Source organism: Haliotis rubra, unplaced genomic scaffold (genome assembly GCF_003918875.1).
Source record: "Haliotis rubra isolate DU_JTF1 unplaced genomic scaffold, ASM391887v1 Scf2244, whole genome shotgun sequence".
NCBI classification, from domain to species: Eukaryota; Metazoa; Mollusca; class Gastropoda; order Lepetellida; family Haliotidae; genus Haliotis; species Haliotis rubra.
This window is the reverse complement of record NW_025766275.1, coordinates 1-51,834: the sequence shown is the minus strand read 5'-3', so window position 1 is coordinate 51,834 and position 51,834 is coordinate 1. Positions and strand designations below refer to the sequence as shown.

At 39.0% G+C, this 51,834-nt stretch overlaps 2 protein-coding genes and 1 long non-coding RNA gene across 7 annotated transcripts; 1 reads left to right on the top strand and 2 right to left on the bottom strand.

Moving 5' to 3' along the window:
• The first annotated feature begins 604 nt into the window (after positions 1 to 604).
• LOC124277617 (proteoglycan 4-like) lies at positions 605 to 8,653 on the top strand. Of its 4 annotated transcripts, XM_046713339.1 has the most exons (13): positions 605 to 749; positions 1,238 to 1,263; positions 1,611 to 1,662; positions 2,146 to 2,171; positions 2,508 to 2,559; positions 3,046 to 3,071; positions 4,313 to 4,364; positions 4,855 to 4,880; positions 5,226 to 5,277; positions 6,660 to 6,685; positions 7,031 to 7,082; positions 7,565 to 7,590; positions 7,927 to 8,201. In XM_046713339.1, exons 1-13 carry the CDS (start codon positions 686 to 688, stop codon positions 8,059 to 8,061), a joined length of 615 nt encoding a protein of 204 aa, XP_046569295.1. In that variant the 5' UTR covers positions 605 to 685; the 3' UTR covers positions 8,062 to 8,201. The 4 variants fall into 4 exon arrangements, with proteins under 4 accessions (XP_046569295.1, XP_046569296.1, XP_046569297.1 ...); XM_046713340.1 differs by lacking the exons at positions 7,565 to 7,590; positions 7,927 to 8,201 and adding an exon at positions 8,541 to 8,653; XM_046713341.1 differs by lacking the exons at positions 1,611 to 1,662; positions 2,146 to 2,171.
• A 24,506-nt stretch (positions 8,654 to 33,159) lies between these two features.
• On the bottom strand, positions 33,160 to 44,098 carry LOC124277619 (scavenger receptor class F member 2-like). Of its 2 annotated transcripts, XM_046713343.1 has the most exons (7): positions 43,791 to 44,098; positions 43,479 to 43,541; positions 42,298 to 42,400; positions 41,784 to 41,815; positions 39,938 to 39,985; positions 39,494 to 39,573; positions 33,160 to 33,573 (listed from the first exon to the last, which is right to left on the bottom strand). In XM_046713343.1, the coding sequence occupies exons 1-7, from the start codon at positions 44,065 to 44,067 to the stop codon at positions 33,565 to 33,567; spliced, it is 612 nt and encodes a 203-aa protein (XP_046569299.1). In that variant the 5' UTR covers positions 44,068 to 44,098; the 3' UTR covers positions 33,160 to 33,564. The 2 variants fall into 2 exon arrangements, with proteins under 2 accessions (XP_046569299.1, XP_046569300.1); XM_046713344.1 differs by lacking the exon at positions 43,479 to 43,541.
• A 4,833-nt stretch (positions 44,099 to 48,931) lies between these two features.
• On the bottom strand, positions 48,932 to 51,246 carry LOC124277616. Its single transcript, XR_006898873.1, has 4 exons — positions 51,102 to 51,246; positions 50,318 to 50,429; positions 49,439 to 49,548; positions 48,932 to 49,040 (listed from the first exon to the last, which is right to left on the bottom strand). It is a non-coding gene; the product is annotated as an uncharacterized LOC124277616 (long non-coding RNA).
• Positions 51,247 to 51,834: the final 588 nt, after the last annotated feature.

The window sequence follows — 51,834 nt, the reverse complement described above, 5'->3', positions numbered from 1 at the left end:
CATATGAGACATGAAGTGTTTATCATGTTTGATATTTAGTGCATCTGATATCATTCCAAAGGGTGTACATCAAATATTATCCTTATGATATAAAGAACGAAAACAGATTCAGTTACTACAACTAATTACTGAGTTCAGGTAATATGCTATGATTCATCATTGTATGACTTCAGTCTTCTGTAAACTTTCATTGATGAATGAGTGAATATTTTTTCTTATATTGTCACACTGTTGTTTAGACTTTCTTTTCATTCGACAACAATGTGATTATTAAAAGTGTTAAAGTTATGATATTTCATGTTTCCTTACCACATTATGTGTCTTCCTTTCAGCAGAGGGTCCTTCTACAGACAATAGTCCTGTAAGTATGTTTGAAACTTCATACCTGAAATACTTCATCGTCAAGTATGTTATGATATGTAGAGCTTGTAACGTCCATTGTTAACTACGCTGTATTAGCTTCCGATGACCCTTTTAAATGGCTGAGGTTATATAATAAAAGGGACAAGGTACATGCCAAACATAAGTCTTCATTCAGAGTTTCTTTGGTTCAAATCTCGTTTCCAAAATACTTGTTTCATGACTACTGCCTATAACACGAGAAATCACTTTTATACACTTTGGAGGAAACACCTTGCAATGTGTCAAAGATTTTAGAAATTGATAAACAGTTTAATCCCTTTTTATGTCTTTTCAGAGCACAGGTACTGTCAGTGAACCTACACCATCCCAACGACGTTCAATACAAGGTACTGAGTGTCCCTCTGATTCCAAATAAAGTGGCCACTGCTTTGGTTACTGCTGGCTTACATGTACAGCCATTGTTTGAATGGCAGTTGCCAGAGCAGTGAATTCTTACATGATAGTTCCACGATGAAATATGCTGTCACGATTATCAGACATATGAGATATGAAGTGTTTATCATGTTTGATATGTAGTGCATTCGATATCATTCCAAAGGGGTGTACATCAAATATTATCCTTATGATATAAAGAACGAAAACAGAATCAGTGAATACAACTAATTACTGAGTTCAGGTAATATGCTATGACCCATCATTGTATGACTTCAGTCTTCTGTAAATTTTCATTGATGAATGAGTGAATACTTTATTCTTATATTGTCACACTGTTGTTTAGACTTTCTTTTCATTCGACAACAATGTGATTATTAAAAGTGTTAAAGTTATGATATTTCATGTTTCCTTACCACATTATGTGTCTTGCTTTTTGCAGCGGTTCCTTCTACAGACAATGATGCTGTAAAGTGTGTTTGAAACTACATACCTGGCACATTTCATCGTCAATGTTCACTCTTGTGTTATGATATGTAGAGCTTGTAACGTCCATTGTTAACAACGCTGTATTCGCTTCCGATGCCCTTGTAAATGGCTGAGGTTATATCATAAAAAGAGAGAAGGTACATGCCAAATATAAAGACTTCATTCAGAGTTTCCTTGGTTCAAATCTCCTTTCCAAAATACCTGTTTCATGATTACTGCCTAAAACACGAGAAATCACTTTTATACACTTTGGAGGAAACACCTTGTGATGTGTCAAAGATTTTAGAAATTGATAAACAGTTTAATTCCTTTTTATGTCTTTCAAGGGCACAAGTACTGTCAGTGAACCTACACCATCCCAACCACCTCCAATACAAGGTACTGAGTCTCCCTCTGATTCCAAATGAAGTGTCCCTACTTTGGTTACTGCTGGCTTACATGTACAGCCATTGTTTGAATGGCAGTTGCCAGAGCAGTGAATTCTTACATAGTTCCACGATGAAATATGCTGTCGTGATTATGAGATATATGAGACATGAAGTGTTTATCATGTTTGATATTTAGTGCATTCGATATCATTCCAAAGGGGTGTACATCAAATATTATCCTTATGATATAAAGAACGAAAACAGATTCAGTTACTACAACTAATTACTGAGTTCAGGTAATATGCTATGATTCATCATTGTATGACTTCAGTCTTCTGTAAACTTTCATTGATGAATGAGTGAATATTTTTTCTTATATTGTCACACTGTTGTTTAGACTTTCTTTTCATTCGACAACAATGTGATTATTAAAAGTGTTAAAGTTATGATATGTCATGTTTCCTTACCACATTATGTGACTTCCTTTCAGCAGAGGGTCCTTCTACAGACAATAGTCCTGTAAGTATGTTTGAAACTTCATACCTAAAATACTTCATCGTCAAGTATGTTATGATATGTAGAGCTTGTAACGTCCATTGTAAACTACGCTGTATTAGCTTCCGATGACCCTTTTAAATGGCTGAGGTTATATAATAAAAGAGACAAGGTACATGCCAAACATAAGTCTTCATTCAGAGTTTCCTTGGTTCAAATCTCGTTTCCAAAATACTTGTTTCATGACTACTGCCTATAACACGAGAAATCACTTTTATACACTTTGGAGGAAACACCTTGCGATGTGTCAAAGATTTTAGAAATTGATAAACAGTTAAATCCCTTTTTATGTCTTTCAAGGGCACAGGTACTGTCAGTGAACCTACACCATCCCAACGACGTTCAATACAAGGTACTGAGTGTCCCTCTGATTCCAAATAAAGTGTCCCTGCTTTGGTTACTGCTGGCTTACATGTACAGCCATTGTTTGAATGGCAGTTGCCAGAGCAGTGAATTCTTACATGTAGTTCCACGATGAAATATGCTGTCACGATTATCAGACATATGAGATATGAAGTGTTTATCATGTTTGATATGTAGTGCATTCGATATCATTCCAAAGGGGTGTACATCAAATATTATCCTTATGATATAAAGAACGAAAACAGAATCAGTGAATACAACTAATTACTGAGTTCAGGTAATATGCTATGACCCATCATTGTATGACTTCAGTCTTCTGTAAATTTTCATTGATGAATGAGTGAATACTTTATTCTTATATTGTCACACTGTTGTTTAGACTTTCTTTTCATTTGACAACAATGTGATTATTAAAAGTGTTAAAGTTATGATATTTCATGTTTCCTTACCACATTATGTGTCTTGCTTTTTGCAGCGGTTCCTTCTACAGACAATGATGCTGTAAGTGTGTTTGAAACTACATACCTGGCACATTTCATCGTCAATGTTCACTCTTGTGTTATGATATGTAGAGCTTGTAACGTCCATTGTTAACAACGCTGTATTCGCTTCCGATGCCCCTTGTAAATGGCTGAGGTTATATCATAAAGAGAAGGTACATGCCAAATATAAGACTTCATTCAGAGTTTCCTTGGTTCAAATCTCCTTTCCAAAATACCTGTTTCATGATTACTGCCTAAAACACGAGAAATCACTTTTATACACTTTGGAGGAAACACCTTGTGATGTGTCAAAGATTTTAGAAATTGATAAACAGTTTAATTCCTTTTTATGTCTTTCAAGGGCACAAAGTACTGTCAGTGAACCTACACCATCCCAACCACCTCAATACAAGGTACTGAGTCTCCCTCTGATTCCAAATGAAGTGTCCCTGCTTTGGTTGCTGCTGGCTTACATGTACAGCCATTGTTTGAATGGCAGTTGCCAGAGCAGTGAATTCTTACATAGTTTCCACGATGAAATATGCTGTTGTGATTATCAGATATATGAGACATGAAGTGTTTATCATGTTTGATATTTAGTGCATTCGATATCATTCCAAAGGGGTGTACATCAAATATTATCAATATGATATAAAGAACGAAAACAGATTCAGTTACTACAACTAATTACTGAGTTCAGGTAATATGCTATGATTCATCATTGTATGACTTCAGTCTTCTGTAAACTTTCATTGATGAATGAGTGAATATTTTTTCTTATATTGTCACACTGTTGTTTAGACTTTCTTTTCATTCGACAACAATGTGATTATTAAAAGTGTTAAAGTTATGATATGTCATGTTTCCTTACCACATTATGTGACTTCCTTTTCAGCAGAGGGTCCTTCTACAGACAATAGTCCTGTAAGTATGTTTGAAACTTCATACCTAAAATACTTCATCGTCAAGTATGTTATGATATGTAGAGCTTGTAACGTCCATTGTTAACTACGCTGTATTAGCTTCCGATGACCCTTTTAAATGGCTGAGGTTATATAATAAAAGAGAGAAGGTACATGCCAAACATAAGTCTTCATTCAGAGTTTCCTTGGTTCAAATCTCGTTTCCAAAATACTTGTTTCATGACTACTGCCTATAACACGAGAAATCACTTTTATACACTTTGGAGGAAACACCTTGCGATGTGTCAAAGATTTTAGAAATTGATCAACAGTTAAATCCCTTTTTATGTCTTTTCAGAGCACAGGTACTGTCAGTGAACCTACACCATCCCAACGACGTTCAATACAAGGTACTGAGTGTCCCTCTGATTCCAAATAAAGTGGCCATGCTTTGGTTACTGCTGGCTTACATGTACAGCCATTGTTTGAATGGCAGTTGCCAGAGCAGTGAATTCTTACATGATAGTTCCACGATGAAAATATGCTGTCACGATTATCAGACATATGAGATATGAAGTGTTTATCATGTTTGATATGTAGTGCATTCGATATCGTTCCAAAGAGTACATACATCAAATATTATCCTTATGATATAAAGAACGAAAACAAGAATCAGTGAATACAACTAATTACTGAGTTCAGGTAATATGCTATGACCCATCATTGTATGACTTCAGTCTTCTGTAAATTTTCATTGATGAATGAGTGAATACTTTATTCTTATATTGTCACACTGTTGTTTAGACTTTCTTTTCATTTGACAACAATGTGATTATTAAAAGTGTTAAAGTTATGATATTTCATGTTTCCTTACCACATTATGTGTCTTGCTTTTTGCAGCGGTTCCTTCTACAGACAATGATGCTGTAAGTGTGTTTGAAACTACATACCTGGCACATTTCATCGTCAATGTTCACTCTTGTGTTATGATATGTAGAGCTTGTAACGTCCATTGTTAACAACGCTGTATTCGCTTCCGATGCCCCTTGTAAATGGCTGAGGTTATATCATAAAAGAGAGAAGGTACATGCCAAATATAAGACTTCATTCAGAGTTTCCTTGGTTCAAATCTCCTTTCCAAAATACCTGTTTCATGATTACTGCCTAAAACACGAGAAATCACTTTTATACACTTTGGAGGAAACACCTTGTGATGTGTCAAAGATTTTAGAAATTGATAAACAGTTTAATTCCTTTTTATGTCTTTCAAGGGCACAAGTACTGTCAGTGAACCTACACCATCCCAACCACCTCCAATACAAGGTACTGAGTCTCCCTCTGATTCCAAATGAAGTGTCCCTGCTTTGGTTACTGCTGGCTTACATGTACAGCCATTGTTTGAATGGCAGTTGCCAGAGCAGTGAATTCTTACATAGTTCCACGATGAAATATGCTGTTGTGATTATCAGATATATGAGACATGAAGTGTTTATCATGTTTGATATTTAGTGCATTCGATATCATTCCAAAGGGGTGTACATCAAATATTATCAATATGATATAAAGAACGAAAACAGATTCAGTTACTACAACTAATTACTGAGTTCAGGTAATATGCTATGATTCATCATTGTATGACTTCAGTCTTCTGTAAACTTTCATTGATGAATGAGTGAATATTTTTTCTTATATTGTCACACTGTTGTTTAGACTTTCTTTTCTTTCGACAACAATGTGATTATTAAAAGTGTTAAAGTTATGATATGTCATGTTTCCTTACCACATTATGTGACTTCCTTTCAGCAGAGGGTCCTTCTACAGACAATAGTCCTGTAAGTATGTTTGAAACTTCATACCTAAAATACTTCATCGTCGAGTATGTTATGATATGTAGAGCTTGTAACGTCCATTGTTAACTACGCTGTATTAGCTTCCGATGACCCTTTTAAATGGCTGAGGTTATATATATAAAGAGAAGGTACATGCCAAACATAAGTCTTCATTCAGAGTTTCCTTGGTTCAAATCTCGTTTCCAAAATACTTGTTTCATGACTACTGCCTATAACACGAGAAATCACTTTTATACACTTTGGAGGAAACACCTTGCGATGTGTCAAAGATTTTAGAAATTGATCAACAGTTAAATCCCTTTTTATGTCTTTTCAGAGCACAGGTACTGTCAGTGAACCTACACCATCCCAACGACGTTCAATACAAGGTACTGAGTGTCCCTCTGATTCCAAATAAAGTGTCCCTGCTTTGGTTACTGCTGGCTTACATGTACAGCCATTGTTTGAATGGCAGTTGCCAGAGCAGTGAATTCTTACATGATAGTTCCACGATGAAATATGCTGTCACGATTATCAGACATATGAGATATGAAGTGTTTATCATGTTTGATATGTAGTGCATTCGATATCGTTCCAAAGGGGTGTACATCAAATATTATCCTTATGATATAAAGAACGAAAACAGAATCAGTGAATACAACTAATTACTGAGTTCAGGTAATATGCTATGACCCATCATTGTATGACTTCAGTCTTCTGTAAACTTTAATTAATGCATGAGTGAATACTTTATTCTTATATTGTCACACTGTTGTTTAGACTTTCTTTTCATTTGACAACAATGTGATTATTAAAAGTGTTAAAGTTATGATATTTCATGTTTCCTTACCACATTATGTGTCTTGCTTTTTGCAGCGGTTCCTTCGAAAGACAATGATCCTGTAAGTGTCTTTGAAACTACATACCTGGCACATTTCATCGTCAATGTTCACTCTTGTGTTATGATATGTAGAGCTTGTAACGTCCATTGTTAACAACGCTGTATTAGCTTCCGATGCTCATTTTAAATGGCTGAGGTTATATAATAAAAAAGACAAGGTACATGCCAAACATAAGTCTTCATTCAGAGTTTCCTTGGTTCAAATCTCGTTTCCAAAATACTTGTTTCATGACAACTGCCTATAACACGAGAAATCACTTTTATACACTTTGGAGGAAACACCTTGCGATGTGTCAAAGCTTTTAGAAATTGATAAACAGTGTAATCCCTTTTTATGTCTTTCCAGGGCACAAGTACTGTCAGTGAACCTACACCATCCCAACTAACTCCAATACAAGGTACTGAGTCTCCCTCTGATTCCAAATGAAGTGTCCCTGCTTTGGTTACTGCTGGCTTACATGTACAGCCATTGTTTGAATGGCAGTTGCCAGAGCAGTGAATTCTTACATAGTTCCACGATGAAATATGCTGTCACGATTATCAGACATATGAGATATAAAGCGTTTATCATGTTTGATATGTAGTGCATTCGATATCATTCCAAAGGGGTGTACATAAAATATTATCCTTATGATATAAAGAACGAAAACAGAATCAGTGAATACAACTAATTACTGAGTTCAGGTAATATGCTATGACCCATCATTGTATGACTTCAGTCTTCTGTAAACTTTCATTGATGAATGAGCGAATATTTTTCTGATATTGTCACACTGATGTTTAGACTTTCTTTTCATTCGACAACAATGTGATTATTAAAAGTGTTAAAGTTATGATATTTCATGTTTCCTTACCACATTATGTGTCTTGCTTTTAGCAGAGGTTCATTCTACAGACAATGATCCTGTAAGTGTCTTTGAAACTACATACCTGAAATACTTCATCGTCAAGCATGTTATGATATGTAGAGCTTGTAACGTCCATTCTTATCTATGATGTGTTAGCTTCCAATGCCCCTTTTAAATGGCTGAGGTTATACCATAAAAGAGAGAAGGTACATGCCAAATATAAGACTTCATTCAGAGTTTCCTTGGTTCAAATCTCCTTTCCAAAATACTTGTTTCATGACTACTGCCTATAACACGAGAAATCACTTTTCTACACTTTGGAGGAAACACCTTGCGATGTGTCAAAGATTTTAGAAATTGATAAACAGTTTAATCCCTTTTTATGTCTTTTCAGAGCACAGGTACTGTCAGTGAACCTACACCATCCCAACAACGTCCAATACAAGGTACTGAGTCTCCCTCTGATTCCAAATTAAGTGTCCCTGCTTTGGTTACTGCTTGCTTACATGTACAGCCATTGTTTGAATGACAGTTGCTAGAGCAGCAAAACCTGACACAGTTCCACGATGAAATATGCTGTCACGATTATCAGAAAAATTAGTGAATTAGTGAGTTTGGTTTTACGCCGCCTTTAGCAATTTTCCAGGAATATCACGGCGGGGACACCAGAAATTGGCTTCACAATTTGTGCCCATGTGGGGAATCGAACCCCTGTCTTTGGCGTGACGAGTGAACACTTTAAGCACTAGGCTATCCCACCGCCTCAAATGAAACATGAAGTGTTTATCATGTTTGATATGTAGTGCATTCGATATCATTCCAAAAGGGTGTATATAAAATATTATTCTTATGATATAAAGAGCGAAAACAGACTCGGTTAATACAACTGATTACTGGAGTCTAGGTAATATGCTATAACCCATCTTTGTATGAGTTCTGTATGCTGTTAAAAGTGTCAGTGTTATATCTCACGTTTCATTATCACAATATGTGTCTTGCTTTTCGCAGAGGTCCAAGCAAAACGCGTTGGCCCTGTAAGTATGTTTGAAACTTCATACCTGGCACATTTCATCATCAAGGCTCACTCCTGTGTGATAATGTGTTAGAGCTTGTAACGTCCATTCTTAACTATGCTGTATTAGCTTCCAATGCCCCTTTTAAATGGCTGAGGTTATATCATAAAAGAGAGAAGGTACATACCACATATTAGACTTCATTCAGAGTTCCCTTGGTTCAAATGTCGTTTCCAAAATACTTGTTTCATGACTACTGCCTATAACACGAGAAATCACTTTTACACATTTCGGAGGAAACTCAGATTTTGGAAATTGAAAAACGGCATTCATCCTGACCTAACTGTCACTTTTTGTGTTGGCCCATGCAACCTGAGGTTTATTGAGAAAACAATGTGTAAAGTTTCTTAACACGAATGGAAACTTCGGGTAAGATATCTTGGCAAGAAATAGGGAACTTGGGAACTAATTGTACTCCCATGTTTCTGATCTGTTAGATAGATATAAATTCCGAATTTCTGTGCGGATATCAAGGAAAGCAGCTAATATTTGCCAAGACATTAACTTATATAAGAAAGTTGGATCATCTGTCATTCTATAACCATCAAACTGCCAACTCCGTTTCAGTGGTGTACCCACCTAAACTGGAAAGTGGACACCAGTGAGACGCCTCATCTGTTTGATAATGAGATCTGTGCATACATTTTCATAGATTCGTTATTCTGTGTGACAATTGCCCAAAATATTCATTCGTTTTTGTTGAAAATTATATACAGCTACAGCCTTTTGTACAATCGAGGATGAACATTTCATATCACTCTTATTCCCTAAGATATTTCATCATTGTGTCTTTCACGGTTACAACATTCAAATAGTTTTATGGTGAATATTTGAAATCAATTATGCATCAGCCACAAATGGATTATAAATGCAGTTACCCATTTCTACTTTTCCCGTATGTTCCCTTGTTTTTAAGCTGATCAACTGACTTGTGTCATTACTTACTTGATAGTGATTCATAACATATGCTTATGCCACATTAAGATTCGTGCAATTAACTCTTATTTCTTTTGTCTGTTGAATATCAGATTTTGAAAACGATTGTGTATCAGCAGACAGCTTTTCCTTTTTATCGCGAAACCATCATGAAACTTGCAATTTCAAATAGTTATATTTCTTATTTATTGGCAGGACATTTCACTCAAAAAGGACAGGACACAAACAGGAGAATGATGTCACAGGTCAGTCCTTGCAATTTTTACTTTGGTTACACTTTCTATCGTTGTTTGTGTATGTTAATGACAAAAATTCGTAATCAAGTCTTTTTTTCAAAAATAATGATGTAAGAGCTAGAGCTCATTTTTCGATAGTCATATATCAATGTAAGAAAGTGACCTGAACTCAACATAGGTGGATCCTTACAAAAGTTACTTTCCCTATTTGTTTTCCTTTCAAACCTCAAAGAGTATGTGTGAAGCCCATTTCTGGTGTCCCCCGCTGTGATGTTGCTGGAATATTGCTAAAAGCGGCGTAAAACCAAACTCAGTCAGTCAGTCGGTCAATGAGTTTGTGCAAATGATACGTCCTTTCACAATTACTGCTTACTGAAATAGAGTGAGATACCTAATGCCAGCTCCATAGCAAGAGAAACATAAGCTGTTCTTAAGAGAATATCAGTAGTAGCTGCTGGCTGAGGACCCGGTCCTTGTTTTGCGTTTTGCGCTGTAGCTACACTGGTTTACCGGTTTCATCTTCACGTCCTCGTACCTCGGGCCACATTTACAAACCTATTAAAACATGCGTATATTTTTAAACACATAAAGTTTACTGAGAAAGCAATCTGTGAAATTGTGGTGTTCCTCATTGACAACATATTTGTAACATTTGGGGGTAAACATTTAGAGAAGACGTAGGCACCAATTGTATTTCCCTCTTTGTTTCTTTATGCTTGTGAACTGCTGGTTCGCAAAATTGAAACATGGTACTCTAGCCAAGAAACGTAACTTAAGCTACAAGTACATCGACGATCCAGTATGTTCAATAACCATCACATAACCAGTTTCTGTCCACTGATTGGCCTTTATAAAGGAGACAAGTGAGACCTCCTCGTGTGTTCCTTATTTCAATATATGCATAAAGATGCAATGTTACCAAAAAAATCTCTACACACGTTTGTATGACAAAAGGAATGATTTCAACTTCCCGATAGCAACTTATCGATGGTAGACATGTTCTCTACAACTATAAAGAAATCGAATTTTAATCTTCAACAGCTAGTTTAACCAATTGATTGCCTTTATTTGTACCAAAAGTACGATCATGAGAACTCTATGCATGGGTGAAGAGGTCGATCATGTGTGGTCGTGGTAAAAGCTGCTAAAATAACAAAGGAACTATAAATATGTGATATTCGTGTACATTGAATGAGTGTAATCACACCTATAGCTAAATTATACTAAATTGTGCACAAAACACCAATACCACACATTGAGCCTTTATTTACTGGTTGAATTAAAACATTTTTGACGTGATATCAAAATGCCATGACAGTTCTAAGTTGTTTCATAAACAACGATAAATTCCTATAAAATATATAAATACCAATGTTAAGTCCACTTGTATAGAGCCTATCAAAATGAACAGTTCTAAGTTGTTTCAGACATGTACGTTTTTATTACTGCGTAGCATTACCCTACCTATATAGAGCCTCACAAATTACGGAGATGCATGTTTCTTCTAAATGCATAAAATACACTGAAGATACCATGGAATAATTATCGTAAGAATACGAGGAATGAATCCTATAACACTGTAAATCAACTTACGTCTTGGTGCGAGGGCTTATTGCAAAGGAAAACACTTCAAAACTTGAGAAGGACACTTGTCGCTGATGAGCGCATGGAAGCTACAACATGGCTGACATCACACTCACTATACAGCAATAGGGAAGTCAAGTCAACCCATCTAAATCCACACAGGGGCACCTAGCAAAGCACACAAAGTCAGCCATCTCACCTTCAGCACCGGCGGCTTCCACTGCGAACCCTCAGCGTTGGAGAACTGCTCCTACACCTAGCCTCTCTAGAATTGAGATCTCATATTTTGCACAGACCAGAAGTTCGCGAAACATTCGCGAAGAGATAGCGCACTTCACAAGGTTCTCAAAGCGATGTATCCACAGATAGAGGTTCGCAGACAGAACACTCTCAAGATAGACGTTCCCATAGGGAGGAATCTTCAGATAGAGGTTCGCGAAACGACGATGAAGGTTCGAGAAGGGAACAGGTTCGCAGATGAATGAACTGTGAGATCTAGCTCTAATAATCAGGAGACTTCGAACTTGCAAACGGACCTCGTCTTCCCAGACTCATAAGTTACAACGTGGATTGCTAACGCACATCTTTGAGAAAGCTACAGACATCTACAAGGTTCGAGAACTCTCAAATCTACAAGCAGATAACAACAACGTAGACATCTACAGGGTTCGCAAACCCTAGGGTTAACAAATCCTTACATCAACAGGCAGGATGTTGACGTCGTCTCTATTACAATTTGGCTGAATAAAACGAAGCAATGATGGAAACGGATGCTGAGGTCTTATACCGGGTAGCAGATGGCCAGCGGATATTGTCGTTCACTCACTTACCCAAACCCAACAGAGACGAACTGCATATACACTGATGACTTCGACTCCAATATGATATCACTTATGAAGCGATATATCAAGTACTGCTGAATCTTAAGACGACCTTTGGAAAGGGTTTAAGGTTAACAACGCCTTCAAGTTTCTTGAACGGACGTACAGATGATCGTATTAACACTCGTCACTCAGCGTGGGGATTAGGAATTATATCCTATCAACTAGATCTATACAGACATACGGCCTGACAGCCTCTTTCGTCATGCTCGGAATAAGTGATTCATATCACTTAACAAGATTTACACTAAAAGCAACACTTAGTCAGGAGGCTTATATGAGCGGCGTAGGATTACACGCGCTTTCACTCACAGATTTTATGGAGGCCAACTGGCTACAACACCGGTGACGCCATGCTTGAAGCTGATTGTTCCACGTCAGACAACGCCTCCCACTGACAGAGCAGGCTCCAGCATGGTTTCGCATTGTAAACAAACCCGTGGTACGGGGAATACTTCATCGGCAGCCTTGGAAACAGTATACAACTACGACCTGTTATCATCATGGAAATCAAATAGATGTCCAGCCTTGACAGCAGGATAAACGATGTTTATTTTGGAAGTTGTCGTTGATAGAAGTCGCCGATAGTTGCTATAAATAGACAACGCTTCGATGTCACGCAGATCGCCTGCGTATATAAGGGGGAAAATGATGTATCATCACTGCAATCAGATGTTAGCACTTCCAATGGAACGTCCTATCGTTTGGAATATCGTAGGCTCTATGATTATTCATACGAATAACCAAGCCTATCGGCACCTATTTACAACATCGAGATCTAAGCAGTGCCGGTTAGCCGGAGGACGGCATATAGGTTCTTCAAAGTGCCAATCAACTCAGAGAGCAGATGAACCTCTCAATTAAGTTGCTCAGGCAACTAGGATGGCTAGTGAACCTGATGGAAATTGGAGTTAGAATCAATATAGATCTTCAATTGCTGGGAATAAGAATTATCACAATACAGGATTGAATTGTGATCCCAGAAGATCATTGGGTCAAAATATAAGCCATGATTCAACAAAGCAGTCATCTCTCCGTTAACACTACGAACATGGCAAGTGCTACTCGGTCTGTTAACCTCGGCACAGGACTTGACGCGCACAGGAAGGTTACAACTAAGACCGCTGCAACGGTTCCTGATAAAACATTTAGACAGCGTCGACCCTATCTTGCTGCTGGGAAACCTCAGGAGATATCTACCGTGGTGGACACACAGGTCGAACGTTTGCGAAGGGACCTATTTACAAGAGCCGGCCTTCGACACGCATCTTTCCGCAGATGCCTCGATGCAAGGATGGGGTGCGCATCTCAACGATCAAGAGGCCTCGGGAAAGTGGTCCAAAATAGAACAGAAACTGCACATCGATCTGCTAGAGATGAAAGCAGTGATCAACGCCTTACAACTATGGTCGAGCTTGCTGTACAACAAGATGTTGATGATACATACGGACAACTCTACAGTAGCGTTCTCCATAAACCGGCAAGGAACCACAAGGTCTCCAAGCCTATTGCAGCTCACTTTCCAGTTGTTCCAGATAACTTAGGAAGCAAACATCTCAATAAAGGCGTGTCACATACCCGGAGCCAAGAAAGTACTGGCGGACGCTCTCTCAAGACCACTGCTCCCGTCACCTACGGAATGGAGGTGAGGTGAAGTGAAATTGGGTTTTACGTCGTGCTTGAGAATATTTCGCTCATATGACGACGTGCATGCGTGTGCATGCGTATGTGCGGCTGCTTGTAGTAGCCCAGACTTAAGCTGGTTTTATAGTGATAGCCCACTGAGATACCATGCCGCAGCGAAGCCGACCAGTCCTTGTTGTACCCATTAATGTCGAGCGCCAGGCAGGGACCAACAAGTACCATATTTTAACGTCTTTTGGTATGACGCGGTCGGGAATCGAACCTGCGACCTTCCGCTCTCCGGGCGGACCTGCGGAATGGATGCTCCATCCAGAAGTGTTTCGGAACATAGGGAGATAGCATCCCCTTGCATAGACCTGTTTGTCTCACCAGTTCCAGATCCTCAAGCCTGGGCAACAGATGCACTGAGCATGTCGTGGGAAAGATTAAACGGCTACGCTTTTCCACCCACGATATTACTGCCAAAAGTACTGTTCAAGATCAAGCAGACTCAGACGCTTTGGCCGTGCCTTACTGGCCAGCGAGAGCATGGTTCCCAGACCTAATAGGATAGTATCAAAACATGCTTGAAGAAAAGAGGATACTCCGCCAGGGCAGCCAAAGCAGTAAAGCTAGCGTTACGCAGATCCACTCGTAGCCTATATGAAGACAAATGGCTAAAGTTTGACACTTATGCAAGGCGGAAAGGCTTTACTGTGATGATAGCCACTCATCCTAAAGTGGCGGAATATCTATGCCATATGAGACAGACTAGACATCTGAAGGGTTCGACATTATGTACATACCTCGCTGCGATCAGTACAGTGATTACTATGAAGTCAGGCATCAAGTTGATGAAAGTACCAGAATTACTTGCTCTGCTGAGATGTTTTAAGCTGGAGGACCAGCAAAAGAAATTTAGATTTCCAGCCTGGGATCTAAATGTAATTCTGCGTCATCTTACCAGTGATGTCTACGAACCACTAGATCAGATTACACTCGAGCTGCTTACACAGACAATGTTCCTACTTGCGTTAGCCACAGCAGCTCGCATATCGGAGATATATGCGCTGGACTTTGGTCCAACTACTTTCGACAGAGGGCAATATAATGCAGTTCATCTAGGACTTAGATGGGACTTTATTGCCAGAAACCAACTACCTGGTCAACCAGATAGACAGTTCCATGTACCAGCGCTGTCTACAGTCCTTGGTCCACAGGATATAGAGGACTTATCCTTGTGTCCAGTCAGAGCCCTGAAAATATATTTTCAAAAGACTGAAACGAGGAGACTAAAATTTAAGCGCCTGTTCATCCCAGTATCAACACAGACTTTAGCAGAAGTCTCAAAAACGACCATATCGTTCTGGATGAGAGCCGTTTTATTGAGAGCCTATAAAGCAGCAGGACTAGAACCTCCCAGAGCTTCCAACCCACAAGAAGTCAGAGAACTAGCGTCAACACTAGCTCTGCATGGACATTGCTCTATACCAACAAAGGCGCTGAGTTGGAAAATGTCACCCTTTATCACATTGACTTGTAGATAACTTTTACTAAGGAAAAATACTAGCTTGAAAGCCCATGAGCACAGTCTAGGACAGGCTAGCATGAGTGATTAAAGATCGTGTACGGGTAATAACCTTACCTGTACGTAAAGGGGCCGCAACTCATTTATGATAAAGATCTTATCATAATCTATGGGTTGTTATAAGATATCTAGTAATAGAAGAATACTGGTTTATCTGTAGCCACATGAATCAACATGATTCAACTTGTCTGAGATGGAAGTAAGACAAGAAAGTGGTCCCCCAGAGTAAAAACGGAGTTGGAAGAATTGGATCACGGAAATGCCGTTCGCAGTTCCCATGGGGGGGATACAGGACGTATCAAAGGACAGCTGTTGAATCCAGTGGCTTGACCCACCACCTATTCCGACGGATTCTATAAGCAAAGATGATGAGTCAGGAAAAGGAAAATTATGTTGTTTTTTTCAGTAAAATTGATATTTTATACTTATGCTGACTCATGACGAAGAAGCCCTCCTAGCCTCCCCGTTGAAAACACTTGAGATTTCTCAGCAGATCCAAGTGCATGGGCAGAAAATCAGGAGAGAGTGACAAGTAAGGCACGTCACATGAATGGTTTTCGCGGGAAAGGGCAAAGGGAGGTAACTCGTGGGTGAGTGTATTGTTACGTCCGCTTCGGGAACTTCAAGGGATTCAAGTGTTCCACTACCATTCGAGGAGGAAAGGGAGATAAGCAAAAGACCATGAGTCAGGATAAAATATTAATTTTACTTAACATATGCAACGTAAAACACAACTTTGCAGATTCTGATACCTTTCGGTATGGAATCATCAAAAATGCAAATTCAACTTATAAAGTTGAAAATAACGCGATGAAAAAAAACGTGCGAAATCGTAGTTCAAACGATTCACTAATTTTCCCCCAGCGCTTTGGGGAATTGAAGTGGTTTCAACAGCTGGCCTGCGCTCATAGCACATGCGCAGTGAAATAGGTTCACGCAGCTTGGAAGCGGGTTGTTCGGTGATGGGTTTTGGTGTGAGCTATTTTCCAATGTTTTGTTGATATTTCACAGGCGCGAGCTTTTCATATGTTATGACAGTAGATTATTGATTTAACTGTTTATATAATTTCATTTGTCTATTTCACCACACGGTCTTCTTACCGAGTCACTTTCTCAGCTCGATACTTGAAAGCAATGTCATTATTTAGCGTTGACAGAATTTCTAACTGTGATATAGACATGTCGTTGTCACAGACAAAACTGCCCACACGTCTGCTAATGACAATAGGCAATACACAGCTTCGATCACTGACCACATACAATTTGAACTTAACACCTATCAGGCTATGCACCATAAACAAAATGCATTGATTTATGGCCCGAGTTCGGTCTCTGTCACGTTATGTAATTACACAGACAGGCAGGTGTGATACTTGTACACATGACATGTTATGATGTCTATTGATTGCTAATGTTATACACAAAAAATGAGAATGTATTTACAAAAACCAACATCTCTATAAATACACACACAGTGAGCCGTGAGGACATCTGCACATGAACCAGCCGTTACACTTCATCATTGACAAACTTTAAAAGCTGCCTAAAGACTCATCTCTTCCAAAAGTTCTATAAGAATTGATATACCAGTGAAAATATAGCACCTCTACTGCAGTGGGTTTTATTAATTTTGTGTAGCGCCATGAGCAGACACCAAGTGCCTGGAGTTTTGGCGCATGACAAATCTACTATATTACACTTGAATGCACACCCACCCGCTCTGACTGGGTTCGGTATCCCGGCTGCTTCGTTTCTTGGGATGTAAACCCAAGTACAAAATATTGCACTTTTGATTTGTCATTATACGCTTATAATTTTGTTTATATGTTTTTTCATATGGAGCAATGTATATTATATGTCATGAATAAGTGATAATGCCATTATACGCTTATAATTTTGTTTATATGTTTTTTTTCATAACGAGCAATGTATATTATATGTCATGAATAAGTGATAATTGTGTTTTAATTATGTTTGATTTTTTGTGACCTTTAAAAAATTACATTCTTTTTTACGATGTCTTTATGAAATTTGAACTTGGTAAAGGACAACTTTAAGGTTAAACTTGGAAACAGTTTTATCTAAAAGACAATTAAGAGTGATTTTCCTATCGCATGGTGACAGTCACTGGATTGTCTGACCCTAGTTTACAAACAACATAATATACCCGAACTACTGCTGAAAGAAATATATACTCATGATAGAGGCATAATTGTACAATCGACGCTCATTTTAGCAGCAGGGATTTCTCCTGGGAAGGGGGTGGTGGGGTAGCCTAGTGGTTAAAGCGTCCGCTCATCACGCCGAAGACCCGGGTTCGAATCCCTACATGGGTACAATGTGTGAAGCCCATTTCTGGTGTCCCCCGCCGTGATATTGCTGGAATATTGCTAAAAGCGGCGTAAAGCCAAACTCACTCACTCTCCTGGAAAGGATTTTGTCGCATGTATTGAAGTATACAGGAATGAATTAGTTACCTTGACTTTCAGGTAACAGTTGTATATTATAGTGTAAAATGCTTTGTAGATATCTTTGTATACAATAACAGGAGGACTATGTTTCACTATACTTTGGATACACTGACACACAGACATGTTTTATTCAGTAGTTAAGGCCCAGTGGCCCAAAGTACAATTGAAGTTGCTCAATTTCAGCTATTGGTCACGTCACATGAAATTATGGTTTAACATGTGATTTACGGATGGACATCAAATGTTTTATTAATGGCAACAGATTGGATAATATCAGCATTATTAGAATTAAGTACATTGTATATGGTTTGTGGGGCATCATTAGAGCATTTTAAATATTTCTTTCGGCAGGCAGAGAAGGCCTCACAGACAAAAAATAAATGGTGTTCGTCTTCAGTTTTACCAGAAGAACAATAAGAACATAATAAATCTTCCAATGTATTATTATCTTTTCTAAAACTGTCTATAAATATCTTTTATTCGTTGTTTAAATGTTGACAAAAATATTTATATCACCAAAATCTTGCTTAAACCAAACATAAGAAAACCCGCATGAAAATAACATATTTCTCATATCTGAAGCCAATGAATGTTTTCTACAATTATCTAGTGGTAACAATAGTTGATAGGTTTAGTGGGGGTAGCGATAATCAGGCATTCTTATAAGTTTAATCCAGTATCTAATAACTCTCATTTGATTCTCAATATGCATGTTATTACGTCCTGTTTCGCCAAGTATGGCTTTATTGGAAGCTAATTTACCTACGGTAAGAAATCTTTTAAAACATGATGCATGGACATTTTCAATGGCTTCGAAATTGTTTGCTACCCATATATCTGATCCATATAACAGAATTGGTGCTATTTTAGTGTCAAAAAGTAAGCAAGCAGAATCAAATGAAATAAACTTATTAACTTTGAAAAGTTTGAAAACGGTTTTACATGCCATGGACCAGTTTAATCGACTGGAAAAGAAAAGACCCTAATATTTATAATATGAACAACATTCATATTTTTGCCACGGAATGACCATTTTTTAGAATGTGCCACTATACCCCATTTCTAAAAACAACTATGCTAGATTTTTCCATGAAGAATAATGACAATTATTATGGACATACAACTTCTTGTATTCTGTGGAGGCAACGTTTCGACATAGGTTCTAATGTCGTTGTCAAGCAAGTGATACATGAGTAACAAATTGAGAGAATATATGCAGGAGTTGTTGTTACAGTAGATAGGGAATGCGTTGTTTATACAATAGATGAGGTTGATGTACTTTTGAAAATCGGGCAAAATTCTACCATTCCCAATATGTATATTCATTAATTTACATAACTCTAGTAAACACTTTCCATATGATACATATTTGTGACAGCATCATATAAATTGCGGGATTTAGCAAAGTTATCCTGTGAATAGTCGTCAAACTATATCAATGAAAAGCGCCCTGTAAACAATATGCACATATTAATTATTTTTTGGTACACCAGCAACTAGCTGATTTGAGTGATGAAAGAAGGTAAATGGTTCTGGCCAGACTTGGTGTAGAATGCTTTTCATTTATCATTTTCCAACAGCAATGTTTTTCAATACATATAATTCGATGCTTTTGTATAGATATGCTGTAATTTTCTATGCCAATTTTATTAAATAAATAAATCATCCTTTGAAGATGACCAAAGGAAAAGTTTGTCGTTATAATGAGCTTCATAAAACATTACAGATGGACGCGAGCATTGAAGGAACTGTGATGCCTTATAACTATTTATACACACATTTCGAAGCGGTATCGTGGTAAAGGTACAAACACTGTTCTCAATGTCTGATTGGCTGCTGCGTCATTACACCAAGAGTGCGTAGGAGTCATAGATATATTATATCTCTCTCTGCCGGGAACAATTGTCTCTTCTTGAAATATATAGAGCTTTTGAAATCATGGGTATTTGAATATTGTCTTATATTAGGTGCTGAAACTTTCGCGAACTCCTTTTGTCATATACTCTTTAAAGACGTAGGGGTACCTGAACGTTCAGTGTGGATAGGAAGTATAAGCGTTAGTTTTTAGAGAGACATCTCATAAACGTACCACCATTTCTTAAAATCACCATCCCTAAACACAACGCATGGGTTGTACGTGCACAACGCAGTAGCCCCATAAAGTGCATGGGATGTCATACTTGATTTTGACGGTTTTCAAGAAGGTCAATAAATCACTGTAGACCATTACATTTCACTATCAGTTTGCATCTGTTGATCACACAGCTGTTAGTGTTTGGTGTTAGGTGGAATCACACACACGACTGAGTGAAAATGCTTGCAAATTTCACGTCATACACCGATCATCTTTTAAAAGTGATTACTGTACAAACAACTATGGCCATAAGGAAGGGCAAGTGGTGATGTACTCTCAAAACATTCATTATTATCAGTTCAACATTGATTGACTCCGATATATCTCCCGCTTTTGTCAATCGTGAATGAAGAAAAAGAAAAGTTCCGCTACTTTTTTAAAGAATATATTAATTCCTTGACACGATCACAAATACGACTTAGATTTTTTAAAGTATTTTGCTTTGAACCTGTAGGGGTTCGAACCAATGATATTGCTCAATCCAGGGAGATACTCTTATCCATAGCGGTTAACCTGTGATCACGCCCTGACAAACCAGTGACTAAAAGTATGTCTTTAAGCAATGTTCACTTACATCAGGAAGGGATGTCTCTGTCTTTTGAATGAGACCCAGATTAGAATTTGCCCCTAATCACCGAGGCTTGCTGTAACCGCAAAGAATTTGAATAGTGTGCTCAGGTCTGTTGTTTAACCTATTAGATGTTTAAGGGTCAGATAACTTGAGTGATTTCCAGCTACGATTTTACATTGTGTAGCGGACGTATGCCAAATCTGAGCACTTGATATTGTGTTTAAACCTCCATAAACGTTAATGAATATTCATTAATTCCTAATAAAGACTGCCCGTTTAATAAACACAGAAATGGAGACTATTAATCAGTAACGTCATTCATTGCAGCAATATACACGGTTTGCCCGGTAGTTTAAGGCGTGGCAATCGGTTGGCAACTCTGTTTTAACTCTTGATTATGGGTTCGAGTCTAACTTCGCCCCGACGTTTTTGGAAGTAGTCAACACCATAGTACTGCTCTGAAGTTTCCGCAAAAGTCGAAGTTGTCTTGTATGTATACCTGCTTCAGTACAGTAAGGTCATACATTGACATAAAATGGCTGTAAGCCATTTACAAGCCTTTTACATATATACATGAATGCTCTATTTAAAAACATCGCAACTAATATAATATCCTGATGTTGAAGACGAAAACACGTGCAACACACAGTAAACATAAAACAGTAAACATAATATAGCATAACGAATCACATGACAAGGGCTTACCCCCCGTTGTCAAATATGAACATAACTGCTTGACAGCGGTACAAGAATCGGTGTCGGATTGACCCTGCTTGACAACGGTGCAAGAATCTGTGTCGGAATGTTCCTGCTTGACAAAGGTACACGAATATGTTTGGGAATGTTCTTGTTTGACAACGGCGCAAGACTCTGTGTCGGAATGTTCCTGCTTGACAACGGTACCATGGTATAGATGTGTTTGGCGGAATAGTGTAGGGAGCGGCAATTGGTAGTTATCAGTAATGGTGAAGATCCGGGTTAGAATAAGTCTTAGAGGCGACTAACAGGATCAGGTGGTCAGGCTTACTGACTTAATTGACACATGTCATCGGTTGCCAATTGCGTTGATCGACGCTCATGCACTTGACCATTCGATTGTCTGGTCCAGACTCGAGTATTTGGAGACCGCCGCCGGGTGCGGCGTTTAACAACAGACCAACCAACCAATTAATTCTGTTGTACTCGTCTGCCAGTAAATAACAAAGAAGAAGGAAGGTGAGACTTATTACATCAAAACACAATGAGATCATTTCCTCACTCAACACTCCACCGGCTATACTGGCAGAGGTAGGTGGCAATGGTTTAAAAAGGGGCGTCACCCGGTTTGTTCTGGAGACTGGCGACTGGTGGGGGTGCGGGTTGTCATTCATTTTGTCCCATACGGGCTTCGAAACCACGTCCGCCGAGTTCTAATCCCAGATGGGACTCAACAAAAGCACTAAAATTTACCTGACTACTTTTCTACTCTAACTAAATATATCATAAGTTACATTTGATCACTTTATCAATGACATTGGTATTAATGGGATTTACATGTTTGGTTAACGCTGTCTCGGGTTTGCTCACACTGCCATGGTGCAGTTGCATGCAGTATTGATGACTGTTGAATCAAGCAACGTTCCCTCTCTCGCTCCTCGGCCATGTTTTCAGACCTGATCATACAACTAACTTAAGGCCATGATAAATTTGCCAGTGAATTAATCAGGGGGAGGGAGGCTGGAGTATCGGACAGTTTTGTAATTGGCAATTATGTAAAGGCCAAGACTGCACTCATTACATAATCACAGAGATAGGACTCTGAGAAGCGATATGAGCTTTTGACTGGTTCGATGCTGTGGGTAGACATCAGAGGAACGAGCGTAAAATGTAAGATGAAACTATTCTTTTGTACGAATCTGTTCTGTGGGGTTGCCAAAGATTTGGTGGACAAGAGTAAATGAGTGAGGTTTACGCCGCCTTTAGCAATATTCCAGCAATATCACGGCGGGGGGATACCAGAAATGGGCTTCACACAATGTGCGGAATCGAACCCGGGTCTTTGGCGTGACGAGCGAACGCTCTAACCGCTAGGCTACCCCACTGCTCCCTGGTGCTCTAGACAGAACACAATGTTACAGTGTTGCTGACTGTGCTGAGTGTGTGGTTAAGGCACCGTTCACTCTCTCGCTTACTCAAGGAGCCAAATTTAGTTATGTACTATTGAAAGTAGCCCACAATACATGATTTCCGTATGTACACGCTTTTAACTGAATATCCAATGTCATATATTTGTAACGCAAAGGAAAATAGTATTCAGGTTTAAAATAATGTTGTTAAATATATCATTGTTAAAACAGATTAATTTGGATGCGAGATAAGGCGTATTATTGTATCACAATCAAAAATAATATTTTAAGAGACGTTTTCTCTGCGTCTTTCTTTGTGATCATAGAGAAAACGCTTCGCTGAACACAACCCTATTGTAGGCTAAGTGGCCATGATTCCTACACACATGCATTCTTTATTTAATACAATAAATACACCAGACCTTATGTGTTGAACTAGAAGATGTCATGGTCGGAGAAAAAAACGAGTTCTCACCAGGCATCTTCGAGTTCTACGGAAGCGTAGTAGGGCTACGGTGAATTTTTATTTGTGTGTCACTATCTCCTACGTAGGACTTAATATCTCCTACGTAGTACCTAATATCTCCTACGTAGGACTTTGTACGTAGGACTTAGTATCACCCACGTAGGACTTACTATCTCCTACGCAGGGCATACTATCTCCTACGTAGTACTTAATATACTCTCCCAAAAAGAAACGCATATAGGAATTTCAACTGTATTTTTATGTTTATTTTGAAACATCTTGTAGGCTTTATGAGTCAGTAAAATAGTGCAAAATTGCACACTGTCAATGCAGACCAACTCGAGGAAAGTCAGTTTGAGTGTCACATGGAGACGTGTGGTGGCGCTGAAGTCAATACCTCGTGTGACCACCGTGGGCATCCAGAACTGCACGGCATCGCCTCGGCATCGAACGAATAAATCTCAGAATCTCGTGTTGCCTAATCGCAGCCCACTCTGCCTGTAGTGCCTGTGCGAGTTGCTGAAGTGTCTGGGGCTGAGGGTTACGGCGTCGGACCCGTCTGTCCAGGGCATCCCACAGATCTTCGATCGGGTTTAAGTCCGGTGATCTTGAGGACCAGGGGAGCAAATTGATGCTGTGGTTCTGGAGGAAGTCCCTAGTGTGACGTGCTGTGTGGGGCCTGGCATTTTCCTGTTGACACAACTCCCTCTGGCGATCAATGATTGGAAGGAGGTTTGGGCGTAGGATTTCGTCACAGTACCGTTAAGCTGTCAGGTTGCCCTGGATCATCACCAAATCACTTCTCCTACGGCATGTGATCGCTGACCACATCATAACACTTCCCCGGCCGAATCTGTCCACCTGGGGAACGCAAGCGTCGGCAAAACGTTCACGTCCATCGCGTCGTTCCAATAGAAATCGTGATTCATCACTGAACCAGATTCTACGCCAATTCGGTAGGTTCCAGGCCTGAACGTTGGTGCTGAACTCGATGTCGACAATGTTGTTGTCGAAGCACAGGGCCAAAATAAGGTCTTCTGGCATATAAACCAGCCTCTCTCAACCTGTCCCTGACGGTCTGTGCCTCCTCAATCCGGGTATTTGTCGAGCGGTACTGGTCGCCGTAGCTGTTCGATGACGCAGGTGATGTACCCGGATGTAGCGATCGTGCGCCGCAGTGGTCGCTCGAGGTCGCCAAATTGGGGGAAATCTGCTACCGCATTCTGCCGGCGATATATCTCACAGAGCCGTGAAATGGTGCTTTGGTGAACATTCATGCGTCGGGCAACTGCACGTTGAGACTGGCTAGCTTCAAGCAAACCAATGGCGATATGACGGTTGGCTTCACTTAGACGTGGCATTTTGTGTTCGTCAACAATATTCCAAATACAGTGAATAATCGACAGACAACGATCAACCTTTAATACCCATCATTGAGACTATCTGATCGCAAACTTTCACGTGCATTGCATGTGAATTGTGTATTCTGTGACACTACACGCCTAAAATTGAAAATCATGCTGTTAACTACGGGTATTTTACGGATGGTGCGTTTTGTTGTAATGTTTGCAGGTTGACTTGACTGGGGTGGAAAAGTGTTGAGTGCGGCGTAAAACAATACGAAATTCAAAAAAACAAAGAATTGTCATTATAGTTATTTGTTTAATTATAAGGGGATACGTACGCATAGATTGCCACCGATAGGAGATCTGAAATATCCAACGCATAATAGTAAAGTGTAACAAAGTGCAACATATAACTGTGAACTAACTAATAATAGTAGAGTAAACTGAACGCAAGGCAGTGAAGTATAACAGTCGGTCCAACACAGTAATGTGCAACAATTAGTTGAACACATGAATCTAATAGTGAAGGAAATAGTAGACTCTAATAGTAAATGAAACACATGATAGCAGTAGACTCTAACAGTAAATGAAACACATGACTGTAGACTCTAACAGTGACTGAAACAGCGAAACAGGAGATTGTGTGAGTGTCTGGGGATTTAAGTCGACTGTTTCAGATATATATATAATCGTATATCGATCATCTCCTACAGGAGATATTAAGTACTACGTAGGAGATACTAATTCCTACGTAGGATATAGTAAGTCCTACGTAGGAGATAGTATGTCCTATGTAGGAGATACTAAGTCCTACGTAGGAGATACTCACTTAGGAGATACTAAGTCCTACGTTGGAGATACTAAGTCCTACGTAGGAGATACTAAGTCCTACGTAGGAGATATTAAGTACTACGTAGGAGATACTAAGTCCTACGTAGGTGATAGAAAGTCCTGCATAGAAGGCACTAAGTCCTGCGTAGGAGATATTAAGTACTACGTAGGAGATACTAAGTCCTACGTAGGAGATACTCAGTCCTACGTAGGAGATAGTAAGTCTTACGTAGGAGATATTAAGTACTACGTGGGAGATAATAAGACCCAAATTGTTTTTCACCGTGGCCCTACTACGCTTCCGTAGAGTTCATTACATAAGGTCACAATGCACTCGTATGACATTCTATATTTATTGCATTCAAGTTCATGGCACAGACTGTTAACCTAACACTGAACGTCACTAGTTAAAAATTCCGCATTTAGGTTACCGTGACCTGAGTATTATTCCACGCTATGGACGTATCACGTATATATATCACAAAAGACCAAAAACAACTCCTATTTAACACCTATTATGTTTCAAATGCTTTATTATTCAGAGATCACGTCGTCTTTCACAACCGTACACTAATTAAATCGAAGTGCAATATGGTTGCATTGCCAGGTAAAATAAAATGGGTATGTAATAATAGGTATGATGGCGCTTTTTCAGATAACCGTTACGAGACTTGCATTCTTGGTTGGAGGTTATGGAAAAAACATCAAAGGAACCAGCTGGCTTTCGATCAGAAAATTCTACATCAAACCACCAATTTGTATCAACTGTTTTATCCCCAAAACACATATCTAAATAAAACAACAGGATATTATTCAAAAGATGGATATACTATTAATTGATGTGGAATGTCAATAGCCAACCTAACAATTCTAAATATATACATGGATAAAGGTATAGCCACACTCCATATTTGTCATCAATGTTTTTCCAATACCATAAGCTAACGAACTTATCCAAACCTTAATTCAATTTGCTATCTGGATTATTTGACCCTCAAGGAATAATAGAATGTCAAAACTCCATTCAAACATAACGTAAGACAGTAGATGAACTCTGGTCTCGCGTGTCGAGGATGGCCGTCGAAATATGGTACAACCCTGTCTAGGATGTCAGTGGTGTACCGTTGTACACTCAGATTTTGACTGGGCGTTCAAATCATTGCTATTGCGATGTGTATACAGTCAAGGAGGGACTTTCTCTTTGTCCACAGACAGTATGACAGATGCCGAATAAATTCAGTGTGGAGTAACTTTTCAGGCACTATATTGTTCCTTTCACTAAGATATCAAAGGGCATACTAAAACTGTTGCTGAGATAGTATTTGATCAATGTGAAATTCATTCAAGGCCTCATTATAGCCTTCAAAGGGTTGTATGATAGACGGTGTTTCAAATTAACGTTTGAGTGACAAGAATGTATATTTTTGATATAATTTCGTATTTCTTTAGTTCCAAGTGTTTTCATAGATTTTCAAATGACAAGCGCTTCAAGCAGGGATTTCATTTGATAATGGTAACTGGTTTGATGCCATTTGACATTGTTCCGAAGCAAGTAAAAGACAACCATAAACAGGAGCCTGTTGTAACAGTGCTATTACAATATAGAACTTCAAGAATACCCAGTCTTGACTATCTTCACAAACAAATTACGTATGGTGTAATGGGGGAAAACAGCTGTGAAAAAAGTCAACCATCTTCCTCTTCCTCTTCTTTCGCAGTAAAGCACAGAATTTAGTAAATTACATCACTCTCAGAATCATACACCTAATCGCCAGCGCACACCATCAGCAACAGCGATCTAACCCACTAAGTCACGGCTTCCACAAAAATAGAAGTCTGACAACGGGTAGTCTAGACCACGGACTCTGTGTACCTTTCTGCTAAGACTTCTCACTCTGTGTTTTCACTTCTAATTGAATAGTAAGTAACTGAGAAACGATGGCAGCCTAGAGCTGTATGAAAGCCTACCTGTCACGTCCTTTCTCAGTAGTAGGTACTTCCTTATGAGCATATACATTACATGACGAAAAGGCACGTTGGCCCAACGTTGGCAGTGTTGGCAAAACCATTGCCAGCGTTTGGCCAACGTCTGAATGCTATGTGGGTATGACTGTGAATGTGATCTCAGATATCTAAGGGCTTCCTTCATACTGAACCTTTTGTTTATACTTCCTGCAGAGATGGAAGTTATAACATGCTAATCTCTCCGCGAACACTGTTTTATTACTAATACAGACCACTCACATGTGTTCAACTCTAGTGATCGACCCGTGAAGGTCAGGGTTAGACTGACTGACTGACTGAGTTTGGTTTTACGCCGCTTTTAGCAATATTCCAGCAACATCACGGCGGGGGGACACCAGTAATGGGCTTCACACATGTCAGGGTTAGAATGTGCCTTCAATAACCCATGCTTGTCGTAAGAGGCGACTAACGGGATTGGGTGGTCAGGCTCGCTGACTTGGTTGACACATGTCATCGGTTCCCAATTGCGCGAATACATGCTCATGCTGTTGATCACTGGATTGTCTGGTACAGATTCGATTATTTACAGAGCGCCGCCATATAGCTGGAATATTGCTGAGTGCGGCGTAAAACTAAACTCGCTTACTCACTCTATACTTACCTAACTTCCTTTGACACTGATTACACAAACGCGAGTTACGGTGTTCTATGGCATTTTAAAGTCATTATCTTTCGATTGGCCCTGACATTCTCCGGCTTATAACAGTCATATTGCACATTGATCGTGAAGTGTAGTGTTGTGTTGTGGCAACAATGTGGCAAACTACAGTTATTGCAATCATTTTTCACATCATCTTACTTACCTTTGGTACGTATCACTATTCTTTTTAAGAAAATTATGTTTTCTTCAAATATATGTGCTTTTTAAATATGTGATTGAAGGATGCTGAATATATAGAGGCTAACTGAGAGACCCTTATGTAAGATTTCATTTTGACGCAACTGTTCTTTTTCTTATTATAAAGTTAGAACACTGATTGAAAAAAACTGTATCTGTAAAAGCAAAAATGGCACATCAGAATTGTGCATATTCCAAACACAAATACTGGCAACTGTAAAGAAGAATGTATTATTCATGAACACGCACAATCATGCTCAGTCTGTTATTTTTTTCGAAGTGCCGTCCGACCGTCATATGACAGTTGCATGTAGTAACACGTAGTTACAGCGAACCTTCTGAATTACATGAGTCTTCACATTCACATGTCATCGAGATATTCACAAGTCTTCGAGATATTCACAATGCATCTCTTAGCTCCGTATTCTTCACGTTTTATGTTTGCAATGAACAATTTAGGTCTTACTTTGTTGCCAAGAATGTGTTAATTGAAAACGAAATTTTATCATCCCTTCATTTTGATATTATTACTTTAGATGGATCGCTGTATGTGCGTTTTGGCGGGGATACACATCCTGCTTCTTTCTTTCTGTACTACTTTCAGCGTGTAGGGACCCTGCGAACTGCAAATTCAGTTACGAGAATACAACCAGCATCCCAAGATGCCTGCTGGGGTGTATTGATGGATGGTCGGGAAGCTGCTGTCAGCAACACTGTCTCGACAGGTACATTGCTTGCTCAATCAGTAATACTCGTGAGTGTTCGAAATGTGACCCTGGTCGATTTGGAGTCAGATGCGAGGATCTCTGTGTGAATTGTAACGGCGGAAACTGCTCCATCGATGGAACTTGTCAAGATGGGTGTGCCACTGGATTCTGGGAACTCATTGTAGCAATGCGTGTGCTCAACACTGTAAGGATGCAGTAGTAGACAGTCCCTGTGAGCATCAGACAGGACAATGCATCAGTGGTTGTAAGGAAGGATACTTTGGGGGATCCTGTGACGCCATGTGTCCAGATGACTGTGGCCAGTGTAACAGTTCCAGTAGAGAGTGTCAGGTGTGCCTGGATCGGAGATGCACCACAGGATGTGATCAAGGGTTCTATGGCGTTGCATGTGATCAGTCATGTCCACAGAACTGTATGCAGTGTCCAGAATCAAACGGAACATGCAAGCCTTGCCTAGAAGAGAATGGAACATGTGCTCTGGGCTGCCTGCATGGTTTCTATGGCCTAATGTGCAATCAAACATGTCCACATAATTGCCAAGTCTGTGAGCAATCAGATACAAATTGCCTCACATGTGGTAGGGAAGATGGAGAATGTCTGCAAGGGTGCAGGGAAGGGTATTATGGGCGCCAGTGTCTGCACACCTGTCATGGGAGCTGTCTTCAGTGTAACACGACCATAGATTGTGATAACTGTATGGGGTCGTTTCGTGGTAGTAACTGCACAAGGATATGCCTCACGTGTACGTCTGTACCTTGCCTGTCTTATGGTAACTGTACAGTGGAATGTAGAGACGGTATTACTGGAGAAAGGTGCGACATCACATCTGAGAAAACGGGTTCAGACAATGACGTCTTTGATCACATCTCTGAACTGATCAGGAATAATGGTAAGTCTTATTTATGTTTCACTTAGGAGATACCATGACCATGAAAGTGACCGTTACAGTTATGATGCATGCTTGACGTCACCCTGGAGTGTCAATGCGTCATGATGACTAACATCATACGCTTCTGTTTCAACTGAGCGTCCGTCCGTGGATTAAAACCATGTTGTTCTGCTTCAGAAATACGGTATCACTATGTCATCCGTATTAACAAACTGCTGGTGCGTTGTCGTTATCTTAATTCGAGATTGAGAAAAAATACGCCTCAAGAAAGGTCTTTTGTCTTTCGTGGCATTTAAGAACTGTTGTGATGAAGAGTTGGTGTGTTTGTAGATAACGGCTACAGATGAACAACAGGTTAGGAAAGAGCTATTGTGGATAAGCTTTTATTAGATCATAGTAAGCTGTAGGGATGTAATAACTTTGATTTATGCCATTGTCTATAAACACACCAACTATCAGCAATGTGATCACCCTATACATCAACCTCTTCAAATGAATAAACTCAAATATCCTTCATGTACATATTCTCCTTATGCATAATCATGTTTTGATAATGGTGTCAGCATCTAAACCGAAACGTCGCATCTATTGCAATGAAGAAGTTGTCAATCGATAAACTTGTTCCGCTTGAAGAGAAGTTTTCATACGTGTTGGAAACTTTGAAATATATCCGTGTTTTCAGTCGTATGAAACAAAGCTTTATTACCACGAATAGAATGCAGCACGCTCCCATTATGCTAAAATTATTCTGCATTTGTCAAACATTTTGTATTATCTGTCTATATATGGACAGATATACTAAAAAATAGTTCAGTGGTTTAATTTGATGTTTCTTCCATTCCTGGCCAGTGCTCTTGCCTTGCTAATAGCCCTGTCTGGTTTCATCTTCTGGAGATGCAGGTTTGCAGCATCTTGATACGTTCTCCGGGCTAAATGTGTGTCTACATGCCGCTAAGGTAATACAATCATAGGGAGAAATAATACATGTCATGATATAAGGGTTCATTTCTATTTTCAAATATTACTATCTATGAGATGACAAGGTCTTAAGGAAATTGCTGTAAGCCATATTCATTTTTTGTGATTCACTTACAAAATTAAATATTAACCTTTCCACAACTTCTGTTCAAATTTTACTCCAAATATCACGTTTCAGAAATTGAACAGTATTTGACTGTTGGGTTTGAAATGATTTTTTTGTTAATTCAGCAATCAGTGTTAAATTCAGATGGCTTATTGGCATTTATTAAAATGTGATATAATTATGACAATCTATAACAACTTCTTCAGGATACATACACACTGTTTCAGGGATGCCTCTTTCCCTATCATTTAACATATTCTACCACCTTCTCACTCACTTGAACTGTTTATCCTTGATATTCCTGTAGGTTTATGTAATTATAGAAATATATTTATGGAATTATCTTCTCTCAGTAAAGTGCAGGTACTAGTACATTTTAGAGTTAAGTCCAGTTTAGGATTCGAACGAACACTCTCAGAGTGAGGTTCCTAATCACCAGCGAGCAATCTAACTCACTTGGCCATCGAGGTATCCACAAAATGGGTCCGACAAATGATCACGAATTTGCCACCCCTCTGACAAGTTTATTCCTTGTCACAGATTGTAAATGCATTTTATTGTTTAAGGAAGCTCCAGGGAAGCAGACTGGTCCCAGTAGAAGCAGCTATTGGTTACTTAGAAGTGAGGCACTCCAGGGAAGAAATGGCGGAGCAATCTGGGGACATTTACGATGAGATCACGGATGACGATGTGAATACTGACCATGCCAAACTGAAAGCATTGCTCTCGTCAAGGCCTAGAATGCCCCACCTAACCATGAAGGTTCTGCTTTTGTCGAGGATGACTACACCTTGCCCACAGACTCTGAAGTTCAGGAGATTCCTGGATGTCCACAAGGGTATATAACACCATTACAAAATGTCTCCTGTGCAGACAGGTTTCTGGAGGATCGACCTCGTTCTAATTCTGATGCCCCTGATGGGACTGAGAACAGTATTGTCATTCAAATGGGTCCCCAACTAAACAGAAGGTCGACCCAAATAAGATGGCAACCGCAGTGGAGGCTGTTACATTTACTCAAGACATCACAGCTACAACACGTCAGATCATGGACGATTCTTTTAAATGAAGTAGGTTTGATGAACCGAACTCCCTGGAAACGTGCTGGTTTAGGAGAAGTTTTGTTATTGCTAAGTGCACCAACTATTGATTTGCCCGGCTCATCTTGACTCATATACCAAACATTGACCTAAAACATAGTCCATCTTGAAGTGGTGACCAAATACATAGTCCATCTTGAAGTAGTGACCAAAGACATAGTCCATCTTTAAGCGGTGACGAAAGACCCAGTCCATCTTGAAGTGGTGACCAAAGACATAGTCCATCTTGAAGTGGTGACCAAATACATAGTCCATTTTGAAGTAGTGACCAAAGACACATTCCATCATGAAGTGGTGACCAAAGACATATTCCGTCTTGAAGTGGTGACCAAAGACATATTCCATCTTGAAGTGGTGACCAAACATCCATCTTGAATTGGTGACCAAAGACATAGTCCATCTTGAGGTGGTGACCAAATACATAGTCCATCTTGAAGTAGTGACCAAAGACATAGTCCATCTTTAAGCGGTGACGAAAGACCCAGTCCATCTTGAAGTGGTGACCAAAGACATAGTCCATCTTGAAGTGGTGACCAAATACATAGTCCATCTTGAAGTAGTGACCAAAGACATAGTCCATCTTTAAGCGGTGACGAAAAACCCAGTCCATCTTGAAGTGGTGACCAAAGACATAGTCCATCTTGAAGTGGTGACCAAATACATAGTCCATTTTGAAGTAGTGACCAAAGACATATTCCATCATGAAGTGGTGACCAAAGACATATTCCGTCTTGAAGTGGTGACCAAAGACATATTCCATCTTGAAGTGGTGACCAAACATCCATCTTGAATTGGTGACCAAAGACATAGTCCATCTTGAGGTGGTGACCAAATACCCAGTCCATAACATGAGATGGTGACCAAATAATTTATTCAATACAAATGGTAATGAGATATGCTCTCATTAGAGCACAGATATGATCATACACACACTCAATAATGGGTACTAACACTATCACAAAGTGATTACAACAAAAATCCTACATAAAACAGTTTACTTATAGGAGACGTGTGAGTCAACATCACATGTCCCTGTCCACGGTGGCAGTGCTTGACCATGCGCTGCAATATTACTAACTATCTTCTAAATCTCTAGTATTTGCATTATAAAAGCATTATACAAGAATGTAAATTTATATACAAAAGATGTCTTAAGACGAACCAACCAATTGCACAAATAATGAGATATTGGATACAATTAGCACTGGACTTCTTAAAGCTGATATAAAATCTATCAAAGATATAAAACGACCACGTCCAAAATATGGTCTCGATTATCTGTCGCCACAGATTCTCAGAGACATTTTATGCAGAAGAACATGAAAAGCTTACTGCCTGCAGACGCACAGCAATTCTCTGGCAAAGAAAATCATACTTATAACGCAGTCTGCCCTTGAGTAGTGCTCCAAGTGATGTGTTAACCACTAGTGAATGTCAATGTCTTGCTCTGAATCATCCACAGTATTATATTTGCTCGGAGTATCGTGGACCATCTCTTCCTGGCAATGATGTCGCCAAGGCGGTTAATCGGTCTGTAAGTCAACAAAATACCATTAACATGATAGCAAACAATGTGCGTGCGTGCGTGCATCAGGATTAATCAATAAAGTATTCAGGTGCAAAATCAAATAGTGCAATATCCTTCTATCATCATGTTGCTAATACAGTAAGCTAGGTCTATAACGAACTTGTGAATATAACGAACTGTCTTTTCTTACCCCGCCTTCTTACTGCTATTGTACAATCCACAATTTAACCTGATCTGTAATTAGTCTCATATGACCGCATAATTCGTTGTGAATCAGTATCGTAATTGTAATATATTGTATCTGTGACGAGTCAGCAGAGTGCACATTTGTGCTGGGAAAACCCTAGAAATTTTACACCTATATTAGGGGCATGCGCTTGGCTCTGTCATCTTGTATTACGTCAAGAAGAGCAGTTTCGTGATCGATGTTCATCCTTGATTCCCAGCCTAGGCTTATTTTGATAGCCTGATCACTGTTGCTGCCAGGTGAACATTACCGTGAAGGCCTGTGTTGCTATAATCACTGCTTTTGTATTATATTGCCAGTTGTATTATATTGCCAGTTGTATTTGTACTGCCATGGAATTTGTACATTGACATTTGTACAGTATTTTGGCATTATAAATATTTTGCAGTAATTCGTATTGATTTCTAAAGCTATTTAATTAAAAGCGACAAAACATCCAAAAGTAAGTCGATTGTACAATCCAGCTATATCATGAGCCCGTGTGTGTTTGTTTCACGCTACAATAGTCCAGCTCTATGCAATAAACAAGAAGTTTGATCCATAAAGTCGTTAGCTTTATTACTGACCCACCAACTTCTACAATGTCGAACATTCCACCGGTGTGTAATAATCGAGTCTGGACCAGACAATCCGCATTCGTGACCCACTTGTGTTATTCCGGGACAAGCCGAATAGCGACTCGTGCCCCTCTGGAAGGATTTCATATTGGCGCATGAACATCAGAACTACTTTAAACAAGAACGATAACTCTATCCCTGTTTGATTCCAATGTTTCTTAATATCACCGAAGCACATGTACATTGCTAGGTTGTTGTTTTGGTGGTTTTTTTTACTTATTTATTTTAAAGAATTAAATCTCTTTGATACAACTAAAAGAAGAAGAAAAACATATCTGTTAAAGACATATTCTAATGTAATTATTACCAGATATTCACCTTATATTGTCAATTATGTTAATTTTCTTGATAGGGTTTAATCATCACAAATGGGAATTGTTATATTGAATATACAAAAAAATATTTTTTCAGCTACATTAAATCCCAAAGCAGATACTCAAAAATGACTTTAAAATATTTCTCAAACTGAACATTCGTGTAACCTTGCTGTCACACCCCTGGTTGAATTTCAAATGAATTAGCTGAAAAAAATATGAATGACCAAAAACAGTCAGACTAAAATATCCCCAGAGCTATGACATATAAGGCCAATGTTAAAGATTAAGGTTGATTAGCAACATACAAATACGATATTATTGTTTTGAAACTCGTAGCGATTATAATTACATTTCCTAAAATTGGTCAAAGCGCACATACAATCTCCATAACAAGCCCGCAAGATCGTCAGAAATACACTCAATTGCACCATGAGAGCAGTTATGTCAACAAACGCACGTGCGTGTATTTGAATCTCTCACCGTCAATCGCATGATTCTTATTAAAAACTTCACAATAGGCAGCAAAATCCTTTTAGCTACGTTCTTTGTACTTTAAATATGACGATATATATTTGTCATGATTCTTTAAACAATGACATAATGTCATAAACGATTTAAGTACTCGGGATTATTTTTATCATAGCACCGCGCTCATTTACGCTCATTCTGATTGGTTTGTCGTATTTTCACACCTAAGCTAAGATACATAGCGTTCACTGACATGAACGCTATGCAGCACCTCCATAGGCCGCAATGGTGGAAATCCTTTGTCGCACTTTCGCGCACTCGTTACGATTTTTGCGCACGAAAAACTTATATGAATTACTTATTTGTGCTTATACCTACACGTGCGCCCTATTTTCGTTATCAAAATATCCAAAATATATATTTACAAGCCATCAAACATCTCAGTCGATCGCTCACATATGAGCGGGGCCATTTTGAATCACGTGACCTGTGACGCGAAGGGATATCCCTCCCAAAAATAGTAACACACGTGTTCCATACCTCGTTGCTTGTTGACAACACATTTTCATACATTTTAGGCAATTAAAACGATTGTATGGAGATTTTCGTTTCCAATCTAGACTGACTGACCACCCCTGCTTTTTCAATAGCTGTTTTCAAAGGAATTGCTGGTGAGTTTTCAATGCTTCATATAATATAAGATTATTGCTGTCACCTTCACAGTTCCATGGGTGTCTCTGTACTACTCCTGAATATTTGCCTTCAAAACACAGTTTACTAATAAGACTTATTAGAATTTAGGAATTAAATAATTAACGAGTTCACAAATCAATTATCTATAAATTTCATTTGTACCATATAACCTTAAATATTTCTCATTTCACATTTCTCCTACCTTCATCATCATATTTATTTCCTCCTTGGATAGGAGATTAGATGTTGATTACATCAATGGACAGTGTTTTTCATCATGAATTATGAACAAATACTAAAACAAGGGGATACATCTAGAAAGCAATTGTTAAAAGGGGAAGGATCATTCAAATTGCAGCACAAAGCCAAATGTCAAATTATTAAAATGAGCTCCGCCCGTCCGTGCACATTCGTCTTTTCCGGAGCAGAACTTCAAAACCGTTCACTATTTCTTCACCAAACTTGGCACATAGATAGATCTGGTGGTCTACTGGTGCCTTTTGGTAGTTTGGGATTTCTGTATAAAATATTTTTGTGTGTGTTTTTCATGGCAACAATTTCGACTTTGACTGAAATTGGTGGTATTGTTCTTTTCAGGAGCAGAACTGTAAAACCGTTCAATATTTTTCACCACAAATTGGTATAAATATCAATCAGAACCTTAAGTGGTGCCTTGGCTATTTGCAGATTTTTGACATTTTTATTTTTCTCGGTTCCATGGAAACAATTTGGACTTAGTCTCAAAAAGTAGGGGTGGGCTTCTTTTCCGGAGCAAAAATCGAAAACCTTTCATTATCTTTCAACAAAACGTAGCAGATATATGAGACAGATCTTGAAGTGGTGCCTTTTGTTATTTGCAAAGTTTTAGTATTTATATTTTTCATGATTTCCATGGAAACAATTTGGACTAAGTAAAAAAAATCTAGTTGGACTATCAGTAACTGTCAGATGATTTGTTCTTTCAAATTTCTGGAGCCTGGGGGGATTTGTCATCTTTTGATGACTCTTGCTTTGATAAGTTATAGCAGTGAGTTTCACAAAAAATAGACATGTCGTCAAACACAAAGCTGTAACTATATCTCTTCTATCCCTTTGTTTTTCTCTTGAACTTGCCCTTGCAATGGGCACAGACAGTGTCATCCATGATTTCTTCTCTCAACTTTCAACCTTGAATACCAGTAAATAAAGTGCATATCAATGTTAATTATTAATTATCACTTTAATTTAACATGAGTTTAAACTTATACCTTCAAAAGAATAAACTTCATGCACAATTTCATATCCTTATCATTGTTAATGTTCTCAATAAACATCTAATTGCACCTTGAAAAGTAGACTTTCTAAACTAACACTTCATTGATAATTTGGAAACCTGCTATATTTGCTGTCAAAAGATAAGAGGTACTGTTATGTTTGCAAATGAAGTTTCTTCAACAACAAATAAAATCCTTCTTTCCAATCGTGTACGCACAAGAGTTTAAGTATGATATGTGGCATTGTGCTGTAATTTGAATGATCCCCTCAACAATTGATTTATTGATGTATCTCCTTATTTTAGTATTTGTTTATAATTCATGATGACAAATAACACTTTTGGCCACTTGGTTGCTAATATGGAAATGAAAAGATTTGGCAAGGTTTGTAGCTGGTGCTTGAGACCTAATACAACATGGAAATATTTAAAATATTATACAAGGTAGGAGAGTTGTGAACTGAGAAATATTTAAGGTTTTGGGTATACATGAAATTTATAGATAATTAATTCGTGAACTCATTACTTATTTAAGTCCTAAATTCAATTAGTAAACTGTGTTTTGTAGGCAAATATTCAGGAGTAGTACAGAGACACCCATGGGAACTGTGAAGGTGACAGCAATAATCTTATTTCATATGAAGCATTGAAAACTCACCAGCAATTCCTTTGAAAACAGCTGTTGAAAAATCAGGGTGGGTCAGTCAGTCTAGATTGGAAACGAAAATCTCCATACAATCGTTTTAATTGCCTAAAATGTATGAACATTGTGTTGTCAACAAGCAACGAGGTATGGAACACGTGTGTTACTATTTTTGGGAGGGATATCCCCTTCGCGTCACAGGTCACGTGATTCAAAATGGCCCCGCTCATATGTGAGCGATCGACTGAGATGTTTGATGGCTTGTAAAGATATATTTTTGGATATTTTGATAACGAAAATAGGGCGCACGTGTAGGTATAAGTACAAAGAAGTAATTCACATAAGTTTTTCGTGCGCAAAAATCGTAACGAGTGCGCGAAAGTGCGACAAAGGATTTCCACCATTGCGGCCTATGGAGGTGCTGCAATTGCGTTCATGTCAGTGAACGCTATGTATCTTAGCTAGGGCGAGTGGTGACGAATGGACAATCCGTTAACAGAACATGTGGTGTTCATGAAGCATTATCAAACAGAAATACTACCACAATTGGGAGCACAAATCATAAACTTATAGGCTAATCACTTGTTCGCCTAATAAATCGAGAACGTATGGCACAAGTCAAAATGGGGAATGGCATTGGACATCATGTTAGTCACTGCTACATAAAGTTTTGAAATGCCCTTCACGTGGCTATTATAATTTTCTACGAAATTTCTTCTGAGTCCTCAAAAACTGCTGTAACCTTGATCGAACAACTTCTGAAGGAAGAGACGTATGACGCTCTATTAAATCATGATAAAAACAGCATGCTCGACTGTACCTCAAATTTGTGAAGTATATAACAATAATGCTCGACGTTAAGGGAGGGAAAGCTGATCTTGGTAAGTTAAAATCACCCCTTATGTCATACAGCCTTGTGAGGCTTTTTCTTTGTCACTCTGTATCTTTATGGAAGGGAGTTGGCTAGGTGATGGTTATGGATCATCTGTATTAGATCATCGATATACCTGAAACTTAAGTTATACTTCTTGGCCAAATTTGATTTTGGGAGTCCGAACATTGGCTTGAACTTTTCTATGAAGTTTAAAATTCGTTTTACTTGGTCCGAATTTTGAACTTGATGACAAAGAAATATTGTAAATTTACTATCGTTTCCTTTTCGCACAGACATCGGATTTCAGGACACTTTATTTGTTGTTTATGGACACGAACCCGAGCTCTGAAATTTTCTGATTGACCAATATACTGTTCATTACAGCCTGTGCATGTTATGACATATATTATGTTTTTGGAAGAACAGTCAAAATTCTGTTTTACGTAGAATTCTCCGTGTCTCGTGAAAGTTACAGAGTGTCCTTCAACAATATGTCGACACGTTCCACAGTTACCTCTGTTGCATCTAGACACAGTAGGATTTGGTACATTATGGGTTTTAAAAAAAATAAATTTGGCTCTTGTTTTTCAGATTCTGACTTTGTCTTTTGCTATTTTAAATAAAATCAGAAACAGATTCACGTGGAGGGATGTGGGGTGGGAGTGTCTTAGACGGCGATGCGTACCTCTTGTATTCATGTTTTCATATTTACAATGCAGTTGTTAACTGTATAGCATTTCAAGTGTTGGTTTCATACTGCTTTTTCAAACAATGACACGCCTCGAGTATTTGGTAATAGCGGCAGTTGCTTACATTCTGACTGTGGCCACCGTCAGGGAATTGTGCTTGTGGTTGTGCAACAGCAACTTCTGTCTGCGTTGAAGAATCAGCAGCTACACCATGAAATATGGATAATGTATCAGTGACAAAGTTAATAAGCCATGTCTACATTCTCCAATTATACACATTACACACGTAGGAGATAAACATGAAACATACGTTAGGAAATTTGAACAGACATATCCCTCCCCCCCCACCCCAACACAAACATACATCCATACACACGCACGCAAGCACGCAAGCACAAATACTATACGTACGTACATACACCCATCCATCCATCCATCCATCCATCCATCCATCCACACACACACACACACACACACACACACACACACACACACACACACACACACACACACACACACACATACATACATACATACATACATACATACATACTGGATTACACATTACCTTTAACATCGGAGGTCAGAGGAGTGCTTTCAGCCGACGATCCGCTGCCTGAACCGTGCAACCATTCATAAGGCATTAATGCTCAGAGGAGGTGATAGATAACATAATACACAAGCAACTGTCCAGTACATCGTAGTACTAAAACATTTGCCAAGGTGTGTTATATTACATACAACACACCATTCGTATAGAAATATATTAATTGTACAATATAGAACAAGTTTTATGGATAACAACTTTTTTATTTCGTGAGGTGCGACGTTTCGATTCAGATTCTTGTACCGTTGTCAAGCAAGAGTGATACATGAAGTGTAGGAGCTGCATATATATACTGTATATAAAAATGAGACAACAACATAATAGACAAAGAAAACAACATAATTGCCATGATTGGCTAAGCAGTAAGCTGAAGAAGCCAGTGAGTACACAAAAGGATAGTGAATGGAGGCCAGAGATGTAGTTACAATGAGATGTTTGAACAATAGATGCGATGTTTATACAATAGATTGGGCTTGGTGGAGGAGTGGATCATAAGCTGATGGAATGAAGTATCCTTGGTCGCGGTTGATGGTGGGCTTGTGGCGTTTGATGTGAATGGCTTCTGTGAGCTTGCGTTTAGGTGAAGTCCGTTTGGTTGTTGGCGAGAATGGTGATGTCGGACCACTCTATTTGATGATTGGGGTTAAGCTTTGATGTGGTCAGAGATAGCTGACTTGGTGTCGGAATTAGCAACAGAGGTGCGATGTTCTTTGACTCGGGTGTTGATGGGTCGGGATGTTTCCACCTATGTAGCATTGTCCACAATCACAGTTTATTTTGTAAATAACACATTTCAAGTTGTTGTTGTTGACGATGGGTTGTTTTCTTCCGCTGGCATGGAGGGAGGAGGTTGTTGCAGGAGGCTGGAGGACGCTGAGAAGGTTGTGTCTATGCCTGCCTGTTGTTCAGGGAGTCGGCTGATTTGGTGTGATGGTTTTGCCAATGTAGGGGAATGGATGTTATCTTGATGGGGGCTGATTCTGGTTTAGATCTTTTGGCAGGAGGTGAAAGCGTTGCTTCGATGGTTCTATTGACTATTTCAAGGTGGGTAGTGGTTGCGTTCACAAAGACTTTCCTCAGGTGTTTCAATTTCTTCCTGTAGGTTTGTAGAGCAGATGTTTTTAGCTCTTCTGGTCAATGTAGAGATGACGCCGGTCTTGACTTTAGGGGTGGTTGGAGTTGTAGTGGATGTATTGATCCGTATGGAGTAGGTTTTCTGTACACGGAGGTCTGGAGTTGGTTGCTGGAGGTGCGGGACACAAGGACATCAAGGAAAGGTAGTTGGTTGTTCTGCTCTGTTTCGATGGTGAATTTGATGCGGGGATGGTGTTATATACAGTATATATATGCAGCTCCTACACTTCATGTATCACTCTTGCTTGACAACGGTACAAGAATCTGTATCGAAACGTCGCACTCACGAAATAAAGAAGTTGTTATCCATAAAACTTGTTCTATATTGTACGTCTCAACTTCTAAAATGCCACCTCAAACAAGTTATATTAATTGTGTCACACTGAGATAAATGTTACGTTATGCATATGATAACTGCTATGTTTAGCATCCGATTGTATATCAGTGTGTCAGTTGACCTATTGTCACCACGAAAGCCTTGAATGCTAGTACAGTATGTAGTAAGAAATATTCGTCACTGGCAGTGGCATGCTAACAATAACTCGTGTTCCACCGACACAGATACTCACCCCCACCCCACCCCCCTACAGACAAGCATAATATAAAGAAATAGTTTTTTACTTACAAAATGACAAGTTGGTCATACTTATATTACGAATGCTGTTGAACTTACCACTTCCCCTTTTGTCCTTAATGTGTTTCAACCTGGCAACAAATAATTCCACGACTGTTAGCATGTAGAATGTGCTCGGAGCTATGGCCTACATATGCCGAAGGTATTACTGGTAAATTGTCAAAGTCATCCGGAGCAGAGGGATGTTACAAGTATATTTAACTATAGATACGTTAGTGAACAGAAGGGGCATGACATGAGAGACAAAATATCAATTCTTGCTAATACACAGAATTTATCACTGAGAATACCAAGACAGAGACAAGTCCATTACAGGCGTCATAATGAAATATAGAATAACTACATCTAGATGGTATTCGGAAAATTGATTGTAAACAAGTGTGTACCACAATATAATCTAAGAGATCAGGGAGAAGGTTGAAATGTTTATTCCTGTGTAAACTGTCCAGCTGTACACAATATGTGATCAGTCATGAATATAACATCATCGATCCTTCAGCTGGTTTCATAAGGGTTGAAGCTGGGTATGAAGACTTTGAAATAATGAAATTACCATTTCCTGCACATTTTGTGCACTCCATACTTGCGAGCTACAAACAAAACAGCACACACTGCCATAGTAACGAGAGCGCCGTCAGTCGTACGACTACTGGACCCTGCAAGACAGACAGCTTGTTATAATAATATTTTGTGTATGAATCTTTGTAATTGTGATTATTTTCATAATCAGTAACAGATCCTAAACATTTGTTTGTGGTTATGTAAAAGGTACAAAATAACAGTTTAAATGCTTCTATCCGTGGTTTCTATTGAGGACGAACAGCTTACAGGAAGCTACCAATGTATAATATCTACAGTGTAACCACCCTAGCGAGGACGGATGTAACAGTGCTTGTTGGAAGCTGTCAGTTTTAAGTATCTACGGTGTAACCAACCCAGTGAGGACGAACAGCCTTTTGGAAGCCACCATAACATAGTATCTACAGTGTAACCAAACCAGTGAGGACGGAAGGCTTTTTAGAAGCTACCATTTAATGATTATATATCAGATACAGTGTAACCAATCCAATGAGGACGAACAGCATTTTGCATGCTTCGATGTACAGTATGTGCAGTGTAACCAACCCATTAGGGACGAAGAGCTTTTTGGATGCTGTCTGTACTGTATAACCGACCCAGAAAGGACGGAACAGCACCTGATTATAGGTAGCAGTTTATAATATCTACAGTGTAACCAACCCAGAGAGGACTGAACAGCACCTGATGATAGGTAGCAGTTTATAATATCTACAGTGTAACCGACCCAGTGAGGACGGAACAGCACCTGATGGAAGGTGTCAGTATATAATATCAACTGTGTAACCGACCCAGTGAGGACGGAACAGCACCTGACGGAACGTGTCAGTATATAATATCTACAGTAAAACCAGTGTATGAAATAAGGCACGTCCGACCGACCGAGACGGGCTAGATTTCCTACGGACGGTCAAAATTTACAGCTAGCCAGCCCGATGGCCTGGTAATTTTTTTTAGATATTCCATACATCTGAGTAAATTCACCATGTCTTGGTGTCTGATCCGGTTAAATCCATTTTGGGCTGGTAACATTTTGAAGTTACCAGCCCTGATGTCTGGCTAGGTTTTTGGCATATTTCATACATTGGTATAACCGACCCCGTGAGGACGGAACAGCACCCGATGGGAGGTAGCAATATATAATATCTGCAATGTTACCTAAACTCTGTGAGGATGCACCAGTCCCTGTTGCTTCAGAATCATCACGGCCTTGATTAATATCTGCATTGAAACATTTTTAAATACTTGAAATTTTGGATTTAAGTTGGAGCACAAGTTAATTCTAAGACGGCCATCACACTGGTAAGGGTATGCAGAGAATTAGTTTGCTTACAATACAGTGTAGGTTTGAGAAATTCGGATCGTATTTAGGTTAGAAATTAGAACTTTTACACTGTTTAAACTGATATAATCCTTTTTTAATCTATGAAAGCGTGGGAAAAGATCACTGACAAATCTTAGTTACTATACCTTTTGTAGATTCCTTGTGAGTAGCGCAGCTTTCATTACATTGTCCATTACGAAGACACGCTGCAGGGCATGGTATGTTACACAAGGTACCATAATATGGCGCATTCTGGCAGAATGTCTTACATTTGTGGTTCGCATAGTTACTTCCACAGTTGGGGCATTCTGTCCTACAGTCCTGTCCCGTCCACCCACTGCGACAACAGTCACATGTTTTGTTCACCTCGTTGAAATTGAGGCATCTATCCATGATTCCAGGTAGGGGGAATCCTGCAATCATATGGTAGCTTGTTTATCATAGCTACTTGCCCTGAGGGTTCAGGCCAAAGGTTGTATCAGGGGCAATAATACTGAATACGACCAAACAATGCCTCTGACCTTGATAACTGGTATTGTGAACTCAGACAACAATGGCAGCATGGACAACACTGACAACATGGACAACAAGAACAACACAATATAAACAACACTGACAACATGGACAACACAGACAACATGGACAACACTGACAACATGGACAACATAGACAACACTGACAACATGAACAACAAGAACAACACAATATGGACAACACTCACAACATTGACAACACAATATAGACAACACTGACAACATGGACAACACAGACAACAAGAACAACACACACAAAATGGACAACACGGACAACACACACAACACACACAACACGGACAACATGGACAACACACACAACATGGACAACATGGACGACACACACAACATGGACAACACGGACAACATGGACAACATAGACAACATGGACAACATGGACAACACAGACAACATAGACAACATGTACAACATGGACAACACGGACAACATGGACAACACAGACAACATGGACAACATGGACAACACAGACAACATAGACAACATGGACAACATGTACAACATGGACAACACTGACAATATGGACAATATGGACAACATGGACGACACAGACAACATGGACAACATGGACAACACAGACAACATAGACAACATAGACAACATAGACAACATAGACAACATAGACAACACAGACAACATGGACAACATGGACAACACAGACAACATGGACAACATGTACAACATGGACAACATAGACAACATGTACAACATGGACAACACAGACAACACTGACAACATAGACAACATGGACAACACAGACAACATGGACAACATGGACAACACAGACAACATAGACAACATGGACAACATGTACAACATGGACAACATGGACAATATGGACAATATGGACAACATGGACAACATGGACAACATGGACAACACAGACAACATAGACAACATAGACAACATGTACAACAAGGACAATATGGACAATATGGACAAAATGGACAACACAGACAACATGGACAACATGGACAACACAGACAACATGGACAACATGTACAACACGGACAACATAGACAACATGGACAACATGGACAACACAGACAACACTGACAACATAGACAACATGGACAACACAGACAACATGGACAACATGGACAACACAGACAACATAGACAACATGGACAACATGTACAACATGGACAACATGGACAATATGGACAATATGGACAACATGGACAACATGGACAACATGGACAACACAGACAACATAGACAACATAGACAACATGTACAACAAGGACAATATGGACAATATGGACAAAATGGACAACACAGACAACATGGACAACATGGACAACATGGACAACACAGACAACATAGACAACATAGTCAACATGTGATAAGGTGATAACCATCTGATAAAGTTAGTCGTCTGTTATGACATGCATGAGTTGCTCAGGATCAATGTTAAGTCAATCTTCATATAAATCGCAACTATGTATGTGTTATATTCAGCTTAAAACCAAAGTTTTCTGTAAACGATGACAATCTCTTATCAATTGCCCCATTGTGCTCGATTTCTGTTTCGGTGTACTTCATATACTGTGATTACATTCATCATATTTCTCTATATCGACATTCACGACAAAGAGGCTCAATCATTAAGAATCCCGACCAACGGAGTTGTCATGTGGCTTCCAACATGATATTCTTAGAACTAAGCTTCCCAAACTTGCTCAGATTATGTCTAACTGTGTATCATCGTGACCCTAGGCATTAATTGATGTTCATGCTATCAACGACTAGTGTGCATGGTTCAGCTTTGTATTTCCAGTGAAAACTTTCACTGTTGAAATAACAGTTACAGTCAAGTCGTGCACTTACAGTTTTCAACTCACCATTCAGGCGAGGTTGACCGATCATGTCAAACATGATCAGAACTGACAGAATGTTTATGACTATTACAAAAGGACACACCTGAGTTTTGTATTATGTCATTTATTTAGAAAGGTAATAATTCTCACTCTCACACAGAGAGAGAGAGAGAGAGAGAGAGAGAGAGAGTGGGGGGGATACTACTGTAAGACTGTAAGAGACTGTAAACATATATATATATATATATTGCATAGATAAATAAAAACAGAATGCCTTTTTCTCCAACATGTTTCGTTCTTTACTCTTCAGGGGAGATTGTAGCGGTTACAGTATGACGTCATTACATATATATTGTGACGTCATAATAGGGACAACATTCTAGAGCGACAAGGTCACAGCTTGCAATGGTTTAACATTGGTTTGTACTTGTCTATGAAGTAGTGTTCTTTTAAAATTCGTTTTACTTTGTCCGAATTTTGAACTTGATAAAAAGGAAATATTGTAAATTTAACATCGTTTCCTTTCGCACAGACATCTAGATGTTCACTCAGTGGGATACATCGGGTTTCAGGACACTTTATTTGTTGTTTGTGGACACGAACCCGGGCTCTTAAATTTTCTGATTGACCAATATACTGTTCATTACAGCCTGTGCATGTTATGACATATATTATGTTTTTGCAAGAGCAGTCAAAATTCTGTTTTACATAGAATTCTCCGTGTCTCGTGAAAGTTACAGAGTGTCCTTCAACAATATGTCGACACGTTCCACAGTTACCTCTGTTGCATCTAGACACAGTAGGATTTGATAAATTCTGTTTCTTTGAAATAAATTTGGCTTTTGTTAGTATCTTTTTAAGATTCTGATTTTGTCTTTTGCTATTTATTATTTTTCTAGATTTCAGCATAGATTTCAGTTTTCATCTTGTTCTAAGATGCACATATTTGTTTTTATGTTCTGGAACACATTTTGGGTTCAATGGATTATAAGTAGATACAAAAGCAATTACTTTTCCTCATTGGTTTGTTTCATCGTTCCTGTCAAAAGATCGTCTCTATTAAGCTGTAAAGCTTTATATATTCAAATCTTCAACAAGAGATTTTGGATATTCCCGTAATAGTAAAAACGTCCTAAGTTCATTCAGTCTTTGATTGCGGGTGTCTTGGTTTGAAACTATTGTACATATTCTTCGTGCCAGGTTATATGGAAGACTTCTTTTGGTGTGGCTCGGATGGCAAGATTTGAAGTTTAAATATTGTTTCGTATCTGTAGGTTTGTAGAAGATATCTGTGTCCAATTTCCGCCCCGATTTGATGACCATTTTGTCTAAGAAAGCTGTTTTAGTTTGATCTGCCTCCATAGTGAAAACAAGATTTTCGTCCATGCTATTTAATAGTTCGTAAAATGTATTTAGTTTCTCCTCAGAAAATGGCCAAATTATGAAGCAGTCGTCTAGAAATCTTTTCCAATTTTCCATGAAATAATGGGCAACATCCTCTCCAAGAATTTGACTGATTTTATGCTTGAACTTTTCCTCCAGATATCCTAAGACAAGCGTCGCATAAGTCGGCGCCATTTTGGTTCCCATGGCTGTTCCTTTAATCTGTTTATAGTACTTATCGTCAAAAAAGAAAATATTACCTTTTAAAACAGCTTTCTTAGACACAATGGTCATCAAATCGGGGCGGAAATTGGACACAGATATCTTCTACAAACCTACAGATACGAAACAATATTTAAACTTCAAATCTTGCCATCCGAGCCACACCAAAAGAAGTCTTCCATATAACCTGGCACGAAGAATATGTACAATAGTTTCAAACCAAGACACCCGCAATCAAAGACTGAATGAACTTAGGACGTTTTTACTATTACGGGAATATCCAAAATCTCTTGTTGAAGACGGAATATATAAAGCTTTACAGCTTAATAGAGACGATCTTTTGACAGGAACGATGAAACAAACCAATGAGGAAAAAGTAATTGCTTTTGTATCTACTTATAATCCATTGAACCCAAATGTGTTCCAGAACATAAAAACAAATATGTGCATCTTAGAACAAGATGAAAACTGAAATCTATGCTGAAATCTAGAAAAAATAATAAATAGCAAAAGACAAAATCAGAATCTTAAAAAGATACTAACAAAAGCCAAATTTATTTCAAAGAAACAGAATTTATCAAATCCTACTGTGTCTAGATGCAACAGAGGTAACTGTGGAACGTGTCGACATATTGTTGAAGGACACTCTGTAACTTTCACGAGACACGGAGAATTCTATGTAAAACAGAATTTTGACTGCTCTTGCAAAACATAATATATGTCATAACATGCACAGGCTGTAATGAACAGTATATTGGTCAATCAGAAAATTTAAGAGCCCGGGTTCGTGTCCACAAACAACAAATAAAGTGTCCTGAAACCCGATGTATCCCACTGAGTGAACATCTAGATGTCTGTGCGAAAGGAAACGATGTTAAATTTACAATATTTCCTTTTATCAAGTTCAAAATTCGGACAAAGTAAAACGAATTTTAAAAGAACACTACTTCATAGACAAGTACAAACCAATGTTAAACCATTGCAAGCTGTGACCTTGTCGCTCTAGAATGTTGTCCCTATTATGACGTCACAATATATATGTAATGACGTCATACTGTAACCGCTACAATCTCCCTGAAGAGTAAAGAACGAAACATGTTGGAGAAAAAGGCATTCTGTTTTTATTTATCTATGCAATATTTATGACTGAACACCTGTACTACTTTGGACATTTTGTGCGTATATATATATATATATACATATAAACATACCCATTGGTTTGTGGAAATCCATGATGACACCAGGTGTTCACGAAAAGGGCCAGTATGGTCTGTTCTACCTGTGACAACCGCCACTCACACGTGTGCGACTATTTTGAGGTCCGTCTTCATGGTCAAGCCTTTCGTTGTTTACCTCAAATGGTCCATATTATCTCCTCAAGAAATGCCCTTCACTCTATTTTCTGTCTGTATGTTCATTTACTGTCAACAATAAAAACACACATGTACAAACAAAACCCAAATACACATCGTTATTTAATTGCTTTCATAATTCGAAACATATTACTACAAGAACATCCAACGCAAGTTGCCGTTACCACGTGTTTTGTCAAGGCAAATATGATACTGTTAAATATTCATAACCGGTGTATAATAGAGGTGATACGGGTGAAAGTAGATTGTTTGATCTCAAAACAGTGTATTGACTCATGTTAGGAACATAATCGTCAATACTGTACGAGCAACACCGACAAAAGATTTTCCCATAATCTGCTAAAACAGTGTCCAGTGTACAATTGGGACTATATCATCTGTGAGCGTGGCTTACTCCACCAATGACATCCTTCACAAGCACACGAAAAGCCAAGGCAAGTACTTACGTTTCAGATGACTTCTGCTGATAGTTGGACTACCTAATTCATCGTGGTGATACAGAGGTTCCTGATGGGGTTTGCGATTTGTCTTATATGCCGGATCAAACACTCGACGGCTGAAGATATTAGAGTTTACATCTGTTACTATTTTTAATAGATTATTTTTATTCTATTCTGTCATTGCATTTATCATCAGTTAACATTAAAACACGTAACAAAGACCCCTGGCTGATTTGAAATAGCATCTGTCTCTGTATATACGGAACAGCACTAGAGTGGAAACGTGTGGATTCCGACCTCAATTACAAATCTATTGCTGGGGAACATTTAGTGATCATGTAGTATTGTTTTACTTCATTCTGGAAAGTATGGAATGGTGGCATAGGTTTGTGAATCCATTTGAATATCACGTTTTGAAAAAATTATGATAATGTTGATTGGAGTATTGTTTCTGCTTGGATAACCAAGTATTGCGTGTGTCTGTATTGTCAAGTTTTGTATCTATTTCGTCGTAAAGCCATATTTCAAGTAATTTCCAGATAAGATGCACCTTGATGCAGTCACAGAATACCTGAGTGATTGTTTCTACGTCCGTGGTGAAGAAACTTCTACTATTGCAATCCGCATATCCTATTATTAACAGGTAAGATATGGTGTAGTATTCTGTATTGGAACCACTGTAAACTAATACCTATTGTAACTCATAAAAAAATTACATTGTAGTGTAGCCAGTCGTTACATGTGGTATCATTCTGTAGGATAAAGTCCCATTTTGTCGAGTGTAGCATAACGGACTTACTTCTTAATGGGGACAGATGTCGGAAATTGAACCACTTCGACGCATATGGTGCCCTTCATAAGTTCTTAGTCAGTCCTAAGACTTACATTTTTTTAATTCCGTCCGTGTATACCAATACGCATATAATGAGGAGGAGAATGAGAACTGAGAATATTATTCCCAAGGAAATGCCAACAGCTGCTCCAGACTCCACATCAGCTGTAAATATAAAGAAATATGTTAAACAATACTGAGTTACTGTAACAAACAGGTGGATGTTAATATAGAGTGAGTGAGTAAGTTTAGTTTTATGCCGCTTTTAGCAACATTCCATCGATATCGCGGCTGGGGACACCAGAAATGGGCTTCACACATTGTACTAATGTCTAGAATCGAACTTGTCTTCGGCTTGACTAACGAAAGCTTTAATCACAAGGCTACCCCACCGCCCCTGATATCCTAGAAGATTCACATGTTCCGTATTTGAAATATTTGAAATACCAAAATACAAATATGCATACGAAATCGACGAGATTACAATGTGTCTTTCACACAAAAATATAAACACAAAATCCTGTAGTCTGGCATACAACCCCTGCCAGAAATATATCCAATACAGCCTATGCAAGTCTATATCATGTTGTAAATCGAGATTTCTGTCGTTTCAGAAACAAAATACTAGTACATAGTAGTAAGGAGTTGTTATATATTTCTTCGATGAAAAGTGGTCCCTGACTGTTCAATCAGGTGTAAGGGGTAAGAGCATATTAATATATTGTTTTGGATGCGCTTTCTACCAGCTCAAAGTAATGTTGGTGTCAGGGAAGCACTCCTAAAAGACAAACAACTTCACACGGGGTTATTGATCCTGGTATGTACATTTATACTTACTTTTATTGCAATGTCTGAATCATTCAAAGGGTGGTTTTTGGCTGGTGGAGACGGTGGAAAGATAGTCATCGTCTTTGTTACATTACAAAATGGCCCTTGGAGGTCTCTGTCACACAGCACACACGCGTTGGGCGTTGTACATTTGATACATCCAGCCCTGCACGCTTCACTGCATGTCTGTCCTGTCCATCCGTCCGTACACCCGGCAATACAGCTACCTGAAAGTCTCTCACAAGCTCCATCTACACAGTGTCCACACATCACAGTACATCTACTACCATGGAAACCTTTCTGACATCCCTGTGAACAGTCTCCATCCCTACGATTGCACAATCTGCCGCCATTACAGTTCGGAGAACATTTGCCTTGACAGAAGTCGCATACGTTCCTTCTAGACAGGACTTGCAGAAGCCTGTGGTTTTGTGACAGCTCCAGGACAGGCTTCGGTGGACATTGTGTATGTGTGTATGTGTGTATGCATATTGTGCGTGCGTGCGTGCGTGCGTGCGTGCGTGCGTGCGTGCGATGCGCGTGCGTGCGTGCGTGGGTGCGTGGTTGCGTGGGTGGGTGTGGGTGTGTGCATCCAGATCCATACCAGCCACTGTTACAGTGTGTACATGACCTGTCTGGTTTACAAAAGTAACAGTGAATGCCACTTGATGATCCAAGAACGGTTCCTGTGGGGAAACGTCAAGGCCGAGTATGATATGGCGGCGACTGATCAGATCACTGC

Coding starts and splice junctions, on each gene's coding strand:
- LOC124277617 (XM_046713339.1), top strand. CDS start 686: ATGTCTTTTCAGAGCACAGGTACTGTCAGTGAACCTACACCATCCCAA. Junction 2,172..2,507: donor CTTCTACAGACAATAGTCCT/GTAAGTATGTTT, acceptor ATGTCTTTCAAG/GGCACAGGTACTGTCAGTGA. Junction 7,083..7,564: donor CCAACTAACTCCAATACAAG/GTACTGAGTCTC, acceptor TGCTTTTAGCAG/AGGTTCATTCTACAGACAAT.
- LOC124277619 (XM_046713343.1), bottom strand. CDS start 44,067: ATGATTGCAGGATTCCCCCTACCTGGAATCATGGATAGATGCCTCAAT. Junction 43,542..43,790: donor TCACAAGGAATCTACAAAAG/GTATAGTAACTA, acceptor GTTTCAATGCAG/ATATTAATCAAGGCCGTGAT. Junction 41,816..42,297: donor CACAAAATGTGCAGGAAATG/GTAATTTCATTA, acceptor ATTTGTTGCCAG/GTTGAAACACATTAAGGACA.